General features: G+C 60.3%; 5 protein-coding genes across 8 annotated transcripts in view; 4 read left to right on the forward strand and 1 right to left on the reverse strand.

The window, feature by feature from the left end:
- The window catches only part of LOC122173434 (osteoclast-associated immunoglobulin-like receptor), a 9,918-nt gene extending 8,795 nt beyond the window's left edge, over positions 1-1,123 (forward strand). Inside the window, exons 8-9 of the mRNA XM_065571710.1 lie at positions 1-2; positions 249-1,123. The exon at positions 1-2 is cut by the window's left edge and continues 36 nt beyond it. Coding sequence (XP_065427782.1) covers positions 1-2; positions 249-398 — 152 coding nt within the window. The 3' untranslated portion in view covers positions 399-1,123. The remainder of the gene's footprint in view (positions 3-248) is intronic.
- Positions 1,124-14,911: 13,788 nt separating this feature from the next.
- Positions 14,912-23,477, forward strand: LOC112060868 (T-cell-interacting, activating receptor on myeloid cells protein 1-like). Of its 2 annotated transcripts, XM_042847880.2 has the most exons (7): positions 14,912-15,033; positions 16,392-16,427; positions 16,848-17,132; positions 20,987-21,268; positions 21,568-21,654; positions 21,824-21,938; positions 22,277-23,477. In XM_042847880.2, the coding sequence occupies exons 1-7, from the start codon at positions 15,000-15,002 to the stop codon at positions 22,779-22,781; spliced, it is 1,344 nt and encodes a 447-aa protein (XP_042703814.2). In that variant the 5' UTR covers positions 14,912-14,999; the 3' UTR covers positions 22,782-23,477. The 2 variants fall into 2 exon arrangements, with proteins under 2 accessions (XP_042703814.2, XP_065426945.1); XM_065570873.1 differs by lacking the exon at positions 21,568-21,654.
- Positions 23,478-32,337: 8,860 nt separating this feature from the next.
- On the forward strand, positions 32,338-40,534 carry KCNJ14 (potassium inwardly rectifying channel subfamily J member 14). 3 transcript variants are annotated; one of them, XM_042847870.2, is made up of 3 exons: positions 32,338-32,480; positions 38,702-39,420; positions 39,958-40,534. In XM_042847870.2, the coding sequence occupies exons 2-3, from the start codon at positions 38,794-38,796 to the stop codon at positions 40,483-40,485; spliced, it is 1,155 nt and encodes a 384-aa protein (XP_042703804.2). In that variant the 5' UTR covers positions 32,338-32,480; positions 38,702-38,793; the 3' UTR covers positions 40,486-40,534. The 3 variants fall into 3 exon arrangements, with proteins under 3 accessions (XP_042703804.2, XP_042703803.2, XP_005312677.2); XM_042847869.2 differs by lacking the exon at positions 32,338-32,480 and adding an exon at positions 32,780-32,891; XM_005312620.5 differs by lacking the exon at positions 32,338-32,480 and adding an exon at positions 32,830-32,988.
- A 7,050-nt stretch (positions 40,535-47,584) lies between these two features.
- Positions 47,585-60,578, forward strand: LOC101944889 (cytohesin-2). Its single transcript, XM_065570811.1, is given in 13 exon segments — positions 47,585-47,742; positions 51,161-51,308; positions 51,460-51,526; positions 51,697-51,815; positions 52,111-52,172; positions 52,175-52,190; positions 54,338-54,450; positions 54,624-54,772; positions 54,994-55,105; positions 57,248-57,324; positions 57,662-57,733; positions 58,411-58,565; positions 58,883-60,578. Coding segments are annotated over 13 exon segments (1,197 nt in total). The 5' UTR covers positions 47,585-47,723; the 3' UTR covers positions 58,971-60,578.
- A 1,772-nt stretch (positions 60,579-62,350) lies between these two features.
- Positions 62,351-64,952, reverse strand: LOC135976216 (neuronal pentraxin-1-like). Its single transcript, XM_065570957.1, has 4 exons — positions 64,712-64,952; positions 63,233-63,480; positions 62,772-62,951; positions 62,351-62,654 (listed from the first exon to the last, which is right to left on the reverse strand). The coding sequence occupies exons 1-4, from the start codon at positions 64,950-64,952 to the stop codon at positions 62,445-62,447; spliced, it is 879 nt and encodes a 292-aa protein (XP_065427029.1). The 3' UTR covers positions 62,351-62,444.
- Between the last annotated feature and the right edge of the window lie 2,785 nt (positions 64,953-67,737).

Below are 67,737 nucleotides of genomic sequence, written 5' to 3' on the forward strand. Positions count from 1 at the left end.
TGGTAAGTCTCCCCTGTTCCCCCATGGGGCCTGACCCCCAACCCTGACCCACATGGGCCCCAGCAGACCCCTCACCACCACCCTGCCTTTCCTGGCACACTCAGTGGTTTGGAGTGGGGGTTGGGCTGCTGGGAAGGGGGTGGGCTTATGGGATTGCCAAGTGTGTGTGTCTGTGTGTACCCTGTGCTCTGTGTGTGTTGGTGGATTCACACACACACCCCAGTGACTCTCTCCCCTCCCACCCCCAGGAGCCCGACCCCGGCGCCGATGGACTCACCTATGCTGAGCTGGACATCCAGGCGCTGCACACAAAGAGGGGGGATCCGTCCCCCACCCCCGAGCCTGTCCAGCCCAGCCTGTATGCCCCAATCAACATGAACCGGGGGCCCCCACAGTGAGGGCCATCCATAGCCATGGGGCACTGGCCCCCAGGGGGCGACTGACTCACCCCCCTGCAGCACCAGCCCCAGAGAACTCTGCTTCCAGGGAAGATTTATGGGGAATGCTTCCCTTCCCCCGCTGCAGCCCTGTCCCATCGAGCTGTTGTCCCCCTGCCCTGCCCAGCCCAGCCCCACATGTAGGGGCCGGTGTGGGGGGGCTCAGCACTGGGAGGGGGAGGGGATGTGCTGAGGTGGCTGTTTATGTTATTTTGCATCCTGTTAATCTCCAGATTTGTAATAAACACAGACCCACAAACCAGCCCAACCTGGGCACCCCACAGCCCCCCTGTGCCCGTGCCGGGAATCTGTGTGTAAGCAGAGTCAGGATGAGCTCTACCCTGACATCTGGTGGTGAATTATGGCGAGTGTGGAAAAGAACTCCAGGGGCTGATCTGGTTTGCATAGGCACACCCACCCACCTGGCATGAAACAACAGCAACTCAAAGTGGTTACTTTGGCTGGTGTGGGATCCCCAGTTTCTCTGTTATTGGGGCAGGAAGAATAAAGTTTTGTTATCCTGATTCTGTGAATCAAGGCCAGTGGAACTGTTGTATGACAGAGGACTCACCAGTAACTAAGTAGCACTCGCTAGACAAGGGTAGGGTGACCTGACAACCTGATTTTTGTTTTTTTGTTCTGACCAATGTTTTGTTAGGACAGTGGATAAAAAAGAAATTTTGCTATCCTCTCTGGTGCTCGCACATCACTGCCCCAACTCTGTTCCCTTTTTCCCCCATTGGCTCCCTCCCCAAATCCCTGTCCTGGCCCTACCTCTGACCCAACCACGCAGCATTCCTCCTCCCTCCCAAGCTTGCAGCATAGCAGCGCAAGCATGGAGGGAGGAGGTGGTGGCGGTGCCTGGGTCCTGGAGCTAATGAGTCAGCTCCGGGCACTGGGTGGGCAGGGAAAGGGGGGCTGGTAAAGGAAGGAGATGGGGGGGCTCAGCTCTGAGTGCCGTGCCAGAGGGCTCCTGCCCAGCCCCCGGGCCGCTGCACATGGGGGCCGAGGCCGGGAGCACAGCCTGGAGGCTGCTCCAGCCCTGCAGCCCGCGGGGCAGCGCGGTGGGTCCGGGCGGGGGCAGCATGGAGCGGGCAGGGGCCAAGTGGGTGGCGTGGGGGCGGGGGCCGAATCCCCACTGCTGCCGGGGAGCCCCGCGCCTCTCCCTCCTGCTCGCAGCTGCAGCTCCTTCCAGGCGGGATGTGCCCCCAGGCCCGCCCCGGGCACATGTGGCGCGCGTCCAGTGGCTCCTTCCCAGCGGGAGGGAGACTAGGCACGCCTCATGTGGCTGGGGCGGCGGGAAGCGCATCCCAGCGGGAAGGAGCCGCAGCCGCGAGCGGGAGAGAGAGGCGCGGGGCTCCCTGGCAGCAGCGGCGATTCGGCCTGTGCCGCCCACCCGGCCCCTGCCCACTCCGCGCTACCCCCGCATATGCCCGTGGCGGGCCGGGGGGCAGGAGGCTCAGCGGGGAGGGCAGTGCACGCATCCGGGGCCTGCTAATGCCCCCGGCCCCTTTTAAACTCCTTTTTTTTTTTTTTGCTCTGTGCCCCCTTTTTTTTTTTGCTTCCCCCCGTCCTGATATTTTATACTGCTGATCTGGTCACCCTAGTCAAGGAACATGGGTTACAAAACCCAGTGAATTGAGAGAGGTTGGGGACAGGTATTTGTACCTGATGGTATGGGCCCCTTTTGAGGGCCTGGAACACCAATTGCACTACCCCCACGCTCCACTGTTGAATAGCAGAACTAAGTTTTGCTTCCATTATTAGTCTAGCTAGAAGTTGCTGAACTGAATTCACTTTGGGCCAATGGTGCACCGGCACTGGGGCTCCCCTACTACAAACTGAAATCACTAACAGCTGAAATCACTAAAAGAGCTAAAATTGCTGAGCTGAGATCACTGAGCGCTGTGTTAACCAGTGGGGGAGCCTGAAGATATATTGCTAAGCAGCTGGCAGAGCCGAGCAGTTTGTGGGACAGTTGGAGCAGCCCGTGGGACAGCGAGCAGAGTGGAGCTGGGCCATTTGCGGGGGCAGCTGGAGCGGTTCATGGGACGGCTGGTGGAGTGGAGCGGCTGGCAGAGCTGAGCAGTTTGTGGGATGGCTGGAGGAGCGGAGTGACGCGGCGCGGCGTGGTGCGGCTGGTAGAGCGGAGCCATTCGTGGTAAAGGCTGCAGCAGAACTCCACGGAGAGGTGGGGCAGTCGGCCTCGGACCACGTAAGGTGCTCCTTAACATCCCGTGTGGCCCCCCCCATTTCCGCCCAGGCTGGGGGGTTAAAACTCTGCAGATAAACTTTTGAACTCTGGGGTGGCACTGACCAGGGACAGAGACTTTGGGGTTGTTGGACTTTGGGGTGATTGGACTTAAGACCTTGAGGGGAAAAGGACACTGCCAAACTTACTTGGGGGTGGGTCTTTTGCTCATGGTTTGTGTTAGGAATCCTGTTTGTGGTGTTTCCCCAACATAATGCCGCATTGTTTCCCTCCTTTATTAAAAGGCTTTTGCTACACTCAGACTCCGTGCTTGCGAGAGGGGAAGTATTGCCTCCTAGAGGCGCCCGGGGGGTGGTATGTAATTGTCCCAGGTCACTGGGTGGGGGCTCAAGCCAGTTTTGCATTGCGTTGTTTAGGGTTACCATACGTCCGGATTTCCCTGGACATGTCCGGCTTTTTGGTCCCCAAATCCCCGTCCGGGGGGAATTGCCAAAAAGCCGGACATGTCCGGGGAAATAGGGAGGCAGCATAAGCCAGGGTCCGCCTGGCCCCAGCACGACCCGCCGAGTCCGCAGCGCAGCCCAGCCGCCCGGCTACGTTGTAGCGAGCTTGGGCCGGGGAAGGAGGGGGCGCAGCCGCAGAAGGCGGTAAAGGGGCCACTGCTGCCCCCGGAGGCCAGGCGGACCGCGCGCCCCAGCTGAGCCCACAGGACCACGGGGAGGCCGGGCCCAGCCAGCAGCTCGGGCTTCCCTCACAGGCGGGGACTCCTCGGCCACTGGGGGACCCTTCCTGCGGCCCCATCACCACGCGTGGCAGGAAGGAGGTTGCAGCGCAGGGCAGGGAGTGCGGCGTGTGCTGGGGCTGCAGGGACCCGCACTGCCCCGGTCGCCGCTGAGCATCCGAAGCCCCCGCCAGGCAGAGGCTGCTGCGGGAGCGGGGGAGCAGGGCAGGCGGGGGGTGCAGAGGCTGCAGGGTGAGGAGGAGCAGGGCAGGCAGGGGCATAGAGGCTGCAGGGGCAGGGGGGCACAGGGGCAGGGCAGGTGGGGGGTGCACAGGCTGCAGGGGCGAGGGGGTGCAGGGGATGCAGGGCCAGTGGGGAGCAGGGGGCACAGAGGCTGCTGGAGCGGGAGGGGTGCAGGGTCTGCAGGGCGAGTGGGCAGCAGGGAAGCACTTAGCAACCCCCAACCAAGATCAGAGCGGGAGGGAGGAGGGGGAATGTGGGGTGCTCAGAGGAAGGGGCAGAGTTGGGGCAGGGACTTTGGGGAACGGGTTGGAATGGGGGTGGGGAAGGGGCGGAGTTGGGCGGGGCCGGGGGTGGGGCCGGGGGCAGGGAAGGGGCGGGGCTGGGGGCAGGACCGGGGCCCCATGGAGTGTCCTCTTTTTTAAATGTTTGAACATGGTAAGCCTAGCGTTGTTGAAACGGAACCCCTAGATACTGAACACGGCCCTTGTTGCCGCCAACTCAGAGGCGCAGAAGGGTTACATGTGTAACACCTGGGGGAGATGGGGTGGGGCGTGGGGGCTGAATATACAGGGACCCCTCACTCAGCACTGGGTTGCAGCCCCTCTGGGGAAGGGCATCAGTTGGGCAGGGCACCGGGATTCACACCCTGACTCTGGGTGAAGCTGCAGAAGGGTCCAATTGGCACCGGCTGTTTACATCCCCTGCATGGGGTCGTCCTGTCCCTTCCCCGCTGTGCTGGGGGATCCATCGCCGTGAGCAAAGGGGAAGTGATCCCTGAGCAGTGCTGTCACGGAGTGTGGGGGGACACAAGGCCCTGCACCCCCGGCTTCCTGCGATTCACTATGACTCCCAGCCAGCCAGTAAAGCAGAAGGTTTATTTAGACGACAGGAATACAGTCCAAGACAGGTCTTGCAGGCACAGACAACAGGACCCCCTAAGTTAGGTCCATCTTAGGGTCCCAGGGCACCCTAGCCCTCTTGGGAGGTCAGAGCCCCGTCTGCCTCCCAGCCATGTCACCAGCCAGCTCTGAACTCTCTCTCCAGCCTTTGTTCAGTTTCCTGGGGAAAGGTGTCACCTGGCCTCTAACCCCTTGCTGGGTTCTCATGTTACATGCTCAGGTATTCTCCGTCAGTCAGTCTCCCATCCCCCAATGCAGACTATCCTAGCCACACTCCCCTGTCAGCATTCAAAGACCACAGTAAGAACAGTCTCAGTTCGTCACATCTCTCCCCCCTTCCAGACCGAACTGAGCGGGGTCACTTCAGCCAGTGACCTGGGGAAGTTCGAACCTACCCACATTCCCATGGATGCCCCCGCATCCCTCCCATTCCTTGGTGAGAATTACACCAGCCCCTCCAGTTTCACGCCCCCCCCTTAGGTCGAGGGTGCTCGATGGCACTCGTAGTTCGCATGTGGGAAGGTTTATACGGCCTGTGCCTTTTTCCCACCCCCATACCCCTGGGGTTCCAACTGGGCTGGGGTCTTCTCCCAGCGTTCCAGTCTGGAGGTCTGTGCTTTGGGCTCTCTTGGTTCAGAGCTGCCCTTTTAACCTTGGCCACCCTCCGGAAAGGATCCTCTATGCTGGGCAAGGGTCCTAAAGCCATTTTCCCCTTGTCCCGGGCCTTCCTCCCCCTCTGACAGGGGTCACAGGATCCGCAGTACTGTCGGACAGTAACAAAGACCCCAGGCCAGTAAAAGCTCCGTAGCAGCCTCTGCTGGGTACGCCAGGTTCCCTGGTGCCCTAAGAGGGGAATGTCATGGGCCCGGTATAGCAGCTGGCGGCAATACTTCTGGGGTACCACCAGCTGCCTCCTGATCCCCCCTGACTCCATTTTCCCTGGGGGAGCCCATTCTCGGTACAGGAACCCCTTCTCCCACAGGAACCTTTTCCGGCCACCTCTCAGGGGTCAGCCCAAACTCGCGGAGCAGGGCCTTTTTGAACAGTTCATAGTCCCCTGTCTCTGCCCCTTTCAGTCGGCTGTACACCTCCCTGGCTGTGGAGTCCAGTGAGGGGATGAGAAACTGGAGCCTGTCTGCAGGGTCAACCTGGAGCAGCTCTCAGGTATTCTCAAAGGCTGTCAGGAAGGTATCCATGTCCTCCCCCTCCTTACGCTGGGCCAGGAAGCACTTATCAAAGCTCTTCGCAGTCTTGGGTCCCCCCTCGCTCACCGCAGCCAGGGCCCCACTGCTCCTCAGCCTGGCCAGTTCCAGCTCATGCTGACGTTGGTTCTCCTTCTCTTCCCGCTCCTGCTTCAGTTCTTGCTGCCTTAACTCGAGCTCTTTCAGTCTCCGCTCCCTGTCATATTCCAGTCGCATCCGCTCCCGGGATGGGGAGCTCCGCCGGGACAATCCCCTGCTGGCTGCTGGGGTCAGGGTGCCCTCGGTATTCGCTGGGCTTCCCCCAACCTCTCCCCTAGGTATAGGTAGGCAGGCTCTTGGGATGTCCTCGGCAGCAGTCTGACCCCTCCCAGCCAGGTCAGGTCCCGGGGCCCACGCTGCATCTCCGCGTGGCTTCCCCCAGGGACAGGGCTCGGTTCATCCAAGCGATCCCTCTCCTCCAGCTGGGCAATGAGCTGTTCTTTGGTGGACCTCCCAATGCGCAGCCCCCTCTGCCTGCACAGCTCCACCAGGTCGCTCTTAAGGCGTTTAGCATACATCCTCCTGCTGGCCACTCGCCGGCCTGTGCTCTCCGCTTTCCACCGTTCCAGGGAGACCCCTAGTGTGCCAGCCCTTCTTCAGGTCACCACCTCTCCGCCAGGGTCGAGCTGCAGACTCCTCCGCCCCGGGACCGCTCGCTGCGATCCTCCGGGGGACCCTGTTACTGCAAAAGTCCTTCTCTCTGGTCACACACTCCCAGGGATTAATCGCCCCCTGAAACCGTCTCTCTCTGACTCTTCAGCCCACCTGGTCCCCGTCGATCCCCCTTCATTTTACTAAAAAGAAGAACAGGAGTACTTGTGGCACCTTAGAGACTAACAAATTTATTAGAGCATAAGCTTTCGTGGACTACAGCCCACTTCTTCGGATGCTATATGCATAAGTACTCCTGTTCTTCTTTTTGCGGATACAGACTAACACGGCTGTTACTCTGAAACCTTCATTTTACTGCTCCCCAGTCACTTGCTGCAGGAAGTGCCGTCCACGGGGTGCAGTACATCCCACTACTGCCACCAGTTGTCACGGAGTGTGCGGGGACACAAGGCCCTGCATCCCCGGCTTCCTGCTATTCACCATGACTCTCAGCCCGCCAGTAAAGCAGAAGGTTTATTGGGATGACAGGAATACAGTCCAAGACAGGTCTTGCAGGCACAGAAAACAGGGCCCCCCTCAGTTAGGTCCAGCTTGGGGTCCCAGGGCACCCTAGCCCTCTTGGGAGGTCAGAGCCCCGTCTGCCTCCCAGCCATGTCACCAGCCAGCTCTGAACCTCTCTCCCCAGCCTTTGTTCAGTTTGCCGGGCAAAGGTGTCACCTGGCCTCTAACCCCTTCCTGGGTTCTCAGGTTACATGCTCAGGTATTCTCCCTCGGCCAGTCTCCCATCCCCCAATGCAGACTATCCTAGCCACACTCCCCTGTCAGCATTCAAAGACCACAGTAAGAACAGTCCCAGTTCATCACAGGTACCCAAACGAGAGATCAGGGAGGCATCACCCTGTGACCCCAATGTTCCCCTCCTCGAGACCCTGGGCCAGACAACATAGGCACAGGGAGAGTCCCACAGCTAATCCTCCCCTTGGGACTTTCCCCCAGACCCTGCCTCTGGAGCAACATGGGAATCGCCACTTGTGGGGAGCAGTGTGGGGGCTAGGACACAGAGTGGGGCAGTTCTGAATCCCCCCTGCAGGGGGTGGGGGGCTGTTTTACATTGAACGAGGCTTTGTTGCCATTCAGCGGTGTGCGGAGGTGTCCCCTCAGCTCCACCATCATGGCCCCTGCACAAAATGCTCCCTGTGACAAAGTGGGGGATTGTCTTGTTTTTTCCTTTTTTTTCCAAGGGTTTGCATGCAGAGGGGCTGGGACTCAGTGTCCCTGGGCGTTACTGGTTTAACGGGTGATGGGAGAGGACATTTGTTGTTACAGAGGACCGGAAAGGGAACGTGGGACCCCAGCCGATGGCCTGGAGGATGGACACCCCAGTGACCGGTGACCTGGTGACCCAGAGGCCCAGCTCAGGAGTCACAGCCGGTTCTGGCCAGTGAGAGGACAATGGGCTGTGAAGAGAGGACCCGATGACCTGACCAGCCGGTTCCAGCCAGAGGGGGCCAGAGGACAGAAGCGAGGACAGGAGGCCCAGGTGACCCTGTTTACCTGGAGAGAAGATAATGGACAGAGGCAGGACTTGGGGCCGGGGGTATCAGATGTCCAGCTGGGAAGCAGGGGGGCTCTGGGCTGGAGAGAGAGAGCAGGCAGAGCCCACCTGGATGCAGGGGGACTGGGATGTACTGGGCTGAGGGAGGCCAGGCCTGAGGCCCTGAGAGCTTCCTGTGCTGTGTTCAGAGGCTCAATAAACCCTCCTGTTTTACGCTGGCCGAGAGTCACTCCGGGCTAGACAACAGGGTTGCATTATTCCCTCTCGGAGTGGAGGCCCCAGGGGTCTAGAGCGAGTGGACTCCTTGAGGGGACCCACGGTGAGAGACAGACGTGCTAAGGCTCAGAGAGGTGCGGTTCCAGGAGGTGGAGGGACGTAACCCCGAGAGAGAGTGGACCCCCGAGAAGGGCTGTCACACTGAAGGAGGTTCCCCCCACAGACTGTATGGCACCAGGAGTGGGCACAACCTGTAAGTCCGTGACACTCCCCCCCTACCCCCTGAGATCCTGGCCCCTGCAGCCTCTGGACCGACAGATCAGCCTGGAGAGATACAACTGACCCACGTCCGCCAGTCCCTGGGTGCTCAGACATCGGCCGTCTCCCCATTGCCTCAGTTTCCCTTAACTCCTGAATAAAGAGCCCCCCCTGAGCCTTCTAGTCCCTGCCCTGGGATCAGATCGGAACTGATGCCCCCTATACGGGAAAGGCCCTGTGCCCCCTTCCCCCACCCCCTTGAGCCAGCCAGTCCCTGCCATGCGGCCGTCGCCCGCAGGCTGTTGTGAAACCCAGATTGTGGGTGGTGGGAGGCCCCAGGAAAAGAATTTCCTGTTGAGACACTGAGCCGGAGGCTTCCTCCACAGAGCCAGTCGCACCGTCCGTTGCTCCCCAGGTGCCTCCAGCTTGGAATCTGCCTCCCAGCACCGCCTCCCCACAAGCCGGGCAACTCTTCCCACAGTGACCCCCAACCCCACTCCAGCCCACACCCAAAGCCCTGTGGATTCTGGGCTAGGCACAGCAACCCCCAGTCAACAGCCGGACCCCTGATTCCTCAGCTAGTGGGGTGCAAATTCCCCAGCAAGGGCCCTGGCTCATGCACGGACCCCGGCGTCCTGGGCCAGATTTCCAGATTCTGCATCCCCCTCACGCTGCAGGTGCATGGTGGAGCCAGGGTTAAAACTCTTGACTTCCCCAGGGAAATAGCTGCCAGCAGCAGCATTTGGAGCATCATCATTAGGGTTCAGGGTTAACACATATGATCGCACCCCACATCTGATGCAGGCTGGCCGCAAACTCTTGCCTACAACGGCTGCAAATGCCCATGGGCTGGCACGTGACTGTGGCCCCGATGATATAGCACGGGGGTGTGGGCAGGATGTGATCTCACATTCCCTGCAAGGGGGGGGGGCTGTTATAACGAGTTACTAACGAGGGAGGATTGGGGACAGGAAAAGCCCCCCGAGTTAATCAGCCCCTCCCCCTGACCCATACTATGGTGTTGTGCTGCCCCCTGCTGGTCTGTTCTGGGAACAGCCCGTCCCATCCCAGCAGGGATCCAGGCTCAGCACCAGCAGCAGAGGGGACCCCCCCAGATCCCCCCATCCCTGCTGCCCTGTGGGGGTGAGTGGCTGGGCGCTGGGACCGGGGGATCCCGATCGGCTCATGGGGGATTCTGGTTTGTGTCCCTCTGCAGGAAAAGGAGCCGCACCGAGACCGAGCAGGTAGGAACCCGACTCCTCCTCCCTCCCGAGCGACCTGCCGGGGTCACAGGGCTCCTGGGCTCTGTCCCAGCTCGGGGAGGGGAGTGGGGTCTAGTGGTTAGGGTGTGGGGGGTGGTCTGGTGGTTGGGACAAGGGGGGGCTCAGGGATCTGGGTTCAGTGTGAGGCAGGATGGGAGGCTCTCTGGGTGTGTTGGGGAATCTCCCTGCGGGTGGGGGGGATATGACATTTATAAGAGGATTTTCTCTCTTTTAGCACCAGCCCTATGGAGGCATTAAAGGCGCCGGCTCAGCAAGACCCAAGGGGGTACCAGGGTGGGGAAGGACCCCTGGGAAGGGGAGGGGCTTGCAGGGGCTCCACCCATATGGGGCGGGGCCTGATTTACAGCTGCTGCTGGGCGGGACTAAGGAGAGGGCCCCCGAGGTATCTGGTGTTAGCTGAGAGTGTTGGACTCCCAGGAGCTCCCTGGGGCCACCCTCCCTTCCCGCTCTAGTTCCCTACCCACTCCTGTCTCCCAGCCCCCTGCTCTAACCACTAGTCTAGACCCCACTCTCCTCCCGAGCCAGGGTGAGGACACAGGTGTTCGGACTCCCAGCCCCCCTCCCCGCTGTAACCCCCAGACATCTCTGTGCCTCAGTTTACCTCTCTAACATGGGGATAATGACCCTGACCCAGGCTGTGGGGTGGCTGTGCCGGGCTCTGAGTCCCCTGGCTGGATGGGGGGTCAGAGCTGGGTGTGGGGTTCTGCTCTGGGCCGGCCAGGGCTGCAGCTCAGTGGGTGTCTCTATTCCGTAGACACGTCCATTGACGAAGGGAAACAGACGCAGACCCTGTAAGTGTGCCCTGTTCCCCCATGGGGCCTGATCCCATCCTTGACCCACATGGGCTCCAGCAGCCCTCTCACACCTCCCGCCAGCCTTTCCTGGCACACTCAATGGTTTGGGGTGGAGGTCGGGCTGCTGGGAGGGGGTGGGCTTACGGGATCACCAGCTGTGTGTGTGTGTGTGTGTGTGTATGTGTACCTTGTGCTCTGTGTGTGTTGGGGTGTTGGTGGATTCACACACACACACACACATCAGTGACTCTCTCCCCTCCCAGCCCCAGGAGCCCGACCCCGGCGCCGATAGATTCACCTACGCCGAGCTGGACGGCCAGGAGCTGCAGGCTAAGCTGGGGGGCCGTGACCCAGCCCCCGAGCCCGCCCAGTCCAGCATGTACGCCATGATCAACGTGAGCCAGGGGACCCCGCAGTGAGAGCCCCCCGCAGCCATGGGGCGCCGGCCCCCAGGGGGCAACAGACTCACCCCCCTGCACCACCAGCCCCAGAGAACTCTGCTTCTAGGGAAGATGGGGGGGGCTGCCCTGCCCCCACTGCAGTCCTGTCTCATCGAGCTGCTGTCCCCCTGCCCCGCCTAGGCCCACGTGTAGGGGCAGCTGTGGGAGGGGGAGGGATGCGCCGAGGTGGCTGTTTATGTTATTTTGCATCCTGTTAATCTCCAGATTTATAATAAACACAGACCCACAAACCAGCCCCACCTGGACACCCCACAGCCCCTCTGTGCCCGTGCCAGGAATGTGTGTAATACCTAGGGGAGATGGGGTGGGGTGCGTGGGCTGGTTATACGGGAACCCCTCACCTGGCACTGGGAGGCGGCCACCTCTGGGGTGGGGCACTGGTTATACAGGGACTCCGTGCCCAGCACCGGGATGCAGCCACCTCTGGAGTGGAGCACAGGGGCTGGTTATAAAGGGACCCCGCGCCCGGCACTGGGATGCCGCCACCTCTGGGGTGTGTTACATGGTTTTATAAAAATATGCTAATGAGTGAATATAATGTAACTGGAATATGCTTCATGCAAAAGGTCTCTTGTAAGGTATCATCATAAAGCTTGTAATCTGCTGAGTGTGATCATCCGATTTGTATAAATGTACCCCTCTTGTATCTGAAGCTAGAAATATGGAATATAACTCCGAGGGCCTATTGTAATTATGCAAAGTGTGGGCCATTAATGGTGGTTTGGAATCTTGATGGCTCCCATCAACCAGGACAATAGTCTGCAGATGGCTGTGTTTACCTGTAAGTCTTCCTGTACATGTGTGTGCTGGCAAGTGGGCAATGAAGTCGTGCAGAAACATGTGATCATGTCACCTGAACTGGAATCCATCTTTAACCTGGTGTCTTTCCATTGAGAAGGACAGGGTGGGAACCCAGAGAGGGACAAAGGGTTCCCGCCTTATGCAAAAGATAGATAAATGGGTGGAATAGAACAAAGGGAGGGAGGAGCCATCATGAAGAATCCCCTAGCTACCACCTGAGCTGGAACAAGAGCTGTACCAGGGGAAAGAATTGTGCCCAGGCCTGGAAGGTGTCCAATCTGAGAAAAAAACTTACTGAAGCATCTTTGAGGGTGAGATTATCTGTATTCAGTTTGATTAGACATAGATTTGCGCATTTTATTTTGTTTGGTGACTTACTTTGTTCTGTCAGTTACTACTTGGAACCACTTAAATCCTACTTTCTGTGTTTAATAAAATCACTTTTTACTTAGGCTACACTTACCTTGGCTACACTTACCCGCTAGTTCGACGGCTGGAAATCGAACTTCTGGGTTCGACTTATCGCGTCTAGTCTGGACGCGATAAGTCGAACCCGGAAGTGCTCGCCGTCGACTGCGGTACTCCAGCTCGGCGAGAGGAGTACCGCGGAGTCGACGGGGGAGCCTGCCTGCCGAGTGTGGACCAAGGTAAGTTCGAACTAAGGTACTTCGACTTCAGCTACGTTATTCACGTAGCTGAAGTTGCGTACCTTAGTTCGAATTAGGGGGGTAGTGTAGACCAAGCCTTATTAATTAACTCAGAGTATGTATTAATACCTGGGGGAGCAAACAGACATGCATGTCTCTCTATCAGTGTTATAGAGGGCGAACAATTTATGAGTTTATAAGTTTATGAGTGTCTAACCTAACCCTGTATAAGCTGTATATAGGGTAAAATGGAGTTATTTAGGTTTAGACCCCATTGGGAGTTGGGCATCTGAGTGTTAAAGATAGGAACACTTCTGTGAGCGGTTTTCAGGTAAACCTGCAGCTTTGGGGCAAGTAATTCAGACCCTGGGTCTGTGTTGGAGCAGACGGGCGTGGCTGGCTCAGCAAGACAGGGTGCTGGAGTCCTGAGCTGGCAGGGAAAACAGGGGTAGAAGTATCCTTGGCACATCAGGTGGCATCTCCCAAGGGGGTTTCTGTGATCCAACCCGTCACAGTGGCGTAGTCGAGCAGGGTCTGTGCACAGCTGATTGCTTTGAGACACTGGTCGTGATTTTAAGTGAGTTTTAAGTGTGGTGGCTGGAGAACAGACCAAGTGGTTACTGGTTTGTTATTTTCTGTTTGCTTATTTCGGGCAAGAGAAGTAGGGACAGAAAAGGAAGCAAAATAAGTAAGAGTGAAGATCAGAAGAAGCTAGAACTACACAAGTTGCAAATTGCCCAGAAAGGCTGAACAATGGGCACTGGGAAAGTCCCTGAGCTGAGTGCATCTCAGTTTCAGTGAACTGCAGACGGGTGTGGCCCAACCTCTGTGTCTGTGCTGAAGCTCACTGGAGTGTCTAACATAGCAAGACAGGAGGGGAGGGGAGGCTGTTCTGGCAGGAGGGGGTTCTCTGTGTGATCCCAGCTCATGGAGTGACGGTCTCAAGGGAAGAGAAATGGAAATTGATGTACAGTTTGCCCGGGAAAAGGCTGCCCACCAGCCTGGACTTAAGAGACAAAGCCATTAAGACCCAGAAGCAGGAACTGGCTGTAATGGAGCGGAAGAGGGGCACAGAGACATGTATCCTGGAGCTGGAAGTGGGGTCCTGGTGACTGCTGCGGTGGGAACAAACCCCAAGGACTCTAGCTGGAAGCAAACCCAACCTGAGTGAAAGGGGGGGGATTTGGCTGGCCAGCGAAAGGTCCGTCATAGCTGGTATCTGTGAGCCTACAGCTGGATCAGGGTCTCTTTCCCCTTTGGGGGACACAGGAGTGTCTGCCCCATAGGGGAGCCCCAAAACGAATTTTAGGTAAACTGGCTCCGCCATGATCAGTGTCCAAGTCTCCGGCAGTAAGTGCAGAAGGAGGGTGTGCCATGGTTTTATAAAAATATGCTAATGAGGGAATATGGTCTCTTGTAAAGGTATCTACAAAAGGTCTCTTGTAAGGTATCATTACAAAGCTTATAATCTACTGAGTGTGGTCATCCTATTTCTATAAATGTATCACTCTTGTATCTGGAACTAGACATATGAGATATAACTCTGAGGGCCTATAACACACCGGGTGGCAGCTCCCAAGGGGGTCTCCGTGATCTAACCCGTCACAGCGGCCACCTCGGGGGTGGGACACGGGGGCTGGTTATAAAGGGACCCCTCACCCGGCACTGGGATGTGGCCACCTCTGGGGTGGGGCGCTGGTTATACAGGAACCCCTTGCCTAGGGCTGGGTTGCAGCCCCTCTGGGGAAGGGCATCAGTTGGGCAGGGCACCGGGGTTCACACCCTGACTCTGGGTGAAGCTGCAGAAGGATCTGATGCCCATGACCAATTGGTGCCAGCTGTTTACATCCACTCCATGGGGTCGTCCCTTCCCCGCTGTGCTGGGGCTCGTCACCCTGTGATGTTCCCCTCCTCAGGATCCGAGGCCGGATAACATGGGCACGTGGAGATCCCCACAGTTAATCCCCCCTTGGGTCTTCCCCACAAGGGCTCCGGACCCTGGCTCTGGGGTGACATGTGAATCGCCACTTGCGGGGAGCAGTGTGGGGGCTAGGACACAGAGTGGAGCAGTTCTGAATCCCCCCTGCAGGGGGCGAGGGGGCTGTTTTCCATTGAACGAGGCTTTGTTGCTATTCAGCGTGTGCGGAAGAGTCCCCTCAGCTCCACCATCGTGGCCCCTGCATGAGTTGCCCCCCTTCCTGAGATCCGGGCCCCTGCAGCCTCCAGACCCACAGATCGGCCTGGAGAGACACAACTGACCCACATCCACCTGCCTCTGGGCGCTCAGACATCGGCCGTCTCCCCATTGCCTCAGTTTCCCTTAACTCCTGAATAAAGAGCCCCCCTGAGCCTGCTAGTCCCTGCCCTGGGGCCGGATCAGAACTGATGCCCCCTATACAGGAAAGAGCCCGGGCCCCCTTCCCCCACCCCCTTGAGCCAGCCAGTCCCTGCTGTGTGGCCGTTGCCCACAGGCTGTTGTGAAACCCAGACTGTGGGTGGTGGGAGGCCCCAGGAAAAGAATTTCCTGTTGAGATACCGAGCCGGACGCTTCCTCCCCAGAGCCAGTCGCACCGTCCGTTGCTCCCCAGGTGCCGCTTCCTCCTCTGGGCCCCCAGCACCATGGGTCCCTCTCCTGCCCTGCTCCTCGCCCTGGGTGAGTGTGTCCCTGCGCCCGCCTCGGGGGTCTTCTCCCCTCCCTAAGGGGGTGGGACGGGGCTGGTTCAGCCTCCCTGAGTCCTTGGTGTCTGGTGGCACCTTAAAGACTAACAGATTTATTCGGGCATAAGCTTTTGTGGGTAAAAACCTCACTTCTTATATATAATGCCTGCATCTGTAACTTTCACTCTATGCATCCGAAGAAGTGAGGTTTTTACCCACGAACGCTTATGCCCGAATAAATCTGTTAGTCTTTAAGGTGCCACCAGACTCCTTGTTGTTTTTGTAGATACAGACTAACACGGCTACCCCCTGATACCTGAGTCCTTGGTGGGTCCCCATTGCGAGGGGGGACCCAGGGAGAGCCCCCTAACCCACACACAGCCCCGGTCCTCCCCCACACCCTGGCCCCACAACCAGCCTTGGTCCTCCCCCGTACAGCCCCTTGGTTATCCACCCCACAGCTCCCCCCATGCCCACCATCTCCCCTTCACTCCCACACACAGCCCTCTGCCTAGCCCCACCCCACAACCCCCCCTCCCCTAACCCGCGTCCGGGAGCTCTTCCTAAGCGGGTTAGACCAGGACTGGGCTGGGGGGTGGAGGTGTGGTGGGGATGTGCGTGGGGCTGAATTTGGCCTGGACCCCAAAATTGAGGTCCCTGGAAGTAGCTTGTATTAGGTGCCTGGGTAAGGGAGACATGGGGGGCGTGCTGAACCGTCCCCTCCCCCAGCGCTTTGGGGAAGTTGGCAGCATGAGACTGGCAGTGGCTACCCATTGCACAAGCAGTGTCCCGCCCCCGCTTCCCCCGCACACACACCCTCCGGCCTATTCTGTGCCTCCGGGTTGGAATCTGCCTCCCAGCGCCACCTCCCCACAAGCCGGGCAACTCTTCCCACGGTGACCCCCATCCCCTCTCCAGTCCACACCCAAAGCCCTGTGGATTCTGGGCTAGGCACAGCAACCCCCAGTCAACAGCCGGACCCCTGATTCCTCAGCTAGTGGGGTGCAAATTCCCCAGCGAGGGCCCTGGCTCGTGCACGGACCCCGGCGTCCGGGGCCAGATTCTGCATCCCCCTCACGCTGCAGGTGTGCTGTGGAGCCAGGGTTCAAACTCCTGATTTCCCCAGGGGAATAGCTGCCAGCAACAGCATTTGGTGCATCATCATTAGGGTTCAGGGTTAACACATTTGATCGCACCCCACATCTGATGCAGGCTGGCTGCAAACTTGGGCCTACAATGGCTGCAAACGCCCATGGGCTGGCACAGGACTGTGGCCCCGATGATGTAGCACGGGGGTGTGGGCAGGATGTGGTCTCACATTCCCCCGCATCAAACACCCACTTCTCATTACAGGCATCATCTGGACTCGCCTCCCATTCGCTGCTGCTTGTGAGTCGCCTGCAGAAACCAGCTTTGTCCAAGGAGGGGTCTGGGAGATATGATGGGGGGGTGGGACACCCTGCCTCAGAAGAAAGGGGCACCAGGGGAGCAGGATGGAGGGGTAGATTCAAGGATAGGGGACAGTGGGCCCCAGGGCAGGGACTGGCTGGGTTAGGAGAGCAAGGAACGGAGCAGGGAATGGGGCCTGGGGCCTTTCCCCTCTAGGGGGCGCTGGCTCCCATCTGGCCCCAGGGCAGGGACTGGCTGGCTCGGGGGGGGGGGGCAGGGAATGGGACAAGGGGCCTTTCCCCTCTAGGGGGCGCTGGCTCCCATCCGGCCCCAGGGCAGGGACTGGCTGGGTCAGGGGGTGGGGAATGGGGCACCTATAGGGGGTGCTGTGCCTCACAGCCTGTGTCCATCCCTCTGCAGCATCCCCCTACTCCAAGCCCTCCATCTCCCTCAGCCCCAGCGGGGAGATCGCACCGGGGACGGACGTCACCATCTCCTGCCACGGGCCGCGGCAGGGCGTGCGGTTCAAGATGTACCGGGCCGGGGTCGCACGGTGGCACACGGAGCCGGCCGGCTCGACAGCCGAATTCCGCATCCCCAACGCTCGGCGGGAGGATGGGGGCATCTACACCTGTAGCTACGAGAGCCTGACAGAGCCGCCTGTCAGCTCCCCGCACAGCGACCCCGTGCAGCTGGTGGTAGAAGGTGAGGGGGTGTCTGCTATAGCCTAGTTCCAGAACTCAGGAGTCCTGGGTCCATGCCCCCCCCCCTCCTGCTCTAACCACTAGCCCCCACTCCCCTCCCAAATTCAGGGATAGAACCCAGGAGTCCTGGCTCCCAGCCCCCTGCTCTAACCACTAGACCCCACTCCCCTCCCAAATCCAGGGATAGAACCCAGGAGTCCTGACTCCCAGCCCCCCTGCTCTAACCACTAGACCCCACTCCCCTCCCAAATCCAGGGATAGAACCCAGGTAGTCCTGGCTCCCAGCCCCCTGCTCTAACCACTAGACCCCACTTCCCTCCCAAATCCAGGGATAGAACCCAGGAGTCCTGGCTCCCAGCCCCACCCTTCTCTAACCACTAGACCCCACTCCCCTCCCAAATCCAGGGATAGAACCCAGGAGTCCTGGCTCCCAGCCCCCCTGCTCTAACCACTAGACCCCTCTCCCCTCCCAAATCCAGGGATAGAACCCAGGAGTCCTGGCTCCCAGCCCCCCCTGTTCTAACCACTAGACCCCACTCCCTTCCCAGAGCCGGGGAGAGAACCCAGGAGTCCTGGCACCCAGGCCCCCCTGCTCTAACCACCAGCCCCCAATTCCCATATTACACTTGTGGCGTAATATTTTCAAATAAAACGTGCCGTTGTTTGTAACAAGAAGGCTTTATCGGCGCTTTTAGTAGAATTATTTCTTCTATTTCAAAGTTTTGGTAAAGCCTGGGGAAAACTGTATCTCAAAACCATTCATTTCATTTCCGAATGTTGTTAAACCCGACTTTAATTTAGGAGAGTCACATTTTATTTCAAAAACATATGAAACCTTTAATGTAAAATGGATTGACGCGAATGTACATTTGTTTTTATTATTTTATTTTATTTCCATATTTTATTCCAAATTACATTTAACTGAATGGACATGGGTGTGAGGATATAGATATTCAGGCCTGCCTGCAAAGGCCTAGACTTTAAGAACGTAGGTGTATTTTTATCACTTAGCTAGTTACAGGGGTATAAAAACAAAGAATTAAAACCACGGTCCACCTGTGTCTGGGCCTTCGCTCACTGTGACAGCCTGAGGCCTGGTTCTTAGGCTAACGGCCTTCGGCTAAGCAGCAGGGGCCGGCCATAAACTGGGAAGCGAATGTCACATCCTCACATCTAGGGTGACCATATTTCCACAATCAAAAAAGAAGACACTTGGGGGGGGGGAGCCCTGCCCCCATCCACTCCCTCCCACTTCCCAGCCCCTGACTGCCCCCCTCAGAACCCCCAACCCCCCCTGCTTCTTGTCTCCTGACTGCCCCCTGCTGAGAACCCCCACCCTAACTGCCCTCCTAGGACCCTACTTGTCCCGACTGCCCCGACGCTTATCCACTCACATGGGTGGCAGGGTTGTAGAAATTTTGGTGGTGCTCAGAACCCCCCCCCCACCTGCCTAAGGCTCTGGGAGGGGGGTTGGGTGGGGGGAGGAGGTCTGGGGTGCAGGTCCTGGGCTGGGGATTAGGGTGCAGGAGGGGTGCAGGGTGCAGGCTCTGGGATAGAGTTTGGGTGCTGGGTGCAGGCTCCGGGCTGGGGGTGGGGGTGTAGGAGGGGGTGAGGGGTGCAGGCTCTGGGATGGAGTTTGGGGGTGGGAAAGGGAGGGGGTGCAGGCTTTGGGAGGGAGTTTGAGGGCAGGAGGGGGGGTGTGGGAAGGGGAGGGGGTTTGGGAGGGAGTTTGGGTGCTGGGTGCTGGCTCCGGGCTGGGGCTAGGGGTGGGGGTGTAGGAGGGGGTGAGGGGTGCAGGCTCTGGGATGGAGTTTGGGGGTGGGAGGTGGTGCAAAGGGAGGGGGTGCAGGCTTTGGGAGGGAGTTTGAAGGCAGGAGGGGGTGTGTGGGAAGGGGAGGGGGTTTAGGAGGGAGTTTGGGGATAGGAGGGGATGCAGGGGTGAGGGTTGTGGGTCTGAGGATGAGGGGTTCATGATGCAGGAGGGGCTCATGGATGGAGCAGAGGATTAGGGTGCGGGGGGATGAGGGTTGGGGCTGAGGATGAGGGGTTCATGATGCAGGAGGGGGCTCAGGGATGGAGTAGAGGATTAGGGTGCGGGGGGATGAAGGCTGGGGATGAGGGGTTTGGGGCATTGGAGAGGCTCAGGGCTAGGGTGGAAGGGCAGGGTAAGGGCAGCCTGCCTTGCCATTAGTGGATGGGGGGCAGCAGGACCCTGGGGCAGCAGACAGCAGTTGCTGCCGGGAGGGCGTAGGAATGTGGGCAGCACAAGCAGGCACGGGAGAGGCAGGGGGGGGATGCGCGGAGGGGGGTGGCAAGTGGAGGCCAGGGACCCATCCAACCCTCCCCCTGCTCCCTGACTGCCCCCTGGGACTCCCCTTACCATGCCCAGGCTGGTCAGATGCTGGCTCCACGTGTAGGCAAAACACGCTGCCGGTGGGGCTGTTTGTGTTGTTACACCTGGCTGCAGGCGGGGGGGGGGGGGGGCAGGGGAGGGGCTTTGGCTGCTGGAGGCCAATGGGAGCGGCGCAATCAGGCCCAGCCGCCCAATCACCACGCTGAACTTTGCATGGAAGAGAGGGAGGGAGGGAGGGGGAAAAATCCCGGACCTTTTAACCTTGTTACCAATTCCTCCCGGATGGCTATTTAAAGACGCAAAAGCCGGACATGTCCGGAGAAATACGGACGGATGGTAACCCTATCACATCCCAAACCCGTCACACTGAAATAAGGTGGCATTGGGCTGTTAGGAAGACGATCCCATCCTGATAGTGCCCATCCCCACCAGAGAAAGAAACAGATCTTCAGATGGTTAAAGAAAACTTAGTTTGACAGCATCCTGTCTGCAAGAAATCACTTATCAGTGGTTGTGGTTGTGAAACCCTCATTTCTGTGTTTTATCTTTCTGGCCCCCACTTGGCTATTGTTAATCTGTCTGGTTCTCTAATTGTTTCTGTCTCTGTATAATTAATTTGGCTAGGTGTAAGTTAATGAGAGTAGTGGGATATAATTGGTTAGAGAATCATGTTACTATAGGTTAGGATTGGTTAGTTAAATTTCAGTAAAATGGTTGGTTAAGGTATAGCTGAGAATATCGCTATATGAATTGGGGTCAAACAGGAAAGGGAAGGGAAATTGGACTCATGTTTGCTAAGAGGGGGGAACGGGAATAGGGAACAGGAACGGGGACACAGGCAAGGCTCTGCGGTGTCAGAGCCGGGAAGGGGGACACTGGAGAACAGTCTCTATCGGCATATTGAATTGGTATTTATTTTATTATTATTCAGTTACATTTCAAAATACTAGTCCAGTGTTAACGTTAATGTACCCGTCGTTAAGTTGGGGGTCGGGTCTCAGCGGGAGTGTTGCGCCCAGTTCTGGGCCCCGACGTGAGCGAGTCCAGGGGAGAGGAACGAAGACGAAAGGGTTAGGAACCATGACCTGCGAGGAAAGATTGAAAAAATCGACCACGTTTAGTCTGGAGACAAGAAGACCGAGAGGGGACCTGATAAATCTTCTGATCTGGTACAGAGGATGGTGATCTATTGTTCTCCCTGTCCATCAGGGGCCAGAGAAGACGAAATTAGCGTAGTTTACGGCTAGAAATATATTAGGGAAAACTTTCTATCTCCGGGGGAAGTTCAGCTCTGGAATGGCCCCCGAGAGAGGCGGTGGAGTCCTCGTCTGGGGGGATTTTTAAGGCCAGGTTGGGCAGGCGCCTGATCTAGGCCCAGCGTAGGGAGCTGGACGAGATGACCGCTTCCTGCCCTACATTTGGTCAGACGTACTGGGACAAGGCCACAGAATCCCCGCAAACGTCGGGTCTGATGCCGATTCTCTCTCTTTCCCCGAACACAGCGCACTACTCCAAGCCCTCCATCTCCCTCAGCCCCAGCGGGGAGATCGCGCCGGGGACGGACGTCACCATCTCCTGCCACGGGCCGCGGCAGGGCGTGCGGTTCAAGATGTACCGGGCCGGGGTCGCACGGTGGCACACGGAGCCGTCCGGCTCGACGGCCGAATTCCGCATCCCCAACGTCCGGCGGGAGGACGGGGGCATCTACACCTGCAGCTATGAGAGCCTGAGGGAGCCGCCTGTCAGCTCCCCCCACAGCGACCCCGTGCAGCTGGTGATAGCAGGTGAGGGGCCCGGCTTGGCATCCCCGCTCCCAGCCCCACCCCCAGCCCGACCCTCAGGGGGGCTCTGCACCAATGGGGTGCTCAGATCCCTGCCCCCGGGAGAGCTGCAGAGCAGGGGGACGCCCAGCTCTAGGGATGCACAGAGCAGTCGGGGTCCAGGGGCTGCCCAGCCGGCACCGTCGCCAGCCACTAAAATCCCCCCCTCCTCGGACTCTCCCCCACTGAGAATGACAGTGACGGGGCGAGGGGGGGTTGCTGAGTTGCTGTTTCTCCCCTTTACCCTCCCCCCGCCCCGACAGACACTGGCTCTGGTCCCGCAGGGCGACCCGACCCGACTCAGCCTGGAGCAGCGCCGGCTCCCACCCGCCCGGGCAGCACACGGCCAGGTACGGGGGTCTCTGGGCTGCCGGATCAAATTGGCTCTCTCTAGATTTGCGGGGAGGGAAGACTTTACTGTGGGGAGGTGGGACTGGCCCATTTTTCCCATAGGGAGTTGGGGGAACACTGCCCCCCCCAGCATGGTGCATTCACCTCCTGCCCCTATCCTCCCTCTAGGGCCCCCCCCGAAGCAGGATTACCCCCCGTTTGCCATCGTCCGTCTGTCCCTGGCCGCCGGGGTCCTGCTGGCCCTGGTACTGGTCCTAGCTGAAGCCGTGTACAGCTGGAGGAGGTGAGGACTCGAGACGAGGTGACCTTGCATATGGGGGGCTCCCCTCACCCCACTGCCGTGTCCCCGGGGGAGCGGGCGACCCCACTGATCCCCCAGATGGCGAGAAACGGGGATTAAACCCAGGTGTCCTGCGGGGAACCCCCAGCCCATGGAGCCAGGCCTCCCCCGCACCCGCAGCTGGAGGAGAGGGGCTGGAATGCAGTGGGGGGTGTCTGGTGGGTGACCTGGGGGAGTCGAGGGAGGGGGTGGGGGGCAGGCAGGACCCTGGGGGGAGGGGGTGATGGGGGAGGTGGCTAAAGACCCCAGTTGCTGAGGAGACGTCTCTGCTTCGTCCCCAGGACCCCCCACTCGCTGACCCCCCCACGGCCCGGCGGGGAGCGGGGCCGGCAACCCGAGGGACAGACGGAGACCCCAGCGTGGGAACTGCAGCCCCCCCAAATTCCTGCCCGGTCACTGGGGACAGGGACAGCAGGACACACACACCAGGGGGAACGGGGGGCAGTTATCGGACCCACGGGCCCATCCACATCAGTATCCCCGCCCCACTCCCCACCCCAGCCCCCCCAGATTAGATCCATGGGCCCGTCCACATCGGTATCCCCGCCCCACTCCCCACCCCAGCCCCCCCAGATCAGATCCATGGGCCCATCCAGCCTGCTATCCCCACCCCGCTCCCCACCCCCACCCCCGCCCCCCCAGATCACATCCATGGGCCCGTCCACATCGGTATCCCCGCCCCACTCCCCACCACCACCCCCACCCCAGCCCCACCAGATCAGATCCATGGGCCCATCCAGCCTGCTATCCCCACCTCACTCCCCGCCCCCACCCCCGCCCCCTTAAGTCAGATCCATGGGTCCATCAAGCCTGCTATCCCCGCCCCACTCCCCGCCCCCACCCCCCTCCAGATAGCACCTAGGACCAGTCCAACTTGGTATCCCCCCCGGCCCCCTCCTCACCCGCACCATCGTCCACCCACGGCAGAATAATGATCCCTTCTATCCCGGTCTAACGCCCCCTCCCTGCCCCTGAGATGAAATGCATGGGGCCCGTGCCCATCTAGCCCGGTATCCCATCCTCTCCCTGCCCTCCAGGTCAGACCCACGGGCCCACCCAGCTCCAGTACTTGTCTCCAGCCGGGAGCGGCTCTCCCTGGGGTCTCTCGACAGGAGGGGACATTAATACGGAGCAGCCTCCGTTAAACCCACTGCCCGGCGGGCCGGCAACGACCCCGCGTCAGTCACTGGGCTCTGTCTCCCGCCTCTTCAGCCTCACCAATAAACAGAACTGACGGATGAGGGAGCGCTTCTGCTGGACTCCTGGGTTCTCTCCCCAGCTCTGGGAGGCGAGTGGGGTCTAGTGGTTAAAGCAGTGGGGGCTGGGAGCCAGGACTCCTGGGTTCTCTCCCCAGCTCTGGGAGAGGAGTGGGGTCTAGTGGTTAGAGTGGGGGGCTGGACGCCAGGACTCCTGGGTTCTCTCCCCAGCTCTGGGAGGCGAGTGGGGTCTAGTGGTTAAAGCAGTGGGGGCTGGGAGCCAGGACTCCTGGGTTCTCTCCCCAGCTCTGGGAGGGGAGTGGGGTCTAGTGGTGAGAGCAGGGGGCTGGGAGCCAGGACTCCTGGGTTCTATTCCCAGCTCTGGAAGTGAATAAATAGCTCTCCCCTGTGCCTCAGTTTCCCCTTTTCCCAAAGGGGGATTTCCTGGACGGTGATTTTTGTTTTGTAAGTGCCAGGAGCCGAGCCGGCCCCGCCCGCTCCTCTAGGCAGGGCTGGACTGGCCCCCCCTCCCCCCGCCAGGGGAAAGTGATGCAATTTCCAGCCTATGTATGTACTGTAAGTCATCACGGGACGGGAAGTGAGTCTGGTCTGTGCCCAGCTACGAGAGGTCGCGCCTCGCATTCATTCCCAGCTCCTGCCAGCAGAGCAGGAAACCCCCTGAGCTCCCCCAAAATCCGCCCCCAGGCCCCGCCGCAGTGGGGACCATGGGGCACATGATGCTGTTGTGGCTGGTGGCTCTAGGTTGCTCAGGCGTGACCGGGGGTAAGCACCAGCCCTGCCGGACCTGTGGGGTGGGGGGTGCAGCCCCCAATGGATGTGGGGTCCCCTCAAAGAGGGGGCTGGGTGAAGTCCCAGGGAGCCAGGACGCCTGGGTTCTATCCCCGGCTCTGGGGCGGGAGTGGGGTCTAGTGGTTAGATTGGGGGGTGCGGTGGGGTCCAGGATGCCTGGGTCCTATCCCCGGCTCTGGGGAGGGAGTGGGGTCTAGTGGTTAGATTGGGGGGTGGGGTGGGGTCCAGGATGCCTGGGTCCTATCCCCGGCTCTGGGGAGGGAGTGGGGTCTAGTGGTTAGATTGGGGGGTGGGGTGGGGTCCAGGATGCCTGGGTCCTATCCCCGGCTCTGGGGCGGGAGTGGGGTCTAGTGGGTAGATTGGGGGGGTGGGGTGGGGTCCAGGATGCCTGGGTCCTATCCCCGGCTCTGGGGCGGGAGTGGGGTCTAGTGGGTAGAAGAGAATGGAGGGCTGCAGCCAGGACTCCAGGGTTCTCACCCCAGCTCTGTTGCAGGGTGGGTGGGGCGACGTCAGGGTCATGATCAGTTCAAGCCCGAACATGTCCCAGGGCCTTGCCCGTTGCTGGCACCCGGCTGTGCACCACTCGGCCTCAGCCCCTTGCAGCCAGCTCGGCGCTCCACCCCAGACATGGGTGCAGCTCCACCCTTCCTGCTGCGGGACTCGCAACCTGCCCCTCTGCAGACAGCTCCTTCCCCCGCACAACCCCAGGTGTGTGGGAGGATCTATTGCCGACCCCCATCCTGGGGGCTGAAGGAGCCTCTGGCGAATGGGACCCGGGGCCTTTCTGGCTCCCACCCGGCCCCAGGGCAGGGACTGGTTGTCTCAGGGGAGCGGGGAATGGGGCCCAGGGCCTTTCCCCTCTAGGGGGTGCTGGCTCCCATCCGGCCCTGGGCGGGGACTGGCTGGCTCAGGGGGGTGGGGAATGGGGTGTGGGGCCTTTCCTCTCTAGGGGGCGCCAGCTCCCACCCGGCCCCAGGGCAGGGACTGGCTGGCTCAGGGGGGCAGGGAATGGGGCACCGGACCTTTCCCCTCTAGGGGGCGCCGACCCCCACCCGGCCCTGGTGGGGGGAGACTGGCTGGCTCGGGGGGGTGTTTCGAGGAGCTCTCCCTCCCTGGCCCCGTTCTGGGGGGCCCAAGGCTGGCTTGGCAGAGGAAAGTGATTCATTCTGCATCACCTCATGCAAATCCTGCGGGCGGTTTGAAAGTGCGGCTCGGAGCAGAGCCCTGGAGCGAAGCCCTGGGACCCAGGCGTGTCTGTGCAACGGAAACACACATGAGGGCCTCGGCTTAGCCGGGCTGAGTCCCACCCTGCACCCAGCCAGCCTGCAGCCACCCGGCTGCTTCTCCCCCTTCCCCGGCCTCGGCACCCGGATATCGGGCCAGGGCCTGCAGAGCTAAGTACCCGCATGCGTCCACACGCACCTCCGCACACTCCGCCGGGGAGCCCAGGCCCGGGCTAGTGGGGGGCTGCGGGTCGGGAGTGAGGGGCACCGGCAGAGCTGGGGGAGCCCAGGGCTGGGCTAGCAGGGGCTGCGGGTCAGGAGTGAGGGGCACTGGCAGAGCTGGGGGAGCTCAGGGCTGGGCTAGCAGGGGGCTGCGGGTCAGGAGTGAGGGGCACCAGCAGAGCTGGGAGGGACACTCTGTGCAGCCTCTCCCTCAGCCTTTGCACACATTCTCTCTTGTGCACAAGGTTTTGCACGGGCCTGGTGCACACTCACTCCCATCCCCTCCCGTTGCTTGCCCTGTGACCGTGCACGCAGCCAATGAGATGCCAGCTGAGCTGGGGGGGTGTCATCAGGAGAGAGGCCCATTGGCTGCTCGTCCCTGGGGGGGCCCTGGCCTGTCTTGCTTAACCCGTTCCCTGCTGCACGAGCGCTTTTGAGGTCCCCCCCGCGACCCTTGGGCTTGTTCCCCCTTGCAGTGGCCGTGGTGCAGGAGGAGACGCTCAGCTACCCATGCGAGGCCAGCACCTCCTTGCACCGGATCGACCTCCCGCTGGACGCCGGGGAAGGAGAAAAGAAAATGCAATGGATGCACGGGGTGAGCTTTTCCGGAACACAGAGCTGATGAGACGCGGCCTCTCTGGGGTGTGGCAGGGGTGGGTTATACGGGAACCCTTCGCCCAGCACTGAGATGCAGCTGCCTCTGGGGTGGAGCGCGGGGCAGCAGCATCTAACACGGTACAAAAGAGTGTGTGTGTGCATAGGCACCGACTTCCCCTCTTTCACGTGGGTGCTCGACCCTGCCTCTCCCCTTGGCCCCGCCTCCACGCCACCCCTTCCATGAGACCCCGCCCCTTTCCTGCCCCCATTCCAAGCCCTTCCCCAAAGTCCCCGCCCCAGTGTGTGTGTGTGTGTGTGTGTGTGTCCCTGCTGCCCCCTACTGGATGAATCCAGAACTGCCCGGCTATGTGTCAGAGCCCCCCAGACCTCAACCAGAGGAGAGCGATTCCCCGTTGGCTCCAGGGAGAGGTCACGAATTGCAGCCCGTTGTCCCTGGTCACGTGACCACGACATGTAGAGGGAGGCAGGTCCCTGACCACTGACTGGGTCCATCTCTGCCCCCCCAGAACACGGCGATCGCCACCTACCCGCCCAGCGGGCATCACCCCTCCGTGCTGGACGTGGGCGAATGGGGAATCACCCTGAGCAGCTGCATGAATCTCACCCTGCTTGTGTTCGACGCAACGGTGAGGGGGGATGGGGGGGGAGCAGATAGAAAATGGGGAAGCTGTAGTGGGTTAGAGCAGGGGGGCTGGGAGCCAGGACTCCTGGGTTCTCTCCCTGGCTCTGAGAGGGAAGTGGGATCTAGTGGTTAGAGCAGGGGGGCTGGGAGCCAGGACTCCTGGGTTCTATCCCCAGCTCTGAGAGGGGAGTGGTGTCTAATGGTTAGAGTGGGGGGGCTGGGAGCCAGGACTCCTGGGTTCTCTCCTGGTTCTGGGAGGGAAGTGGGATCTAGTGGTTAGAGCAGGGGGGCTGGGAGCCAGGACTCCTGGGTTCTCTCCTGGTTCTGGGAGGGGAGTGGGGACTAGTGGTTAGAGCAGGGGGCATCTATCCTGATGATATTCTCCTTGTTCCCAGGGTAAGGAGAGAAGGACACACTACACAGGTGAGCCTCCCTTGGTTTAGCGCAGGGGCTCTCAAACTTTTGTCCTGGTGCCCCCTTTCACATAGCAAGCCTCTCTTTTGTATATTTAACACCATTACAAATACTGGAGACAAAGTGGGGTTTGGGTCGGAGGTTGACAGCTCGCCACCGCCATGTAATAACCTCATGACCCCCTGAGGGGTCCCGACCCCCAGGTTGAGAACCCCTGGGTTCGCTCTTTGAATTTGTCCCAGTGGTTCCTGGTTGTTTCCGCCCTCTGTAGCCCAGCGCCCCCTAGTGCCACCCTGGGGCATTGGGCCAGCCCTGACTGCCGGGGGAGAGCGCCCCCCCTCAACGGCCGGAGAATTGAGCCTGTCACCTTTGCTTTGTACCTAAAGCCAGTCCTGGGAGCCTCCTGGTCAGGAAGCAGAGTGACAGGCAGCGCTCTGCCCCCAGCGGTGCCTGGAGACACCCCCCTGGAAACTCAGGTAGGGGGCTCAGTGCAGCAGCTGGTCAGCTTGGAGCCCAGAGCCAGTGGGGGCTGGTGGTTAGAGTGGGGGGGCTGGGAGCCAGGACTCCTGGGTTCTCTCCCTGGCTCTGGGAGGGGAGTGGGGTCCAGTGGTTAGAGCAGGAGGAGGCTGGGAGCCAGGACTCCTGGGTTCAATCCGTGGCTCTGGGAGGGGAGTGGGGTCTAGTGGTTAGAGCGCGGGGGGGGACGGGACTGGGAGCTAGGAGCCAGGACTCCTGGGTTCAATCCGTGGCTCTGGGAGGTCAGTGGGGGCTGGGAGTCAGGACTCCTGGGTTCTTGCCACAGCTCGGGGAGGGGACAGGGGTGTAGAGGGTTAGAGCAGTAACGTTTTCCTCTCCCATGGTTTCTTTGTGTTGCAGGTGGACTCGGAGCAACCCTCCTGATTTCTCTGCTAATCAGTTATCTCCTCTTCTAGGTGAGTCTGATAAACAGAACACAGACCCACCGGTGCCTCCCTCCCGACCCGCAGCCCGCTGCTAGCCCTGTGCCCCCCGCCCAGCCCCACCGGTGCCCCTCACTCCCAACCCACAGCCCCTGCTAGCCCAGCCCTGCCTGCCCCCACACCCCCAGCTGTGCTGATTGTTTGATGGTGCAGAGCCCAGGACGGCTGGACCGAGCCCAAGCCCTGACCCCCGGGGCTGTGGGGACGCAGCCAAAGATGTTGCTGGGTCGATGGCCTGTCTGGAATGGTTGGGGGGAGGAAGGGGGAGATGTTTGCACGTTTTAGGCGTGTTCTAAGCATGTTGGCATGTCTCAGGCATGTTCTGAACCCACCCTTTCCTCTCTCCCTTCCCCCAGCTCTGGGCCCCGGCCCAGTGAAGGTGCCAGGACGTGGAGCATCGGCCCCCGTGGCATGACACCCACGCACCCTTGTCACTGCCACATGTGCTTATTCACCTCCCCCCCTCCCTCCCCATGCAGCGTGGAGGCTGCAGATGGGGATCTATGAACCCCTGCCCCGGCACAAAACCCAGGCGTCCGGCTGGCCTTTTCCCTGCTGAGCTGTAACTGCCGGAGCAGGTGGGTGGCTGGGCCCAGCGCCGCTAATTCGCATTTCATGGCAACATGGAATTAACCTGTGGAACTCCCTGCTACTGGATGGGGTCGAGGCAAAGAGCTGGAGATTTGAAGGGAGGATCAGACACACGTAAGTTTCATTAATAGAGGAGCAGAGTGGTCCTGTGGATAGTACATGGGGCTGGGAGCCAGGACTCCTGGGTTCTCTCCCCAGCTCTAGGAGGGGAGTAGGGTCCAATGGTTAGAGCAGGGCAGAGGTGGGATCCAGGACTCCTGGGTCCCCTCTGGAGCTCTGCCACTCAACCTGCTGTGTGACTCTCTGGACCACCCTGAGTCCCTGCAGCCCTTTAGAAGGAATTTTAATATTATTTTATATCCATTTTAATGCATATATTAAAACAGTTTAAACCCCTGGTCTGCCGGGGGGATGAAAAGGGGGCGGCTTGTTCCCCCCCCCCCCAATGAACACATCCCAGATGTACCAGCAGCAGGAGCTGACCACCACCCCCCAAAACTTGTGAGCCAAAAGCACCAGCAGCTGCGTCTGATGCTGTCAGTGTGGGAACAGCCCTACCCTCACTCACCACTAGGGGGCGACCCCCACACACTGTGCTAGACCTGGCCCTATTGCCCTGTGATGCACTGCAGTGCCATAAGGGGGGACCAGCCGGAGGGGCGTGGATGCCCCCTGCTGGACACCCTCGGCACTGCCTGTTGTGTGTCATTGGCCCCGCACTGTCAGGAGTGGGCGGGGATTCTCCTGGAGGTTCTTTGGCAGCAGAGGGGAGTTGTGGATTCTAATCCTACTGGAAGGTCAGGGTGAAAGTGGGTATAAACAGCCCCGATGCCCCCACCACAGAGGTGGACGCATCTCAGCGCTGGGCAAGGGGTCCCTGTAGACCCAGTCCCCAAAGGCAGCCGCGTCTCAGCCCCCAGCACTGTGTAGCCTCAGGCCCTGGCTATGGACCCCTAGGTTAATGAATTAATAAATAATTAATAATAATTATGACTAATGATAGGGTTGCCCCGTGATCTTGGATCCGGGTGTGACCCTGATACCCTGGTATTTTGGGGATGGCGTCGAGCCATCCCTGGGCAAGGCGGGGTCAGCTCTGCCCTTCCTGGCTGGGCCACAGATTCCCCGTGTGACCGTGGGAAAGTTGCTTCATCCCGCCGTGCCTCAGTTTCCCCATCTGTACAATGGGGAGAATCGTCCGGGAGCTCCTCAGGCAGGGCCCGTCTCTCACTGGGGGTCTCTGCATGTTGGGGGCCTGCTCTCGGTCGAGGGGTCTGTGCACGATGGGGGGGTGCTGTTCTCATGCAGCACCCGGTGTGATGGGGTTCCCAGTTCTGGTGATGGTGTGTGCAGCACCCCGCAGAACAGGACCCCCCCAAACCCGGGTATAAACCCTACCCCGGTGCTGGAACGCCAGTAAGTCTATCTGGCCCGGGGGCCCATCGAGTCCGGTATCCCGTCTCTGACAGTGCCAAGGGGCCGCTCCTTCAGGGGAGGCCACCCACAACTAGTTACCTGCCCTGGGGAGGGAGTGTGGTCCCCTCTCCCATCACATATAGCTGCCTCGCAGCTCCGATGGGTAGAACTCGGGATGTGTTCGGGGCCCGTATAAATACTCGGTGGCTGTATAGCGCCTAACACAAGGGGGGGCCCGCTCTGTGGCTGGGGTCTCCCGGGCGCTATGGCAACACGGGGAATAAATGATACTGGTAATAAATGTCTGCTCCTCGCCGGAATCCCGCTAAGCTCTTGAGCCTCTGCCAGATCATGTGGCGGTGAGTTCCGCAGGTCAGCCACATGCCACGACACAGCTGCTCAGCTTGAAACCTGCCGCCTTCTGAGTTCCTGGAATGCCGCCCCTGTCCTCCTGTTGGGGGGAGGGTAAATAACGATTAACTGGGGCACCTCTGACACCCCCCCATGGCCGCCCAGCGATGTAGTTCACCCTTTCTCGGCCAGCGTTTCGCAAGCATTATCCTCGTCTGCACGTGACTGTACGGCTGCAGAATACGGTGCCATTGCAATGCTCATCTGTTGTGCTCATAATAAAATGGTTGACTGCTTGAAACCAAACCGAGTCGCTGGGTTGCATTGAAACATTATTTTGGCAGGAGTTCCCATGGGCTCTTGGTTGCGCACTCTGGTGTGTTATTGTAGGGTCTCTCAGAGACACTGGACTTGCTCCCAGACTGGTTTGTTATTGTAGGGTCTCTCAGAGACACTGGACTTGCTCCCAGACTGGTTTGTTATTGTAGGGTCCTGCTAGTGAAGGCAGGGGGCTGAACTCGATGACCTTTCGGGGTCCCTTCCAGCTCTATGAGATAGGTATATTTCCATATATTAGGGTCTCTCAGAGACACTGGACTTGCTCCCAGACTGGTTTGTTATTGTAGGGTTGCTCAGAGGCACTGGACTTGCTCCCAGATTGGTGTGTTATTGTAGGGGTTGCTCAGAAGCACAGGAGTTCCTCCCAGACTGGTGTGTTATTGTAGGGTCTTTCAGGAGCCTAGGTTTGCATACAGAATGGTTTCTTATTCCGTGGGGGGGGATGTCTCAAGCTTTTGGGTTGCGTAAACAATGGTTTGTTATTGTAGGGTCTCCCATAGGCTGCTTTGTTATTGCAGGTTCTCTTGGGAGCAAGGATTTGCACAGACTGTTTTGTTATTGTAGGGTCTCTTGGAGGCAGGGGGATACACACGCTGGTTTGTTATTGTAGGGTCCCCCCAGCCATCTCCTAGCAGCCTGTCCAGCTCCACTCCCTGGGAAGATGTATGGGCATGGGGGGGGGGCTCTATGGGTGTGTGGGGGGGGTGTACAGGTGGGGGGGTCACATGAGCTGGGCTCCAATTCAGCCCCCCACCCCTTTCAGACTAAAACTACAACTCCCATGAGCCCCCACTCTTCAAGGGGGGAAATTAACTCCCGCCCCCTCCCCTTAGGAAATGGGGCACAGGGAGGGGAAAGGGGAAGCTGCCCCCCCGGGTGGCTGCCAATCCCTCATCTGCCCACAGGAGGGAGACAGCAGCCTGCAGATGGCAGAGGGCTCCAGGCACAACCCAAGGCAGAGATCTAGGGCCTTGTACCGCCTGGGTCTAGATCCCAGTGACGGGCAAGGGGGTCCCAGATACCCAGCCCCCGCACCCCACCCCAGAGGGGCTGCGTCCCAGCATCAGGCAAGGGGTCCCTGTATACCCAGCCCCTGCACCCACCCTGCGCCCCACCATCTGGTGAGGGGTCCCCATATACCCAGCCCCCGCACCCCACCCCAGAGGGGCTGCATCCCAGTGCTGGGTGAGGGGTCCCATATACCCAGCCCCCGCACCCCACCCCAGAGGGGCTGCATCCCAGCATCTGGCGTGGGGTCCCTGTATACCCAGCCCCTGCACCCACCCTGCGCCCCACCATCTGGTGAGGGGTGCCCATATACCCAGCCCCCGCACCCCACCCCAGAGGGGCTGCATCCCAGTGCCGGGTGAGAGGTCCCGTATACCCAGCCCCCGCACCCCACCCCAGAGGCCTCTTGGCGCCGGGAGAGGCGTGGGGCTCTGGTAACAGCGAGGCCGTGGGATGCAGTGCATCGATCCGAGGGGTGAGCGGGGCCTGGGATGATTAGCAGACGCAGGACGCAGCCCATCCCCTGGGAGCATTTTCCATCCATTGATTCGCCTTTTGCTCTCAGCCGGGCAGTCAGAGCAGCAACGGCACAGAGCGAGCGAGAGAATGGGGGAGGAGAAAAGAAAGAAAGAAAGAAAGAAAGAAAGAAAGAAAGAAACTGGGGAGAGACAAAGAACAAAAAAAGAGCTAGGGATGGAGAGAAAGAAGTGATAAAGGTAGGAAAGGAAGGAGAAATTTCTTTCTTTCTTTCTTTCTTTCTTTCTTTCTTTCTTTCTTTCTTTCTTTCTTTCTTCCCTCTGACACATTCACTTGCTCCAGTGGCCCTAGAACCAGATTCCAGCTGCAGACTGGTGGCCGGCGCGGCCAATTCTACTCAAGCTGGGGGTGGGACCTGGCAGCGTTCCCCCTCCCCCCCCCCGCACCCTTCCCCCCCCCCCCCCAGCTTAGAGAGCTCATCCCAGGGCTGGGCCAGGGGCCAAGTGGCTGCAACTCCCACGTGTGTGTGTTGGGGGGGGAGGAACGAGTGAGTGTGACACACACAGCGATAGAGAGCGCGACCCAGCCAGACCCTCCGACGTCCACAAGAAGAAGGGAGCGAGAAAGTCTCTGGAAGGCGCGAGAGAAAAGTGAGGGAAGGGGAAAGGGGGGGGAGGCGATAGAGTGAAAAAGAAGGGAAGGGATCAGTGCCAGCGGAGAGATGAAGAGAAGTCTGATCTCGAACAGGTACGGGGATCCTGGCTGGGCCGGGGCAGGGACCTGGGGCAGGGGATCCTGGGATAGAGCCAGGGATGTGGGGGCTGGTTCCACTCCCTCGGGCGTCCTGCCCCCCAGTACCGCTGCCAGGTCCGTCGCTCCCCCGGGGTGGGGGCGGTATCGGAGCTGTCCCCACTGGGGATGACGAGGAGACCACGCAGGTATAAATGCCCAAGAGAGATGGACAGATGAGGTGTGTGTGGATGGATGGATGGATGGCTAGAGGGAGGGATTTGGAGGATGGATGGACAGATGAGGTGTGTGTGGATGGGTGGCTAGAGGGAGGGGTGGGGGTGGATGGACAGATCAGGTGTGGGAGGATGGATGGATCAGGGCTGGGGTAAGGATGGATGGAGAGCTAGAGAGGTGTGTGGGAGGGTGGATAGATCTATGGATGGTGTGTGGGGGGATGGATGGCTAGAGGGAGGGGTGTGGAGGATGGATGGACAGATGAGGTGTGTGAGGGATGGATAGCTAGAGGGAAGGGTGTGGGGGATGGATGGACAGATGAGGTGTGTGTGGGGGATGGATGGATAGAGGGAAGGGTGTGGGGGGATGGATGGACAGATGAGGTGTGTGTGGATGGATAAAGGGAGGGGTGTGGGGGATGGATAGACAGATATGGTGTGTGGGGATGGATGGATAGAGGGAGGGGTGTGGGGGGGATGGATGGACAGATGAGGTGTGTGTGGGGATGGATGGATGGATAGAGGGAGGGGTGTGGGGGATGGATGGACAGATATGGTGTGTGGGGATGGATGGATGGATGGATGGATGGATAGAGGGAGGGGTGTGGGGGATGGATGGGCAGATGAGGTGTGTGTGGATGGATAAAGGGAGGGGTGGGGGATGGATGGACAGATGAGGTGTGTGTGGGGATGGATGGATAGAGGAAGGGGTGTAGGGGGATGGATGGACAGATGAGGTGTGTGTGGAGATGGATGAATACAGAAGATGTGGGGGAAGGATGGATGGAGAGCTAGAGAGGTATGTGGGGAGGGTGGATGGCTCTTTGGATGAGGTGTGTGTGGGGATGGATGGCTAGAGGGGAGGGGTGTAAGGGGATGGATAGGCAGATGAGGTGTGTGTGGGGATGGATGGATACGGAAGATGTGGGGGAAGGATGGATGGAGAGCTAGAGAGGTGTGTGGGGAGTGTGGATGGATTTTTGGATGAGGTGTGTGGGGAGGGTGGATGGATACGGGCAACGTGGGGGATGAATGGATGATGCATCTATAGCTAGCTAGACAGAGGAGTGTGGGGCTCGATGGATGAGGGGTGGATGGAGATAGATGGCTGAGGGGTGGGGAGAGAGAGATGGGTAAGGGCTGTGTGGAGAGAGATGGCTAGGGAGTGGGGGAGATAGATGGCTGAGGGGTGGATGGAGATAGATGGCTGAGGGGTGGGGAGAGATAGATGGCTGAGGGGTGGATGGAGATAGATGGCTGAAGGGTGGGGGGAGATAGATGGATAAGGGGTGTGTGGAGATAGATGGCTGAGGGGTGGGGGGAGATAGATGGCTGAGGGGTGGGGGGAGATAGATGGATAAGGGGTGTGTGGAGATAGATGGCTGAGGGGTGGGGGGAGATAGATGGCTGAGGGGTGGGGGGAGATAGATGGCTGAAGGGTGGGGGGAGATAGATGGGTAAGGGGTGTGTGGAGATAGATGGCTGAGGGGTGGGGGGAGATAGATGGCTGGAGGGTGAGGGGAGATAGATGGATAAGGGGTGTGTGGAGATAGATGGCTGAGGGGTGGATGGAGATAGATGGCTGAGGGGGGGGAGAGAGAGATGGGTAAGGGTGAATGGAGATAGATGGCTGAGGGGTGGGGGGAGATAGATGGATAAGGGGTGTGTGGAGATAGATGGCTGAGGGGTGGATGGAGATAGATGGCTGAGGGGTGGGGGGAGATAGATGGCTGAGGGGTGGGGAGAGAGAGATGGGTAAGGGGTGGATGGAGATAGATGGCTGGACGGTGAGGGGAGATAGATGGATAAGGGGTGTGTGGAGATAGATGGCTGAGGGGTTGGATGGAGATAGATGGCTGAGGGGTGGGGAGAGATAGATGGATAAGGGGTGTGTGGAGATAGATGGCTGAGGGTTGGATGGAGATAGATGGCTGAAGGGTGGGGGGAGATAGATGGCTGAGGGGGGTGGGGGGAGATAGATGGCTGAGGGGTGGGGGGAGATAGATGGCTGAGGGGTGGATGGAGATAGATGGCTGAGGGGTGGATGGAGATAGATGGCTGAGGGGTGGGGAGAGATAGATGGCTGAGGGGTGGATGGAGATAGATGGCTGAGGGGTGGGGAGAGATAGATGGCTGAGGGGTGGGGAGAGAGAGATGGGTAAGGGGTGGATGGAGATAGATGGCTGAGGGGTGAGTGGAGATAGATGGCTGAGGGGTGGGGGGAGATAGATGGCTGAAGGGTGGGGGGAGATAGATGGCTGAGGGGTGGGGGGAGATAGATGGCTGAGGGGTGTGTGGAGATAGATGGCTGAGGGGTGGGGGGAGATAGATGGCTGAGGCAGTGGGGTGGATGGACAATGAGGGGCCAGGGATCGGGAGCCAATGGGGGTGGAGGGGTGAAGAGGGATCCATTGGACAGGCTGGGGGTGGGGGGCCAATGGGAGGGATCCCTGTGGGGCAAGGAAACAGGACGCCAATGGGGTGCCAGCAGGGGGGGCAAGGGAAGGGGGTACAACCCCTGATTTAAGGTTGCCCCCAAATGCTGCTGCCCCCCAGCCTCAAGATGGGGCAGTGGCCTGGGGCCTCCCTCCCTTGCCTGCCCCCCCAGCCCTTGGCGTGACCTGGGGGGGCAGCCCCCCCACCACCACTGCACCAGGCAGCGTCTCCCAGATCCGGCAGGGACCAGCCTGGTTTAGCTCAATGTCCTTCAGGCTGGCAGCTCAAGGACGGAGCCTGAAGGCCCCTCCTGGCACTGCCCCGTGGCGGTTCTGGGGGGCACTGGCGGAATGAGAGAGGGGCGGGGGGGCTGTGAGGGGGGCATGGCAGTGCCGGCTGCTCCCCCCTCAGTCTCAGCAGCCACCATGTGTGGGGCAGGGAAGGGTTCCCTCCAGCTCTGACCGGCAGGCACCCTGGGGGGTTCCCATTCGCTGTGCAGCACGGGGCGCTCGCCCGGTTTATCTGGGCACCGCCTCATGTAACCAATTCCCCAGCACTGCTGGGGTTATGGGGCCCGGCGGGGATGGGACAGTGGCAGGGATCCCAGGCTAGAGTGGTCCCTGGGAGGCGGAGTACCAGGGTAGATGGGCCAATGGGGCTGATCCCAGGGGGCCGGGAGGGGGGGCAGGGTACCAGGTAGATGGGCCTGTGAGGCAGGTGCTCCCCATTCCCAGCCCCCCAAATCCTCTCCCCCCTCCCCACGCCAGGGGCTCTGCACACACACCCCCTTCCTCAGCTGTGCCAACCTCAGGGCTCCCCTCTAGCTCACCCATCAGATATGGGCTGGCCGGGGGGAGGTGCCCTGCAGTGGGGGGGGCAGGACATAGGCAGGCCCCTGCTCCATCCCTCCTGCCCTCCCCCCACCAATGGGGTGCTCAACCCTGGCCTGGAAGCCGTGGGGGGGGGGGGCGACGGACTGTGACGCAGTGCGGGATGGAGGAAGCTTAGCTAGATTAAACTCGATGCGGGGGCCAAGGAGGGGACCAGCTGCCTCAGAGGGGTGGGGAATGGGACAGGGGACCCCATGGAAAAAGGGGGTAAACTTTTCAAGATAGTCAAGTCCCAGGCAGACTGCGAAGAGCTACGAAGGGATCTCCCCAAACGGGGGTGACTGGGCAACAAACTGGCAGATGAAATTCGATGTTGATCAGGCAAGTAATGCACATTGGAAAGCATCGTCCCCAGCTCTACATATACAACGATGGCGTCTAAATCAACTGTTCCCACTCAAGGAAAGAGATCTTGGAGTCAGTGTGGCGAGTTCTCTGAAAACATCCACGCAACGTGCAGCGGCAGCCAAAAAAGCGAACAGAAGGCTGGAAACATTAAGAAAGGGATAGATCATAACTGGAAAAGGTTCAGAAAAGGGCAACAAAAACGCTTAGGGGTCTGGAACGGCTTCCGTATGAGGAGAGATTAATAAGACAGGGACTTTTCAGCTTGGAAAAGAGACCACTAAGGGAGGATAGGATAGAGGTCTATAAAACCATGACTGGAGTGGAGAAAGTAAATCAGAAGTGTTATTTACTCCTTCTCATAACACAAGAACTAGGGGTCATGCAACGAAATTACAAGGCAGCAGTTTAGAACAAACACAAGGAAGTATTTATTCACACGACGCACAGTCAACCTGTGGAACTCCTTGCCAGAGGATGTTGTGAAGGCCAAGACTACAAAAGGGTTAAAAAAAGAACTAGATAATTTCCTGGAGGATAGGTCCATAAGTGGCTATTAGCCAGGATGGGCAGGGACGGGGTCCCTACCTCTGTTTGCCAGAAGCTGGGAATGGGCGACAGGGGATGGATCACTTGTTGATTCCCGGTTCTGTTCATTCCCTCTGGGGCACCCAGCATTGGCCACAGTTGGTAGACAGGACACCGGGCTAGATGGACCTTTGGTCTGACCCAGTGTGGCCGTTCTTATGGTCTTATGGGGGTACTGGTCCCAGGGCAGGAACTGGCTGGCTCAGGGGGCAGGGAATTGGGCATGGGGCCTTTCCCCTCTAGGGGGCACTGACCCCAGGGCAGGGGACTGACTGACTGGGGGAGGGGACTGGCAGGGGCTGGATCCCTTACCAGAGATTAGATACTGACTTTGTCGTGAAATGCCACTTACAGCCCTCCCCCCCTCACCACCACCTCCCCGCTGCACGGAGCAACATAAGCTGCAGCAGGGGACGGGGAGGCTGGTGGCGGCTACAGGGGCTGGGCGCTCAGGGCAATCCCAGGTCCCTGCAGTGTGTGTGTAGGGGGCTCTAGACATGTGTCCGCCCCTCTCCCCTGCCAAATTCTCATTGCAGAGTCATAGCCCCTGGGCCTGACCTCTGGCTTGGGGAGGGGAGTGGGATTGAGGGGTTGGGGGCGGTGCTGGGAGTCAGGACTTCTGGGTTCCATTTCTGGCTCCCTTGCTGTATGGTGTTGGGCAAATCCCTGCCTCAGTTTCCCCTTGTGGAGAATGGGGACAGGATACTGAACTGTGTCCCTGCTTGGTGGTGGGGATTAATTTGCCTTTTGGGGGAAGAGACACCCTAGGAAGCCAGACCTGAGTGTGGGGTCTTGGGGCGTGGGGGGGGTGTCTCTCAAAACTCCTCCCTTTTCCGGGGCCTCTTTCCCTCCACAGCTCCCAGAACCCCACGGGACTATTCTGTGCACCCGCAAACTCCTGTTTAACCCCCACATCTCACACCTCCCTCCCCGACTTTGTCTGGTGATTCCCTCTTGGACAAGGGAAGGGCGGGACACCGGGATAGATGGGCCCGAGGGGCTGATCCAGGGGGCACAGAGCGGGCGGGATACCGGGGTAGATGGGCCCGTGGGGCTGATCCAGGGGGCACAGAGAGGGCAGGATACCGGGGTAGATGGGCTCGTGGGGCTGATCCGGGGGAGCAGGACACCCTGCCCCATGCCACATCTCTGCCCTGGCCACCTGCCGTCCGCCCCAGAGCCCCATGACCCCCTCTCCTCAACCCTGCCCCTCTGTCTCTCTCTCCCCCTCTGCAGGCTGGGCAGGGCCCCGGGGCTGTCCCAGGTCGCCGTCTCCCGCTAACCGCCCCACGCCCGCCGAGGCTCTGAGCCGGGGGGTGTCCCGGGCCATGGGGCCGGAGCCGCTGCGGGACGAGGAGGAGGAGGACGGGGCCCCGCCCCGCCACAGCCGCTTCGTGAAGAAGGACGGGCACTGCAACGTGGAGTTCGTCAACCTGGGCGAGAAAAGCCAGCGGTACCTGGGCGACCTGTTCACCACCTGCGTGGACGCCCGCTGGCGCTGGCTGGCTCTGCTCTTCTCGCTGGCCTTTGTGCTCTCCTGGTTGCTCTTCGGCCTGGCCTTCTGGCTGGTGGCCGCCCTGCACGGCGACCTGGGCCCCGCGCCCGCCCCGCGCCCGCCCTGCTTCACCCAGGTCACCGGCCTGCTGGGCGCCTTCCTGCTCTCGCTGGAGACCCAGACCTCCATCGGCTACGGCTCGCGCAGCGTGACGGAGGAGTGCCCGGCCGCCGTGCTGGCCGTGGTGCTGCAGTGCGTGGCCGGCTGCCTGCTGGACGCCTTCCTGCTGGGGGCCGTCATGGCCAAGATGGCCAAGCCCAAGAAGCGCAACCAGACGCTGCTCTTCAGCCGCTGCGCCGTGGTGGCCCTGCGGGACGGCAAGCTCTGCCTCATGTGGCGCGTGGCCAACTTGCGCCACAGCCACCTGGTGGAAGCCCACGTCCGCGCCCAGCTGCTGCAGGTGGGGCCCGGCGGGGGCTGTGGGAGGGGAGTGGGGCCTAGTGGTTAGAGCAGCGGGCTGGGAGCCAGGACTCCTGGGTTCTCTCCCTGGCTCTGGGAGGGCAGTGGGGCCTAGTGGTTAGAGCAGGGAGGGGCTGGGAATCAGGACTCCTGGGTTCTTTCCCTGGCTCTGGGGGGGGGCAGTGGGGCCTAGTGGTTGGGGGGGAGGGCTTGGAGCCAGAACTCCTGGGTTCTCTCCCTGGCTCTGGGAGGGGAGTGGGGCCTAGTGGTTAAAGCAGGGAGGGGCTGGGAATCAGGACTCCTGGGTTCTCTCCCTGGATCTGGGAGGGAAATGGGCTCCAGTGATTAGAGCAGAGAGTGGCTGGGAATCAAGCAAGACTCCTGGGTTCTCTCCCCAGCTCTGGGAGGGGAGTAGGGTCAGGGGGCCGAAGCGGGCAGGGCCACAGATCCAGTGGCTGAGGAGGGGGGGCTGATGGGGTGGGTCTCCCAGCTTCCGTCCCATCACTAACCCCCCCCCGCCCCGTCCCTCCCCCCGCAGCCCCGCGTGACCCCCGAGGGCGAGTTCCTGCCCCTGGATCAGCGGGACGTGGACGTGGGCTTCGACAGCGGCTCCGACCGCCTCTTCCTGGTCTCGCCCCTCACCGTGGTGCACGAGATCGACGACGCCAGCCCCTTCTACGGGCTGGGGCCGGCCCAGCTGGCCCGGGCCGACTTCGAGCTGGTGGCCATCCTGGAAGGCATGGTGGAGGCCACGGCCATGACCACGCAGTGCCGCACCTCCTACCTGCCGGGCGAGCTGCGCTGGGGCCACCGCTTCGCCCCCGTCCTGGCCCGCTGCCGCCGCGGGCGCTACCGGGTCGACTTCCGTCACTTCCACCGCACCTACCCGGTGCCCGGCACCCCCCGCTGCAGCGCCCGGGAGCTGGGCCAGCAGCGCCCAAGCCCCAGCCCGCCCAGCGCCCCACGTGCCTCCTTCTGCTACGTTAACGAGCTGGCCCTGCGCGAGCAGGAGGAGGAGGAGGAGGAGGACGGGGCCACAGGCGGCCACGGGGCCACGGAGACGTGATGGGACGGCGCCAGTGGGGAAGGGGGCTCGTAGGGCACCGGGCCGGGGTGGGTGGGGCGGATGGGGAGGGGTTGAGGGTCGGTTCCTGGGGGAGGTGAGTTTGGGAGAGTCCGTTTCTGGGTGTTGGAAGGATTGGGGGGCAGTTCCCTTGGGGGTTGGAGGTTTGGCTCCTGGGTGCTGTTGGGGGTCAGTTCTTGGGGGGGTAGGGAGAAAGTTTTGGGGGGGCTGGTTGTTGAAGGGGTCAGTTCTTGGGAGGGTAGGGAGGCAGTTTCTGGGGGACTGGGTGTTGGGGGAGTCAATTCCTGGGGGGCTGGGTGTTGGGGGGCAGTTCCTGTGGGCTGGGTTTTGGGGGGTCCATTCCTGGGGGGCTGGGTTTTGGGGGGGTCAATTCCTGCGGGGCTGGGTGTTGGGGGGCAGTTCCTGTGGGCTGGGTTTTGGGGGGTCCATTCCTGGGGGCTTGGGGCTGTTCCTGGGGGGCTGGTTGTTAGGGGGCTGTTCCCGGGGGCTGGGTTTTGGGGGGGTCAATTCCTGCGGGGCTGGGTGTTGGGGGGCAGTTCCTGGGGGCAGGGGTTTGGGGGGGTCCATTCCTGGGGGGCTGGGTTTTGGGGGGTCAATTCCTGGGGGGCTGGGTGTTGGGGGGCAGTTCCTGTGGGCTGGGTTTTTGGGGGTCCATTCCTGGGGGCTTGGGGCTGTTCCTGGGGGGCTGGTTGTTAGGGGGCTGTTCCTGGGGGCTGGGTTTTGGGGGGGTCAATTCCTGGGGGGCTGGGGGCTGTTCCTGGGGGCTGGGTTTTGGGGCGGTCAATTCCTGGGGGGCTGGGGACTGTTCCTGGGGGTCTCGGTGTTAGGGGGCAGTTCCTGGGGGGCTGGGTTTTGGGAAGGTCCATTCCTGGGCGTGTGGGGGGGTCAGTTCCCAGGGGGTGGTTGTTGGGAGGGGTCCATTCCTGGAGGAATGGGGGGCAGTTGTTGGGGGCTGGTTGTAGGGCTGGGATGGAAGGAGCAGCCCCAGCTTGACTGGGCAGATCCTGACTCCACCTGTCTGTCCGTGCGTCTGTCTGTCCCCCTCAAGTGGCCCCAAAGCGATGCCTGATGGCACAGAAATAAAGAGGCTTTGGAGAGGGAAATCGGCTCCTTCTGATTATTGGGTGGTGAACGGGGTTTGGTGGGTGTCACTGCCCCCCCCGGACCCTCCCCACCCCATCAGCTAACGCTGCCCCCCCCAGAAATCCCCCCCAGGGACCCCTCTCTCCCCAGCCCTGCAGCAGGCAGGCTGGGTCTGTTCAGGTGGTTCCTGGCCAGGGCTCAGATGCCCAAAATAACCAGCAGCAGAATCCATTTCCTAGAACTAGAGAGAGATTCCCGGGGGGGAGTGGGGGGGTGATGGAAGGTTTGAGGAGAGCTGGATGGAGGAGGGATTATAGAGGGATGCACAGATGATGGAGGGATGCAGGGTGGGATGGAGGGATGCAGGGTGGGAGGGAGGGAGGGAGGGAGGGATGATAGAGGGATGACGGAGGGGTTGAGGAGAGCTGGATGGAGGAGGAATTATAGAGGGATGGAGGGAGAGATTTAGAGATGATGGAGGGATGGATGGATGATGGAGGGATGCAGGGTGGGATGGAGGAAGGGAGGGAGGGATGATAGAGGGATGATGGAAGGTTTGAGGAGAGCTGGATGGAGGAGGGATTATAGAGGGATGGAGGGAGAGATTTAGGGATGATGGAGGAATGGATGGATGATGGAGGGATGCAGGGTGGGATGGAGGAAGGGAGGGAGGGATGATAGAGGGATGATGGAGGGTTTGAGGAGAGCTGGATGGAGGAGGGATTATAGAGGGATGGAGGGAGAGATTTAGGGATGATGGAGGAATGGATGGATGATGGAGGGATGCAGGGTGGGATGGAGGCAGGGAGGGAGGGATGATAGAGGGATGACGGAGGGTTTGAGGAGAGCTGGATGGAGGAGGGATGATGGAGGGATGATGGAGGGATGCACAGATGATGGAGGGATGTAGGGTGGGATGGAGGCAGGGCCAGCGCTTCCATTTAGGCGACCTAGGCGGTCGCCTAGGGCACCAGGATTTGGGGGGGTGGCAATTCTGCGGCGGGTCCTTCACTCACTCCGGGACCCGCCGCCGAAGTGCCCCAAAGACCGGGAGTGTGGAAGGACACCCCCCCCCCCACCGCAGAATTGCCGATGACGATCAGGAGCGCGGAAGGACCCCCGCCTAGGGCGCCAAAAACACTGGCGCCGCTCCTGGATGGAGGGAGGGAGGGATGATAGAGGGATGACGGAGGGTTTGGGGAGAGCTGGATGGAGGAGGGATGATAGATGCATGGAGGGATGATGGAGGGATGCAGGGATGATGGAGGGAGGGAGGATGACGGAGGGATGCAGGGTGGGATGGAGGGATGCAGGGATGATGGAGGGAGGGAGGATGACGGAGGGATGCAGGGTGGGATGGAGGGATGCAGGGATGATGGAGGGAGGGAGGGAGGGAGGGAGGGATAATAGAGGGATGACGGAGGGTTTGAGGAGAGCTGGATGGAGGAGGGATGATGGATGGATGGAGGGATGATGGAGGGATGCACAGATGATGGAGGGTGGAGGGATGGAGGGATGCAGGGTGGGATAGAGGGATGCAGGGATGATGGAGGGAGGGAGGAAGGGAGGGAGGGAGGGATGATGGAGGGATGACAGAGGGTTTGAGGAGAGCTGGATGGAGGAGGGATGATGGAGGGATGCAGGGATGATGGCGGGAGGGAGGGATGGAGGATAATGGAGGGATGCAGGGTGGGATGGAGGGATGCAGGGATGATGGATGGAGGGAGGGAGGAAGGGATGGAGGGAGGGATGATGGAGGGATGACAGAGGGTTTGAGGAGAGCTGGATGGAGGAGGGATGATAGATGGATAGAGGGATGATGGAGGGATGCAGGGATGATGGCGGGAGGGAGGGAGGGAGGATGATGGAGGGATGCAGGGTGGGATGGAGGGATGCAGGGATGATGGAGGAATGGAGGAAGGGAGGGATGATAGAGGGATGGAGGAGGGTTTGAGGAGAGCTGGATGGAGGAGGGATGATAGATGCATGGAGGGATGATGGAGGGATGCAGGGATGCAGGGATGATGGACGGAGGGAGGGAGGATGATGGAGGGATGCAGGGTGGGATGGAGGGATGCAGGGATGATGGAGGGATGGAGGAAGGGAGGGAGGGATGATAGAGGGATGCAGGGATGATGGAGGTAAGGGAGGGATGATAGAGGGATGACGGAAGGTTTGAGGAGAGCTGGATGGAGGAGAGATGATACATGCATGGAGGGATGATGGAGGGATGCAGGGATGATGGAGGGAGGGAGGGAGGATGATGGAGGGATGCAGGGATGATGGAGGGATGGAGGGAGGGATGATAGAGGGATGACGGAGGGTTTGAGGCGAGCTGGATGGAGGAGGGATGATAGATGCATGGAGGGATGATGGAGGGATGCAGGGATGATGGAGGGGAGGGAGGGATGATAGAGGGATGACAGAGAGTTTGGGGAGAACTGGATGGAGGAGGGATGATAGATGCATGGAGGGATGATGGAGGGATGCAGGGATGATGGAGGGAGGGAGGGAGGGAGGGAGATGGAGGGATGGAGGAAGGGAGGGAGGGATGATAGAGGGATGACGAAGGGTTTGGGGAGAGCTGGATGGAGGAGGGATGATAGATGCATGGAGGGATGATGGAGGGATGCAGGGATGATGGAGGGAGGGAGGATGATGGAGGGATACAGGGTGGGATGGAGGAATGCAAGGATGATGGAGGGATGGATGAAGGGAGGGAGGGATGATAGAGGGATGACGGAGGGTTTGGGGAGAGCTGGATGGAGGAGGGATGATAGATGCATGGAGGGATGATGGAGGGATGCAGGGATGATGGAGGGAGGGAGGATGACGGAGGGATGCAGGGTGGGATGGAGGGATGCAGGGATGATGGAGGGATGGAGGGAGGGAGGGAGGGATGATAGAGGGATGACGGAGGGTTTGGGGAGAGCTGGATGGAGGAGGGATGATAGATGCATGGAGGGATGATGGAGGGATGCAGGGATGATGGAGGGAGGGAGGATGATGGAGGGATGCAGGGTGGGATGGAGGGATGCAGGGATGATGGAGGAAGGGAGGGAGGGATGATAGAGGGATGACAGAGGGTTTGGGGAGAGCTGGAGGAGGGCTGAGAGCTCGGATAAATCTGACAGTTTCTATCACTAATCCCGGCCCCTGAGCCACAGCCAGGGCCGGGGAGAGTGCACCCTACTAACGCCGCCCAGCCCGGCTCCCCCCCCCCACAGCCCCCCCCTCCTGCAGCCCAGGCTGTCATGGGGCAGGGTGTGGGGACCTCGGTGCTCAGCACCCACTCCAGCCGCTGACGCGCTCACGGCCTGGCGCTGCCGCAGCGTCTCTCTCACACCTTGTCCGGACGATAAGGGGGAGGCCCAAAATAACCCCTCGAGTGCCCCTAATCTTGGGTCATGGGATGGGGGTTGGCCGGGATGGGGGGAGGGGTGGCGCTGTCTGATCAGGCTCATCCCGCACCAAGGGGTGACCCCAGGGAGGGGGGGCCAGGTCCAAATCCAGCCCTTCCCCCCTCCCCCACCATCCTGAGCCCAAGGGCAGGAAATTAGAGATGGGGATTAGCGGGGGGGGAAAGGGGGGGAGACATGGCCAGCTGTTCCCTCAGCAGGACCCCGCTGGCCCAGCTCCCCCCCCACCCCTCCCCAGCGGCTAATTCCATCCCTGGGCATCCAGCCTGGTCCTTCCCTCGTCATCAGGGACACGGGGTTTGGCAGGGCATTGGGGGCACAGGGTGCCAGCCAGACACTGCCTGTGCCCCTCTATCCTGACCGGCAGCCCCCCACTAGCCCCACCCCCCAGCCCTGCCAGTGCCCCTCACTCCCGACCCGCAGCCCCACCAGCCCCTCCCTCCAGCCCTGCCGGTGCCCCTCACTCCCGACCCGCAGCCCCCACAGCCCCTCCCTCCAGCCCTGCCGGTGCCCCTCACTCCCGACCCGCAGCCCCCCCAGCCCCTCCCTCCAGCCCTGCCGGTGCCCCTCACTCCCGATCCACAGCCCCCCGCTAGTCCACCCCCAGCCCTGACAGTGCCCCTCAATCCCGACCCACAGCCTCCCGCTAGCCCCACCCCCCAGCCCAGCCGGTGCCCCTCACTCCCAAACCCTGGTGGCTTCATGGGCACATGGCAGGGCTGTCTATGGGGGTGGGTATTGGGGAGGCCATGGGGGTGTCTATGGGGCAGAGAGGTTGGAGCAGGGAGTGGCTATGGGGCTGTCTATGGGGTGGAGGAGGGAGGGGTGGCTGGAGGGTATCTGTGGGGCAGATGGGGTGGAGGAGGGAGGGGGTGGCTATGGGGGTGGCTATGGGACAGAGGGGATGGAGGAGGGAGGGGGTGGCTATGGGAGTGGCTATGGGACAGAGGGGGTGGAGGAGCGAGGGGGTGGCTATGGGAGTGGCTATGGGACAGAGGGGGTGGAGGAGCGAGGGGGTGGCTATGGGAGTGGCTATGGGACAGAGGGGGTGGAGGAGGTGGTGTCTATGGGGTGGAGGAGGGAGGGGGTGTCTGTGGGGCAGAGGAGGGAGGGGTGTCTATGGTGTGGAGAAGGGAGGGGGTGTCTGTGGCGTGGTCTATGGGGTGGAGGAGGGAGGGGTGTCTACAGGGGTGGCTATGGGAGTGGCTATGGGACAGAGGGGGTGGAGAAGGGAAGGGGTGGCTATGGGGCTGGCTATGGGGCGGAGAAGGGAGGGGCTGTCTGTGGAGCAGAGGAGGGAGGGGTGTCTATGGTGTGGAGAAGGGAGGGGGTGTCTGTGGCGTGGTCTATGGGGTGGAGGAGGTGGAGGAAGGAGGGGGTGGCTATGGGACAGAGGGGGTGGAGGAGGGAGGCAGTGGCTATGGGGCTGTCTATGGGGCGGAGGAGGGAGGGGTGGCTAGGGGGGTATCCGTGGGGCAGACGGGGTGGAGGAGGGGGGAGGTTATGGGGCGGAGGAGGGAGGGGTGGCTGGGGGGTATCTGTGGGGCAGACGGGGTGGAGGAGGGGGGAGGTTATGGGGCGGAGGAGGAGGGGTGGCTGGGGGGGTATCTGTGGGGCAGATGGGGTGGAGGAGGGAGGGGTGGCTATGGGGGTGGCTATGGGACAGAGGGGGTGGAGGAGGGGGGGTTATGGGGCTGTCTATGGGGCGGAGGAGGAGGGGTGGCTAGGGGGGTATCCGTGGGGCAGACGGGGTGGAGGAGGGGGGAGGCTATGGGGCGGAGGAGGGAGGGGTGGCTAGGGGGGTATTTGTGGGGCAGACGGGGTGGAGGAGGGGGGAGGTTATGGGGCGGAGGAGGGAGGGGTGGCTGGGGGGTATCTGTGGGGCAGACGGGGTGGAGGACGGGGGAGGTTATGGGGCTGGCTATGGGGGTGTTGATGGGTCTGTCTGTCTGTCTCTGTCTGGTTGCCCTGGTGACAGGCCCCCTGGATTGACCGGGGGGGGGCAGGGTCCATGCCACCTGTGGGCTGAATATTAATAAGGGTCTCATTAATATTCACGATGGGCTGATTAATTATCCATAGCGATAGGCCCATAGCAACGGACAAGGCCCCACTAGGCCCTTAGCAACAGCCTGTTCTCTTTCAAGTCCGTCCTCTGGGAAGAGTTAGGGGTGGAGGGCAGTGATTGGCAGGATCGGTCTCCTATTGGCTGGCTTGTCTATCATTTATAGTGATTGACGACCAAAGTGTGATTTAAGACTATTCGGACTCTCATTCGCTGATTGAGCTGTCGATCTAACCAAGGAGGAGCGTGTGTTAGATTCTTAGGCACTGATTGGCCAGTCTGAATGTCAATAACTAGTATGGCAGGCTGTTGAACCCATTGCGGGGTCTCATTGGTCGACCTAGAGCTCAATCTCAGCAGTGGGGCGGCGTTTAAGCAAACCTCTGACGCCCATTGGTTTCTCTCTCCATCATTCTTACAAACTGACGGGTTCAGACGGGAGTCGCCTCCTCCCATTGGTTGTCCCCAGCGGGAAGGGGTCGGTTTTTTTGGGCATTCTGCTCTCCCATTGGTTGGTTCTGGGGAAGGAGGCGGGGACGTTCCCCTCAGTGCCGGGCCGGGCGGCTGCGGGAGGAGGAAGCAGCCGCCGCCGCGGCAGGACAGAAGGGACGAGCCCAGGGGCCGGAGCAGCCCCGGCGGCCGTGCGGGGCGCCATGGAGGACGGAGTCTATGGTAGGGGCCTGGGACTGTACCACTCTTGGGGGCCGACCGTACTATGGCGGGGCCCCGCCCATTCAGTGCTGGCTGCCGGGGGAGGGGGCGGGGCTGGGTTGGGCTGAACTGAACCATTCCCTCCTTTTGGGGGGGTGTTTGGGCTGCACCATTCTCTTGCTGATGGGGAGGTGGCAGGGCTGTACCATTCCTCCCGTTAATGAGGGAGGGTGGTCTGAACCATTCCCACCCCGAATGAGTAGATTGCCCCCTTATGGTGTAGGGTTGGGCTGTACCATTCTTTTTTTTTATGGGGCGTGGGATGTACCATTGCTTCCTATAATGGAGAGTGAGCTCCCTTAGGGAGGGAGGGATTGTGGAGGGGGTTGGGCTCAACCATTTCCTCCCAGAGGGGGAATCAGGAGAGGGTTCGGCTGTGCCATTAGGGGGAGTGGAGGGGGGATTGGGCTCAACCATTCCTTCCTTTATTGGGGTGTTTGGGCTATACCATTCTCTTGCGTATGGGGGAGTTGGGTTGTACTATTGCTTCCCATAATGGAGAGTGGGATCCCTTCTTGGGAGAGGGTGGGAGGAAAGGGTTGGGGCTGAACCATTTATTCCCCTATGGGGAGGGTGCTGTTGGACTGAACCATTACCACGGTTTCCCCTGCCCCCCACCCACCCACACCTCTCCATTGACTGCCTGTCCCGCCCCCCGGCATTGTCCTTCGCCCGCTCCCCCGCATTGTCCGCAGCGTTTATGAATTGGAAGCGCCTTGGGGCAGGGAGCTTTGTTCTGTGTTTGTACAGCCCCTGGCGCCCCCGGACCCCGGGGACTGGGTCTCCTAGGGACCGACAGGATCCAAATAATACATACCCACGTACAGCCCCTAGCACCTTGGGGCCTGAGCCAGGGCTGGGTCTCCTAGGACCGACAGGATCCAAATAATACATACCCACGTACAGCCCCTAGCGCCTTGGGGCCTTACCAGGGACTGGGTCTCCTAGGGACCGACAGGATCCAAATAATACATACCCACGTACAGCCCCTAGCGCCTTGGGGGCCTTACCCGGGACTGGGTCTCCTAGGGACCGACAGGATCCAAATAATACATACCCACGTACAGCCCCTAGCGCCTTGGGGCCTTACCTGGGGCTGGGTCTCCTAGGGACTGACAGGATCCAAATAATACATACCCACGTACAGCCCCTAGCACCTTGGGGCCTGAGCCAGGGCTGGGTCTCCTAGGGACCGACAGGATCCAAAATAATACATACCCACGTACAGCCCCTAGCGCCTTGGGGCCTTACCTGGGGCTGGGTCTCCTAGGGACCGACAGGATCCAAATAATACATACCCACGTACAGCCCCTAGCGCCTTGGGGCCTTACCTGGGGCTGGATCTCCTAGGGACCGACAGGATCCAAATAATACATACCCCACGTACAGCCCCTGGTGCCGTGGGGCCCTTACCTGGGGCTGGGTCTCCCAGGGGTCATAAGAACGGCCGTACCGGGGTCAGACCAAAGGTCCATCTAGCCCAGTATCCTGTCTACCGACAGTGGCCAATGCCAGGTGCCCCAGAGGGAGTGAACCTAACAGGCAATGATCAAGTGATCTCTCTCCTGCCATCCGTCTCCATCCCCTGACAGACAGAGGCTAGGGACACCATTCCTTACCCAGCCTGGCTACTAGCCATTAATGGACTTAACCTCCCGGGCTGTAGTCCACGAAAGCTTATGCTCTAATAAATTTGTTAGTCTCTAAGGTGCCACAAGTACTCCTGTTCTTCTTTTTGCGGATACAGACTAACACGGCTGTTACTCTGAAACCTGAATTTATCCAGTTCTCTTTTAAACGCTGTTATAGTCCTAGCCTTCACCACCTCCTCAGGCAAGGAGTTCCACAAGTTGACTGTGCGCTGCGTGAAGAACTGCCTTGTATTTGTTTTAAACCTGCTGCCCATTAATTTTATTTGGTGACTCCTAGTTCTTGTATTATGGGAATAAGTAAATAACTTTTGCTTATCCACTTTCTCCACATCACTCATGATTTTATATACCTCTATCATATCCCCCCTTAGTCTCCTCTTTTCTAAGCTGAAGAGTCCTAGTCTCGTTTAATCTCTTCTCATATGGGACCCGTTCCAAACCCTTAATCATTTTAGTTGCCCTTTTCTGAACCTTTTCTAATGCCAGTATATCTTTTTTGAGATGAGGAGACCACATCTGTACGCAGTATTCAAGATGTGGGCATATCATCGATTTATATAAGGGCAATAATATATTCTCAGTCTGATTCTCTATCCCCTTTTTAATGATTCCTAACATCCTGTTTGCTTTTTTGACCGCCTCTGCACACTGCGTGGACATCTTCAGAGAACTATCCACGATGACTCGAAGATCTTTTTCTTGACTTGTTGTAGCTAAATTAGCCCCCATCATATTGTATGTATAGTTGGGGTTATTTTTTCCAGTGTGCATTACTTTACATTTATCCACATTAAATTTCATTTGCCATTTTGTTGACCAATCACTCAGTTTGGTGAGATCTTTTTGAAGTTCGTCACAGTCTGCTTTGGTCTTAACTATCTTGAGCAGTTTAGTATCATCTGCAAACTTTGCCACCTCACTGTTTACCCCTTTCTCCAGATCATTTATGAATAAGTTGAATAGGACTGGTCCTAGGACTGACCCTCGGGGAACACCACTAGTTACCCCTCTCCATTCGGAGAATTTACCATTTATTCCTACCCTTTGTTCCCTGTCTTTTAACCAGTTCTCAATCCATGAAAGGACCTTCCCTTTTATCCCATGGCAGCTTAATTTACGTAAGAGCCTTTGGTGAGGGACCTTGTCAAAGGCTTTCTGGAAATCTAAGTACACTATGTCGACAGGATCCAAATAATACATCCCCACGTACAGCCCCCTGGTGCCGTGGGGCCTGACCCGGGGCTGGGTCTCCCAAGGGCCGACAGGATCCAAATAATACATCCCCACGTACAGCCCCTGGTGCCATGGGGCCTGAGGCTGGGGCTTGCAGTGGTCCTGCGCTGCAAATAAACAATAGGACGGAGCCGGAAAGCCCTGGGATGTCGCATCGGCAGGCAACCGAACCCGAGCTCCCATTTCATGCCACGGCTAAGGCCTGGAACATGCACAGATTTTGCGCTTGTCTAACCATACCGCTCCCTATGGGCCCTGCAGGGGCAGGACATAGCTACAGTGCAAGGCACCCCTGGCCATGCCCCCCATCTGCCCCCTATGGCAGCTGCGTCTCTGCACTGGGCAGGGGATCCCTGTATAAACAGCCCCTGTGCCCACCTACCCCTGCAGGTGTCACGCGAAAGTCAAGAAACACTCACATGCGCCCCACTTCCTCCCTCGCTCCTGGAGCAGGGGGTTTCCTGCGTCAGGGCTAACCTCTGGTCTCCATCCAGTGCCCCCGGACCTGACCCCCGAGGAGCGGCTGGAGCTGGAGAACATCCGGCGGCGGAAACAAGAGTTGCTGGTGGAAATCCAGCGGCTGCGGGATGAGCTGAGCGAGGCCATGAACGAGGTGGAGGGTCTGGAGGCAAATGAGGGCAGGTAACGAACGTGCTGATCCCCAGAGGGGCCGTTCCCCAGCACTGGGTGAGGGGTCCCCCGGTATACCCAGCCCCTGCCCCACCATAGGCTTGGATGCTGTTGGGCTGTTCCCAGTGCTGAATCTTGAGGTTTTTCTCCATCCCACCCGCAGCAAAACCCTTCAGAGGAACCGGAAGATAGGGATGGGCCGCAAGAAATTCAACATGGATCCTAAAAAGGTAAGAGGGGAGGGGGCTGGGAGCCAGGACGCCTGGGTTCTATCTCCAGTCCCAGTGTGTGCCTCAGTTTCCCTGGTGGAAGGGGAGGTGACGCCTGGGGCAGGGGCCTGGGAGCCGAGCGGGGTGCGGTCGGGTCCCGGGTGCCTGACTCCGTTCTGTCTTCGGCACAGGGCATCCAGTTCCTGGTGGAGAACGAGCTGCTGCACAACACGCCCGAGGAGATCGCCCGGTTCCTCTACAAGGGGGAGGGGCTCAACAAGACGGCCATCGGGGACTACCTGGGGGAGAGGTGAGGGGACGGGGCCATCGGGGACTACCTGAGGGAGAGGTGAGGGGACAGGGCCATCGGGGACTACCTGGGGGAGGGGGTGGGGTCATCGGGGACTAGCTGGGGGAGAGGGGTGGGGCCATCGGGGGGTGAGCTGGGGGAGAGGGGAGGGGGGCCTGTGTGGAGGGGCGCGGCCGTTGGGCTCTGACAGGGAGGGGAGCTCTGGAAGTTCTGTCTGATTTGGGGGGGGGGGGGAAACAGATGGGGAGGGGGGGGTATTTCAGCTCTGACACCACCAACCCCTCACCCCCCACAGGGAGGACTTCAACATCGCAGTGCTGCACGCCTTCGTCGACCTGCACGAGTTCACTGACCTCAACTGGTGCAGGCGCTGCGGTGAGCGGGGGTGGGGGGTGGGGGAGGGATGTGGTGGGGGAGGATGGGAAGGTTTGGGTGGCACAGGGCAATTGGGGGGGCTGAGAGATGTGGAGGGTGGGAAGGTTTGGGTGGTGGGGGTGGCTGGGGAAGGGGAGGGTGGGAAGGTTTGGGGGCAGAGGGGGGCCTGGGGGAGGGGATATGGAGGTGGAGGGTGGGAAGGTTTGGGGGGCAGAGGGGGGACTGGGGGAGGGGATATGGAGGTGGAGGGTGGGAAGGTTTGGGGGGCAGATGGGGCTCGGGGAGGGGGAGGGTGGGAAGGTTTGGGGGCAGATGGGGATCGGGGGGGCTCGGGGAGGGGGATGTGGAGGGTGAGGGTGGGAAGGTTTGGGGGCAGATGGGGCTGGGGGAGGGTGGGAAGGTTTGGGGGCAGAGGGGGGGGCTGGGGGAAGGGGATATGGAGGGGGAGGGTGGGAAGGCTTGGGGGGCAGATGGGGATCGGGGGGGCTGGGGGAGGGGGAGGGTGGGAAGGTTTGGGGGCAGAGGGGGATCGGGGGGGGAGGGGGAGGGTGGGGAAGGTTTGGGGGCAGAGGGGATCGGGGGGGCTGGGAGAGGGGGATGTGGAGGGGGGGAGGGTGGGAAGGTTTGGGGGCAGAGGGGGATCGGGGGGAGGGTGGGAAGGTTTGGGGGGCAGAGGGGGGATCGGTGGGCTGGGAGAGGGGGATGTGGAGGGAGAGGGTGGGAAGGTTTGGGGGCAGAGGGTGCTCAGGGGGGGCTGGGAGAGGGGGATGTGGAGGGGGAGGGTGGGAAGGTTTGGGGGCAGAGGGTGCTCAGGGGGGGCTGGGAGAGGGGGATGTGGAGGGGGAGGGTGGGAAGGTTTGGGGGCAGAGGGTGCTCAGGGGGGGGCTGGGAGAGGGGGATGTGGAGGGGAGGGTGGGAAGGTTTGGGGGGCAGATGGGGCTCGGGGAGGGGGAGGGTGGGAAGGTTTGGGGGCAGATGGGGATCGGGGGCTCGGGGAGGGGGATGTGGAGGGGGGAGGGTGGGAAGGTTTGGGGGGCAGATGGGGCTGGGGGAGGGTGGGAAGGTTTGGGGGCAGAGGGGGGGCTGGGGGAAGGGGATATGGAGGGGGAGGGTGGGAAGGCTTGGGGGGGCAGATGGGGATCGGGGGGGCTTGGGAAGGGGGAGGGTGGGAAGGTTTGGGGGCAGAGGGGGATCGGGGGGGGAGGGGGAGGGTGGGAAGGTTTGGGGGCAGAGGGGATCGGGGGGGCTGGGAGAGGGGGATGTGGAGGGGGAGGGGGAGGGTGGGAAGGTTTGGGGGCAGAGGCGGGGATCGGGGGGGGAGGGGGAGGGTGGGAAGGTTTGGGGGCAGAGGGGATCGGGGGGGCTGGGAGAGGGGGATGTGGAGGGGGGAGGGTGGGAAGGTTTGGGGGCAGAGGGGATCGGGGGGAGGGTGGGAAGGTTTGGGGGGCAGAGGGGGATCGGTGGGCTGGGAGAGGGGGATGTGGAGGGGGAGGGTGGGAAGGTTTGGGGGCAGAGGGGGATCGGGGGGGGAGGGGGAGGGTGGGAAGGTTTGGGGGCAGAGGGGATCGGGGGGGCTGGGAGAGGGGGATGTGGAGGGGGGAGGGTGGGAAGGTTTGGGGGCAGAGGGGGGATCGGGGGGGGGAGGGGGAGGGTGGGAAGGTTTGGGGGCAGAGGGGATCGGGGGGGGCTGGGAGAGGGGGATGTGGAGGGGGAGGGTGGGAAGGTTTGGGGGCAGAGGGGATCGGGGGGGCTGGGAGAGGGGGATGTGGAGGGGGAGGGTGGGAAGGTTTGGGGGCAGAGGGGGATCGGGGGGAGGGTGGGAAGGTTTGGGGGGCAGAGGGGGATCGGGGGGAGGGTGGGAAGGTTTGGGGGCAGAGGGGGATCGGGGGGAGGGTGGGAAGGTTTGGGGTGCAGAGGGGGATCGGTGGGCTGGGAGAGGGGGATGTGGAGGGGGAGGGTGGGAAGGTTTGGGGGGCAGAGTGGGGGCAGAGGGTGCTCAGGGGGGGCTGGGAGAGGGGGATGTGGAGGGGGAGGGTGGGAAGGTTTGGGGGCAGAAGGGAGACTGGGGGAGGGTGGGAAGGTTTGGGGGCAGAGGGTGCTCAGGGGGCCCCTACTTACTCTCCCCCGCCCCTCCCCGGTCTCCCCAGGCAGTTCCTATGGAGCTTCCGCCTGCCCGGGGAGGCCCAGAAGATCGACCGCATGATGGAGGCCTTTGCCCAGCGTTACTGTCTCTGCAACCCCGGCGTCTTCCAGTCCACAGGTACCACGGGGCCCGGACGCCTGGATTCTATCCCCGGCTCGGGGAGCGGGGCATAGTGGTTAGAGCAGGGGAGGCTGGGAGCCAGGACACCTGGGTTCTCTCCCGGCTCTGGGATGGGGGTGGCGTCTATTGGGGGTGTTCTTCCTACCGGCCTCCCTCCCTTCCTCCCCCAGACACCTGCTACGTGCTCTCCTTCGCTGTCATCATGCTGAACACCAGTCTCCACAACCCCAACGTGCGGGACAAACCCACTGTGGAGAGATTCATCACCATGAACCGGGGCATCAACGACGGAGGCGACCTGCCCGAGGAGCTGCTGCGGGTGAGGGCGGGGGTCTGATCTGGGGGGCAGGGCGGGATACTGGGGTCCATGGGCCTATGGGTCTGGCCTGCTGGTGAGGAGGGGGTGTGGCTTGTGTCTGACTCCACCCTTCAGGAAAAGGGCTGTGGTCTCTGACTCTTGTCATTGGGGGCGTGGCCTTATTGTGACCCCACCCCTTGAGTGGGGCGTGGCCTCGTTGTGACTCCGCCCCTCATCTCCAGAACCTGTACGACAGCATCCGGAACGAGCCGTTCAAGATCCCGGAGGATGACGGGAATGACCTGACCCACACGTTCTTCAACCCGGACCGGGAGGGCTGGCTGCTCAAGCTAGGTGAGAGCGGGACCCCCCGAACCCCCATGCTCCCCGATCCCCACCCCCGCGATCTCTGCATGCCTCTGCGCTCTCCTCTCTCTGTGTCCCACCGACCCCCACTGTGTCCTCAAAGCACCGACCTTCCTTCCGCACCTGCAGGAAAACTCCCCCCTGCCCGGCCCCGGCTAGGACGCCTGGGTCCGTCCATCCCCCTACCCCCCTGGCCTCAGCTAGGACCCCCTCCCCCTCCCCCCAGTCTCGGCTAGTGCTCCTGAGTCCATGTGTGTGCCCCCCCCCCCCCCCCCGGCTAGGGCTCCTGGGACACCCCCCCCCCCCCCCCCCGGGCCTCGGCCAGGACTCCTGGGTCCGTCCCCCCACCTCCAGCCTTCAGTTGGCTCCTGTCTGCGTCTCTCCCTGCCCCGCGCTCTGGGCCTCCCCCAAGTCGCCTGGGTCCGCTTCTGATTCCTTCCCCACGGGGGCTTTGAGGGCACTGCCCCTCCCCCCCAAGGTTGAGCGTCCTGGGGTGGGGGGTTACACAGCTATAGGGGGAGCTCCTCCCCCCCAATATGAGCCCCCACCCCAAAGGCATTTCGCAGCAATTCGCAGCACCCCCAGTTTCGAGGCAGGTGCCCCCGACTAGCGGGGCCATGAGGGGTCAGGATGGGGGTCGCGCAGACCCCACGGTAGCTCAGTCAGAGACACAGGCTGGATTTGGGGGGATTGGGGTTTGGGGTCACAGGTGGGTAGGGGGGAGGTGAAGAAAGCTGGGTGGGGGTGTTCAGGAGGCTGGGAGGGTCCTAAGTCGCTGGGGGGGAGGTAGGCGGAGGGATCTGTGCGGGGGTGATGGGGAAGGGAGGTGGGTACTGACCTTGTTTGGGGCCTGACCCCATTGCTGCCTCTAGGGAAGGCACAGATTGGGGGTCGGGGGGTGAGCAGGGATCAGCTCCCAAGAGCCGGGATGGGAGCTGGGAATCAGGACACCTGGGTTCCATCATGACTCTGGGGGGAGGAGTGGGGGCTAGTGATTAGAGGTGGATGCCAGGTGCCAGGACTCCTGGGTTCTATTTAATCTTCTCCCCAGCCCCCGGGGCAGGGAATGGTCATGGAGGACGATGGGTGAGGTCGCTCACAGGGAAAAGCCGGACAGAGCCACCCCCCTCCCTTGCTCTGTGTATCAAACCTCTGTGACACCCCCCCCCCACCCCGCAGCAAAAAGGACATTCCCTCCCCAAAATTCCCTCCCCTCCCCCCCGCGCTGATCCCTGCGGCAGGGGTGTGATTTGACCGTGTTTTTCCTCCTCACGTTGATATAACTGATTTTTCCTCTTTCTCTCTCTTCTCTCTTCTCTTCCCCCCGCTCCCCTCTTTCTTTCTCTCCCTCCCCCGTTTTCCTCCCCTCCCTCCCCACTCCTGCCCCCCACGGCCCCCCCCACCCCCACGCCGCTGATGCCACTTGCGCTCGGGTCTCACCGTTCCTCCCCAGGAGGTAGGTAACGGAGGGGGAAGCCGCTGCTGGAATGGGGGGTGGGGACCCAAATAGCGCCTCGCCCCATTACATCCACATCAACACAGTAGAGATTTGCCCCAAGCCCGACGCCAGACCCCCGGAGCATTGGAGCTGGCCACGGGGGGGAGGGGGAGGGGAGGGGAGGCCTGGCCCCTTGAGGGAAGGGGTGTTGCCGGAAGCACCCCGGAATCTCCACACAAGTTTTAAAGGTCCCGCATCAGGGATTGTCTCAGGGACAGTCGTGCCACACGGGGTCCCCCCCCATGGGACCTGGTGGTTAGAGCAGGGGCAGCTGGAAACCAGGACTCCTGGGTTCACTCTCCTCCCAGAGCCAGGGATAGGGGTCTAGTGGTTAGGGCAGGGAGCCCGGACTCCTGGGTTTTCTCCCCAGCTCTGGGAGGAGAGTTCTGCCAGTAACACCAGTTTGTCAGGCCCCACCCCCCCGCCCTGCGGCAGTGCCATGGCAGGGCAGCTGCGTGGGGTCTTATGCCTGAAATTGACCCCCCCATGTGCCCGGGCCAGGGTGCCGTGTCTATCCCAGCATGCCCTGGGGCAGGCCTGGTCCTCTTCTCACGCGGCCCCTGGGTGGACCGGCCCAACAGGGTCAATAGCTGCCCCCATCACTGAGCCCCCAATCTCTGCTTCCCCTGCAGGCGGGCGCGTGAAAACGTGGAAAAGACGCTGGTTCATTCTGACTGACAACTGCCTGTACTACTTCGAGTACACCACGGTGAGCCCCCCCAGCCCCCCGGAGCAGCCCCGGATCCGCCCCCAGGCCCGTCTACCCTGGGCCTGCCCAGCACCGTCTGCTTCAGAGGCGGACCCAAGTGCTCCCCCTAGTGGTCAGTCATGGAATCGCCTGCCCCTTGGGTGAGCCCCCTGCCCCAGTCACTCAGGGGTCGGGCTGGGCTCCACAGACAGCCCCTGCAGGAACCCAGGGGGTCCTGCCGCTTGCCCTCCTGGGCCCGGGGCTCCCTGGCTCTCCCCACTTAGCCCCGTAGCCAGCGGCAGGGAGTCCTGCAGGCCGAGCCGCGTCTCCCCTGACTCCGGCTTTGTTCCCCACTCAGGACAAGGAGCCGCGGGGAATCATCCCACTGGAGAACCTAAGCATCCGGGAGGTGGAGGACCCCCGCAAGCCGGTGAGGGCAGCACCCCCTACCCCTCTGGGCCTTCTCTCCCCCAACGGTCACCGTGGGCCTTGTCTGTCCTTCTTCAGCCTGTCCTTATCCTCTCCTTCATGGCCTTCCTCCTCCTCCTCCTCCTCCTCTTGTCTATCCCTCTGCTCACCCCCCCCCCCTCCATCCACGCACCTTTCCTCCCTCCCTCCATCCATCCATCCACGCATCTTTCTTCCCTCCATCAATTCATCCATCCACGCACCTTTCCTCCATCTATCCACACACACCCATCCATCCATCCATCCATCCACGCACCTTCCCTCTATCCCTCCATCTGCGCACCCCCGTCCCTCGCTCCCTCCATGCATGCACCCCCCGCATCCATCCACATACCCCTCCTTTCCTCCATCCATTCCTGCAGCATTTGACCCTTGTAGCTCAGGCTACATTCTTCTGCACAGCATTGTGCTCTCAGCTCTGAGCTTTCATTTCAAGCACAAATGACTTGACGTTGCCTGAGTTTGCCGAGAGCCTGAGCCCATCGCTGCAGGGTCGGGGGAATCAGCCCTGGGGTGTGACCGACGGAGCCTGAGTCTGCTGAGAGCCTGAGCCCGTCACTTGGGGCGGGGGGGGGGGGGGGGCGGGAATTGACGCAGCCTAAGCCCGTGGCTGATTCTGTCTCTTCCCCCCTCCCCCAGAACTGCTTTGAGCTCTACATTCCCAACAACAAGGGCCAGCTGATCAAGGCCTGCAAGACGGAGGCCGACGGGCGGGTGGTGGAAGGGAACCACATGGTCTATCGCATCTCGGCCCCCACGCAGGAGGAGAAGGACGAGTGGATCAAATCCATCAAGTGAGGAGCACCCCCACCTGCCCCATCCCCCTCCCAGAGCTGGGGATAGAACCCAGGCGTCCTGGCTCCCACCCCCCTCCCAGGGTATTGCGGGTGGATGGTTCCAGCTCATGATGGGGAAGGAGAGAACAGATTTAGGGAGCTGGAGGCGGGGGGGGGGAGGTCTGATACACCCCATTGGGGGGGCATGTGGGGGCAGGGGCATTCCCAGCAATGGTGGACGGGCCGTGGGGCCTCCATGGGGGTGACTGCCCCAAGGCCAGGGCTCTTGGCTGCAGCAAGATCCCCTGGCCCCCCTAACCTCCCGCTCCCCCCAGGGCTGCTGTCAGCGTGGACCCCTTCTACGAGATGCTGGCCGCTCGCAAGAAGCGCATCTCGGTCAAGAAGAAACAGGAGCAGGCGTGAGCCAGGCCAGCCACCAGGCTGCCTTTCTGTGCCCCCCCCCAACCCACTTCCCTCGGCTCCGCTGAAACTGACACCCCCCTGGGCCGGGGGGCCCAGCCACGGACAGACAGATGGACAGAGCATCACTGACTTCCCCTCCCCCAGCATCTGTGTGTACCCTGATCTGTCTTCCGACATCCTCCCAGTCACACTACTTGGGATACAGTCCCTCTCCAGGAGCCATTGGGTACCATGGGCCAGCAAGCCCCTCCCCGCCTGTGGGGGCTGCGGCCTGGGGCCTCTGCCATGCCATCGGCTCAGGACCTTGCACCAGATTCTGATCAGGAGTGACTCCAGATTGACCCTGGGGGAGCAGAGATCAGAATCCAAACCTGCCCTCATTGCAAACAGGAGTGACTCTGGATTGACTTTGGGGGAACTGAGATTAGAATCCAGCCCTGCCCACATTGCAAACAGGAGTGACTCTGGATCGACCTTGGGGGAACTGAGATTAGAATCCGGCCCTCCCCACATTGCAAACAGGAGTGACTCCGTATTGACCCAGGCCCTGACTCCATATCTTCAGCACTTTCCTTCACGGGTCTCTGGATTTTCACTGACACCAGGCTCCCGTCTACACTAATCAGCCCCGAGGTGCAATAAGCTCTTGTCTGGCAACCCCTGAGACAACTGCCCCTCCCCTCCCCTTCCAGCTGGCTGGGAATTTACCCACAATGCTGTGCTCCCATCATGGCGCTGGGCACCAGGAGCTAGCAGCGTCCCAGGGTGCACTGGGGCAGCTACGCTGCTGCCTTTGGGGTCTCCCCCCCACAATTCCAGCAGCACCAGGCATGGGGGGGGGGGCATTCCCAGGTGGCATTGCCCCCCCCCCCCCCCCCCCGGCAATGCCAGCTGGCCCTCTGCAGTGCCCCCTGGCAGCCAGCAGGGAGAACGGGAGTTCTTCCCTCCTCGGGGCAGCCAGGGAGGGGGGATTTTAGCCAGCCCCCTGGCCTGCCCCTCACCAGCTAATTTTTAAATCTTCCCACAGGGGGTAGACCCCCCCCCTCCAAGTACACACTATTGGTCCTAGAGCTTGGGATCCATCCAGAGCCCCCCCCATTTTCATGCACCCCTCCTGGGCTCCAGGAACATACACTACAGATGGGGGGGTGTATGGGGAGCACCCCCTCCAAAGTCGAAAGCCATTTGCTTTCGCCTGCTGTGGAATCTCGTCCTTCTGATTACTCTTCTGCCGTCGCCACCGGGAGCAGATGTGGGGCTGCCCTACCGGGACCAACCTCTGTGCCCCCTCCCCACCACCACCTTTCCGGCTCAGCCATCGCGGGGTGGCCTGGGAGAGCCCCCCGGCTCGTCAGCAACCGCGTGGCAACAGGACCAAGCCAGCGGGACCCATCTCCTCCCATGCCTGGGACCCCTGGACTTGCTGCCTCCTCCCGGCGCAGGGGGATTTCACCCCACCCCGGGCGCTGGTGTGGACAGAGGGGAACCGGCGCCAGCCCCGTGCCCGCCCCAGGACTCCAGGGCGGGTTCAGGTTTTTGTAATTATTATTTAAGGATTTAATGGATGCAACTTTCAATGGAATTAAAACACTACAGTCTTGAGTACAACCAGGGGGGTGCCAGGTGTCTGGGGGGTCAGGGGGGTATCCACTCAGGGCATTAAACACCCAGGACAGCTAGCGGAGAGGGCACCAAACCGGTCTGGAACCAGGAGCACCTGTTTGGGGCTGGGAACCAGGACTCCTGGGTTCTGTCCCCGGCTCTGGGAGGGGAGTGGGTCCCAGTGGTTAGAGCAGAGGGTTAGGAACCAGGACTCCTGGGTTCTGTCCCCGGCTCTGGAGGGGAGTGGGGTCTTGTGGCTACAGCAGGGGGGTGGCTGGGAGCCAGGACTCTTAGGTTCTATTACACTGAGCTGTGGGGGGCAGGGGGGCTGGTTGATGCAGCCCAGGATGTGAGCACCCTGTGGCCTGGGGCCTTGCTCAGCCCTTAGCTGACGTCCATCTGTCCCCACTGCCTCCTGCCAGCGGCGGCAGCCTGGTGCTGGGGCTCTTTAGCCAGGGACCTACGTTCCCTGTAGGCTGCGGGGGTGGGCAGCAGGCTCTCAAGGGCCTCGCAGGCCGGGGGAGGCACCTCTCCCCTGGCCCCAAGCTACTGTGGGGAGACAGGGCTGAGGGGAGTCCTCTCTCCCTGGGGCAGCCTGCATCCCAAATTCCTCATCCCTAGAGCCTGCACCCCCAGCCTGAGCCCTCACACTCTCCCTGCCCCAGCCTGGAGCTGCCTCCTGCACCCCAAACCCCACCCCCCCCAGCGGAGCCCTCACACCCCAGCCCTGAGCCCCTCATCCCTGGCCCCACCACAGAGCCTGCACCCCAAACCCCTCATCTCTGGTCCCACTCCAGAGCCGACACCCTCAGCCCCCTATCCCCAGAGCCTGCATCCCCACACGCACTCCGAACCCCTCGGCCCCACCCCTGCCACGTGAGTTGTGTAATTCATTCTGCACATTGACGTAAAAAATTAGAGGGAACACGGGGCCCATTGCCCGCTGATGGGATGCAGCCACTTCTGGGGTGGGGCGCATTGGGTATTTGGCGCGCTCAGACAAAGCACTGACTCAGGTGGCGCCGGGGCTGCTGCTGCTTCCTTGGCAGGTTTATTCTGTCCTTTCCGAGGGAAAAAAATAGCATCGACTCCTACGTAAAACAGCGCCGAGCTACGGGACATCGGCCACAGCGTATGTACAGCCCGCCCCAGCCCTAGGCTAAGAGCCACAGCTATATACACAACAAGAGAGGAAGGGGGGTCTCCCAGCCCCCCCCCCCCCCCGCTTTAACCACTCGACCCCACTCCCCTCCCAGAGCCGGAGAGAACCCAGGAGTCCTGACTCCCAGCCCCCCCCCCCCGCTCTAACCACTAGACTCCGCTCCCCTCCCTGAGCCGGAGAGAACCCAGGAGTCCTGACTCCCAGCTCCCCTGCTCTAACCACTAGACCCTGCTCCCCTCCCAGAGCCGGAGAGAACCCAGGAGTCCTGACTCCCAGCCCCCCCCCCCGCTCTAACCACTAGACTCCGCTCCCCTCCCTGAGCCGGAGAGAACCCAGGAGTCCTGACTCCCAGCTCCCCCGCTCTAACCACTAGACCCCGCTCCCCTCCCTGAGCCGGAGAGAACCCAGGAGTCCCGGCTTCCAGTCCCCCCCACACACACACAACACTCTAACCACTAGACCCCGCTCCCCTCCCTGAGCCGGAGAGAACCCAGGAGTCCTGGCTTCCAGTCCCCCCCACACACACACACACAACACTCTAACCACTAGACCCCGCTCCCCTCCCTGAGCTGGAGAGAACCCAGGAGTCCTGGCTTCCAGTCCCCCCCCCCACACACACACACAACACTCTAACCACTAGACCCCGCTCCCCTTCCTCAGCCAGAGAGAACCCAGGTATTCGGGCCTCCAGCCCCCCCGTGGTGCAGGGCTCAGTGGCAGGCGTTGAAGGGCAGCTTGGCCACGCCCCCGTGCAGCTCCACGGCGCCCTCGGCCCAGGCCACAAGATCCCCGCGGGCGCGGCCGGCGCAGGTGGCCAGCCTGTAGACCTCGCCCGGCGCCAGGACGTGGCTCCACACGTTGAAGTCGGCCAGCTCCCCGATGAAGGCCTGCGTGGCGTCGAAGCGGCCGCCCAGCGTGTCCTGGGGGGGGGGAGCAGAGAGGCCAGGGGTAGACCAGGGAGGGCATTAGCCATCCAGAAAGGGGGGGGTACCTTGGAGCTGATGCTCTCAGCCTGGGGTGTGGGGGGGGTCTCATACCTGCTCCTGCCCCAGGATGAAGACGCCCCCTGGCTTGATGGGGTGCCAGGGGGCCAGGTTCTCCCCGCTGCCCCGCCGCACCCCGTCCTGGTAGCTCTCCCAGATGCCGTCCCGCGTCGACCAGGTCACGCAGATGTGGTGCCACTTGGCATCGTGGATAGCCAGGGGCAAGGTGGCAGCCTGGGGGGGCGTGGCAGGGAAAGGGTTAAGGGCAGTGCTCGAGGTCGGAGCCCCCCTGCCCCGCAGCCCAGCACCCCCTGATGAGCCCCCCCACCCTGCTCCCCACAGCCCAGCGCCCTCTGCTGAGCCCCCCTCCCCGCAGCCCAGCGCCCCCTGCTGGGCCCCCACCCCGCTCCCCGCAGCACAGAGCCCCCTGCTGGGCCCCCACCCCGCTCCCCGCAGCACAGAGCCCCCTGCAGCATCGCATCCTCTGCTGACCATGGCAGTCCCCAGCCCCGCACCTTGTCATTGATGAGTAGCTCCATGGGGTTGTTGCCCCACTCAATGAGCACCAGCTCGTTGGCCTGGCCAGGCACGGAGTAGGAGAAGGGGGTGCCAACGCCAGGCGCTGAGCTGGACTTGAGCCAGAGGCAGACAGTGAAAGCGAAGATCTCGTGATGCAGCGTCCGCTTCACCTTGACGTACATGTAGTTGGTGCGAAGGGGGAAGCCCACACGGAAAACCTCGTCTGGCTTCTCCACCTTGTGCCCTAGAGGGACAAGGTCAGTCCCGGGGCGGCCAGACACAACCAGCCCCAGGGGAAAGGGGATGTGCTTCTGGCCAGTAGCCAGTCAGCCATCTCCACATGCACTGATACGGCCATCAAACCATCATTGCATCCAGCTGTTCATTCAACTAGCCATCCCTCATTTCAGCCAGCCAGCCAGCCATCCCTCATTTCAGCCAGCCATCCCTCAGGTATCATTTCATCCATCCATAGATCCCCTCATCCATCCTTCTAGCCACGTACCATTTCATCCACCCATCCAATGCTCCATCCATGCATCCAGGTACCATTTCATCCATCCATAGATCCATCCATCCATGTACCATTTCATCCATAGATCCATCCCTTTCCTCCATCAATCCGGGTACCATTTCATCCATCCATTCAACGCTCCATCCATTCTTCTATCCATGTACCATTTCATCCATCCATTCAACGCTCCATCCATTCTTCTATCCAGGTACCATTTCATCCATCCATTCGACGCTCCATCCATTCTTCTATCCATGTACCATTTCATCCATCCATTCAACGCTCCATCCATTCTTCTATCCATGGACCATTTCATCCATCCATTCGACGCTCCATCCATTCTTCTATCCATGTACCATTTCATCCATCCATTCAACGCTCCATCCATTCTTCTATCCATGTACCATTTCATCCATCCATTCAACGCTCCATCCATTCTTCTATCCAGGTACCATTTCATCCATCCATTCAATGATCCATCCATCCATGTACCATTTCATCCATCCATTCAACGCTCCATCCATTCTTCTATCCAGGTACTATTTCATCCATCCATTCAATGATCCATCCATAGATCCATCCATCCATGTACCATTTCATCCATAGGTCCATCCCTTTCCTCCATCCATCCATCCATGTACCATTTCATCCATAGGTCCATCCCTTTCCTCCATCCATCCATCCATGTACCATTTCATCCATCCATTCAACGTTCCATCCATAGCTTCGCCCATCAGTGATTCCATCCATTCATTCAATTATCAATTCAGCCATACATAAGTCCATCCATGCAACTACCTAGCTTTGTAGCTACAATGCCACCCATCCATCTATTCTGTTATCCCCCTGTCAATCCCTGCAGTGAGTCCTATTCATCCAGCCACAGCTCTAGTCTGGATCCTTCGATGCCCACCACCACCAACTATCCATCTGCCGATACCCCCGCACCCCTGCCCCTCACCCTTCTCATGAGGCCCGTGGACCCTGTTCTTGTGCCAGTGCAGCTCCTCGTGGCCGTGGTGCGGCTCCTCGTGGCCGTGGTGCTCGGTGGTGTTGAATTTCTCTTGGATCTGATGCTCCAAGATGCTGATTTTCTTCTGCAGGGCGTCACGCAGGGAGATGGAGAACAGGGAACTGTTGTGGCTGTGCTGGGGGGTGGGGGTGGGGGTGGGAGGAGGGGACTGTGAGCGAGACCTTATCATCCTCTCGGTGCCCATCTACCCTGGTATCCCGCCCTGTCCCTGCTACCCTGGATCATCCCATGGGCCCATCTACCCTGGTATCCTGCCTCATTTGTACCACCCTGGATTAGACCCATAGGCCCCTCTAGCCCAGCATCCTACCCCCTGTCCCTGGATCATAGAGTCATCAATCCCAAGGCCAGGAAGGGCCAGTGTGCTCACCTAGTCTGACCTCCTGTATTACACAGGCCAGAGACCTGGCCTGCAATAATTCCTAGGGCAGAACTTTCCGAGAAATTGCCCAGCTCGGCTGAGAAAGCGTCCGCGACGGCGAAACCACCACGCTGCTGGGTAAACGGTGCCAGTGGTTAATGACGCTCACCGTCACAAACCTACATCTTATTTCCAGTCTGTCAGCTCGGGTTCCACCTTCCTCAGCGAGATGGAAGAGCCCGTGATTAAATATTCGTTCCCCCTACGTACTGGGATCAAGTCCCGCCTTCACCTTCTCGTTGTTGAGCTAAATAGCTGGCGCTCCTGGCGTCTCTCGCTCTAACGCAGGTTTTCTAATCCTCTAATCACCCCTGTGGCTCTTCTCTGCCCCCTCGCCAATCGGGCAACGTCCTCCTTGGATGGGGGGCACCAGAACCGGATGCAGGAGCCCCACATTGTTGCCCCAGGGCCAAATCGCCTCTCTGCTCCTACTCGAGATTCCCCTGGTGACGCTTCCCAGGTTCCCGTTAGCCTTTTTGACCTTCGCATCACACAGGGTAGCTCAGGGTTCAACTGATTGGCCACTACAACCCCCCCAAAAATCTTTTTCAGACTTGCTGCTTCCCAGGAGAGAGCCCCCCTGCCCCATCCTAGGAGTCCGGCCAGCATTTGTTCCTAGATGGATACAGGTACATTTAGCCGCATGAAAACCCACAATGTTTGTGTCCAGTTTACCAAGCGATCCAGCTAGCTCCGTAGCCATGCCCTGGCCTCTGTGTTATTTACCCCCACCCTCAATTGTCGTGTCCTCTGTAAACGTCACCGGTGACGATTTCCCGTTTTCTTCCAGGTCGAAAACGTTACATCGCCTCGGGACCAGGGCCAAGCCCTGCGGGACCCCAGGAGAAACACGCGTGCTCGGCGGCGACGCCCCGTTTGCAGTTACAGTTTGAGACCTGGCGTCGGCCAGTTAAAAACTTCCGCGTGGGCCGTGCTGGTTTATAACGGTCGAAATGCCGTGTGCTACCACGTGAAACGCCGCCCAGAAGCGTCAGTTTATTACATCAACTCGCTTAGCGTTAGCAACCAAACTTGTCATCTCAGCCAAAAGCGAGATCAAGTTAGTTTGATGGGATCTATTTCCCATAAACCCCTGCTGATTGGCATTAAGTACATTGCCCTCCTCCAAGTCTTTATTGAGTCCTGTATCAGTCACTCCATTAACTTGCTAGGGATTGATGTCAGACCGACAGGCCTGGAACTGCCCCGGGTCATGTGCTTTATTCTTTGTAAATAGTGGCACATTAGCTCTCTTCCAGTGCTCCAAGACTTATTGGAAATCAACATTAATGGGCCAGTGAGCGTCTCAGCCAGCTCTTTTAAAACTCTTGGTTGCAAGTTATCTGGACCTGCTGATTTTAAAAGTCTAACTGTAGTTGCTGCTGTTTACCATCCTCCTGAGACACTAGGGGAATGGAAAGTGGTATCGTATGATAGGCCATCATCTATTTTCCCCCAGATACACAACAGAAATATTTGTTGAACAATTCTACCTTTTCTGCTTTATTGTTCATAATTCTACCATTTCCATCTAGCAATGGACCAATACCATTGTCAGGATTCTTTTTATTTTTAATATACTTAAAAAAACCCTCCTTCTTATTGTACCTAGCTCTGCTGGACATAGACCCTCTGCTGACCCTTTGCTTCCCATATCAATTTTCTACAAATCATAGCTTCTGATTTATATTCATTACTATCAACTTCCTCTTTGCTTCTGATTTATATTCATTACTATCAATTTCCCCATTGCTTCTGATTTATATTCATTACTATGAGCTTCCCCTATCTTCTAGTTGTTATACCTCGTTGTCTGCCTTCACTTCCTCTCTAAGGTTGTGTTGTTAACCAGCGCAGCCTTTTCCCTCAGCTGTGGTTTTCGGGTGTCTGGTATAGCGTTCTTAGGCAATTTCCAATGATCATTCACATTTTTCTGATTAAATTCTTCCTTCCGGCTGATTTGGCTTATCATTGTTTTCATCTTTGTGAAACTGGCCCTTTTAAAGCACCAAGGAAATAATCTCATCACTCTGGACTTTACTCTCTTTGCACATTATGAATACCATCAAGGCGTGGTCCCTTGTACCAGAGCCACCATTAATTTCTAGCTCCGTGCTCAGTTCCTCATTCTGTTAGGATGAGTAGAATTCCCCCGTGTCGGTGGCTACAGCGTTTGAGACAGGAACTCGTCAACTAGCACGTTTAGAAATTCCCAGAATGATTTAGTGTTGGCAGCACATGGCCTCCAGCATACATTATTCAAATTGAAGCCCCAGGGATCACGCCGCTTTTATTCCTATACGTTACAGGGGGCATAAATTGTTGTTCACTCTGGTCCCTAGTGTGCTTCGAAGGGGCTGTAGCAGACTCCAACTAATAACCCTTCTTGTTCTTTATCGGTTAGGCCATTGATCCCAAAGCGTAGAGCATTTTCGTCCGTGACGCGGAAACAGGGCGTGCCATTTGCGGCGTGGATTTCCCTTTCGCCCACCAGGTGTCAGTGATACCAGCTGAATCACCCTTGTTCACCCGC

Source organism: Chrysemys picta, chromosome 17, assembly GCF_011386835.1.
Source record: "Chrysemys picta bellii isolate R12L10 chromosome 17, ASM1138683v2, whole genome shotgun sequence".
In the NCBI taxonomy this organism is placed as follows: Eukaryota; Metazoa; Chordata; order Testudines; family Emydidae; genus Chrysemys; species Chrysemys picta.

Excerpts from the sequence above, each read along its gene's own strand:
- LOC112060868 (XM_042847880.2), top strand. The coding sequence starts at position 15,000 with ATGGGTCCCTCTCCTGCCCTGCTCCTCGCCCTGG. Across the intron at positions 17,133-20,986 it reads CGTGCAGCTGGTGGTAGAAG|CGCACTACTCCAAGCCCTCC; the intron begins GTGAGGGGGTGT and ends CCCCGAACACAG. Across the intron at positions 21,269-21,567 it reads CGTGCAGCTGGTGATAGCAG|ACACTGGCTCTGGTCCCGCA; the intron begins GTGAGGGGCCCG and ends CCGCCCCGACAG.
- KCNJ14 (XM_042847870.2), top strand. The coding sequence starts at position 38,794 with ATGGGGCCGGAGCCGCTGCGGGACGAGGAGGAGGAGGACGGGGCCCCG. Across the intron at positions 39,421-39,957 it reads TCCGCGCCCAGCTGCTGCAG|CCCCGCGTGACCCCCGAGGG; the intron begins GTGGGGCCCGGC and ends CTCCCCCCGCAG.
- LOC135976216 (XM_065570957.1), bottom strand. The coding sequence starts at position 64,952 with ATGATAAGGTCTCGCTCACAGTCCCCTCCTCCCACCCCCACCCCCACC. Across the intron at positions 62,952-63,232 it reads AGCTACTCATCAATGACAAG|GCTGCCACCTTGCCCCTGGC; the intron begins GTGCGGGGCTGG and ends ACGCCCCCCCAG. Across the intron at positions 62,655-62,771 it reads TCATCCTGGGGCAGGAGCAG|GACACGCTGGGCGGCCGCTT; the intron begins GTATGAGACCCC and ends CCCCCCCCCCAG.